The sequence below is a fragment of the Durio zibethinus genome, chromosome 7 (genome assembly GCF_047325235.1).
Source record: "Durio zibethinus cultivar Kanyao isolate XHJ-2024 chromosome 7, ASM4732523v1, whole genome shotgun sequence".
In the NCBI taxonomy this organism is placed as follows: Eukaryota; Viridiplantae; Streptophyta; class Magnoliopsida; order Malvales; family Malvaceae; genus Durio; species Durio zibethinus.
This window is the reverse complement of record NC_143168.1, coordinates 16,851,059-16,912,006: the sequence shown is the minus strand read 5'-3', so window position 1 is coordinate 16,912,006 and position 60,948 is coordinate 16,851,059. Positions and strand designations below refer to the sequence as shown.

At 30.4% G+C, this 60,948-nt stretch overlaps 4 protein-coding genes across 14 annotated transcripts in view; 2 read left to right on the top strand and 2 right to left on the bottom strand.

Annotated features, from left to right (window-relative positions):
• Positions 1–15,887: 15,887 nt before the first annotated feature.
• LOC149518032 (uncharacterized) lies at positions 15,888–23,268 on the top strand. The gene is made up of 14 exons (XM_089763662.1): positions 15,888–16,019; positions 16,727–16,849; positions 17,230–17,289; positions 17,405–17,500; positions 18,332–18,412; positions 18,500–18,618; positions 18,712–18,813; positions 19,457–19,573; positions 19,740–19,808; positions 20,067–20,133; positions 20,534–20,587; positions 20,662–20,784; positions 22,205–22,243; positions 22,716–23,268. Exons 1-14 carry the CDS (start codon positions 15,996–15,998, stop codon positions 22,809–22,811), a joined length of 1,170 nt encoding a protein of 389 aa, XP_089619788.1. The 5' UTR covers positions 15,888–15,995; the 3' UTR covers positions 22,812–23,268.
• Positions 23,269–23,423: 155 nt separating this feature from the next.
• LOC149518031 (proteasome subunit beta type-1-like) lies at positions 23,424–26,699 on the top strand. 8 transcript variants are annotated; one of them, XR_016343517.1, is made up of 4 exons: positions 23,424–24,074; positions 24,857–24,938; positions 25,519–25,706; positions 26,488–26,699. XR_016343517.1 is itself a non-coding variant. In XM_089763664.1 (4 exons), exons 1-3 carry the CDS (start codon positions 23,920–23,922, stop codon positions 25,672–25,674), a joined length of 348 nt encoding a protein of 115 aa, XP_089619790.1. In that variant the 5' UTR covers positions 23,424–23,919; the 3' UTR covers positions 25,675–25,706; positions 26,488–26,699. The 8 variants fall into 8 exon arrangements, 3 of the variants coding, with proteins under 3 accessions (XP_089619790.1, XP_089619791.1, XP_089619789.1); XM_089763664.1 differs by having other exon boundaries at positions 25,564–25,706; XR_016343518.1 differs by having other exon boundaries at positions 23,929–24,070; positions 25,564–25,706.
• A 4,896-nt stretch (positions 26,700–31,595) lies between these two features.
• LOC149518030 (uncharacterized) lies at positions 31,596–32,373 on the bottom strand. The gene is made up of 2 exons (XM_089763661.1): positions 32,138–32,373; positions 31,596–32,029 (listed from the first exon to the last, which is right to left on the bottom strand). The coding sequence occupies exons 1-2, from the start codon at positions 32,228–32,230 to the stop codon at positions 31,781–31,783; spliced, it is 342 nt and encodes a 113-aa protein (XP_089619787.1). The 5' UTR covers positions 32,231–32,373; the 3' UTR covers positions 31,596–31,780.
• Positions 32,374–54,196: 21,823 nt separating this feature from the next.
• Positions 54,197–60,948, bottom strand: part of LOC111276851 (zinc finger CCCH domain-containing protein ZFN-like) — a 15,176-nt gene continuing 8,424 nt past the window's right edge. For 3 of the 4 annotated variants that reach the window (XM_022862758.2, XM_089763659.1, XM_089763658.1), the window contains 3 exons: positions 59,588–59,878; positions 57,884–58,213; positions 54,197–54,763 (listed from right to left, as the gene is read on the bottom strand). In XM_022862758.2, the coding sequence (XP_022718493.2) occupies positions 54,734–54,763; positions 57,884–58,213; positions 59,588–59,878 (651 nt within the window). In that variant the 3' untranslated portion in view covers positions 54,197–54,733. Of the gene's footprint in view, positions 54,764–56,056; positions 56,304–57,883; positions 58,214–59,587; positions 59,879–60,948 lie in introns of those variants that run through there. The other variant, XM_089763660.1, reaches the window with a different exon arrangement.

Below are 60,948 nucleotides of genomic sequence, written 5' to 3'. Positions count from 1 at the left end.
TTAAAATTGACAACATCATAAAGCATGATTTAAGCATTTTAGTTACTATGTATAGATGATATAATGTGACAAGACGTGATAATAAGATTTCATTTGTTTTATGAAAATTAATTTTCAAAAAATATTTTTTGAAAAATATTATTATTTTTTGGAAAGTAAATATTTTTTTTTTTTGAAAAATTTGTCTATTTTTCAAATAATATCATATAATTGTTAAGTATTGAAAATTATGTATTATTAAAATATATTAAAATTATTAATATTTAAAAATAATTATATTTTAAGAGTAAAATTTCACTTACACTAATATAAGACTTATATTTTTTTAATCTTTGGATCAAAATTAAATTTATAACACTTATACTTAATCATTTTCATTTGGGTCAAAAAATGTATAACCCTTACACTAATATAAGTGGATCTTTTCTCATATTTTAATAATAATATTTAATATTAAAATATATTAATATTAAACACTTAAAACAAAACTATTTATTATTATTTATATTAATATTTAAAAATTTTAAAATATTATTGTAGACACCCAATTGGGTCCGGGCCCAGATCAATTGGGCCTGACCCAAATGGGTAAGGCCCATTTCAATCCTGTATATTTTTTTTTCTTCTTTTGTATTTTATGTATTCTATTATTATTATTATTATTATTATGTATATCTTTATTTATTTATTTATTTTTATTCAGATTAGATTTATATGTATTTTATTTATACAGTTATATATTATTATTATTATTTTTTTGTGTAATATATTTTTGGGTTTATCTTATTTTATTTGTTATTATTTTTTTTTAATCATCTGTTAATTCTATCTTCTTTTTCCCGAATTATCTGATATTATTTTTAATTTTTAATTTTTGATTTTTTTTTCTAATTATCTAGTTTTTTTTTATTTTGATTTTGGAGGGCTGAGATTGAAGGCTGAAGAATCCCATTGGAAGTGGGAATTCAATCAGAAGAGTCCAGTGGGATTCAAAGATTGAATTCCCGTCCAAGGAGAAATTGGGATTGATCAGAAACTCCTGATCAATCCCTATATAAAGCACCTCCTGGAACAGTTCAGAAACAGAGAAAACAGTAAGCAAAGCTACTGATTTAAGAGAAAAGGAGGTGTATAGGAAGCTAGGAAAAGTTTAGGAGTGTTCTGGGAGTAAGAAAAAATTTTTAGAAATTTTTGGCGAAAATTTTTTCTGGAAATTTCTGGGAAATTTCCAGATTCCGGCGAAAATTCCGGCCAACATTGAAGTTTTCGGCGACCTGCCCAGTTTCCGGCGAAGAATCCCAGAAACCGGCGACTTTCCGGCCAACTTCCGGTGAAATTTCCAGATTCCGGCGAAAATTTCCAGAATCCGGCACCGGTGTTCTTCGGTTTCTAGAGAGAAGGGAAAGAAAAAGGAAGAAGAGAGAGAGAGGGGGAGGAGCGTTCTGCCGAAAAACGGAGGAAGGTGCCTTTTATACCCTCCCAAAACGACGTCGTTTTGGCCTTAAGTAACCCAGAGGATCCGCGCGTTTTGCCGCAACCCGACCCGACCCGGGCGTCGACCCGCTTTTCTGACCCGCGCGTGCCAGCCCCCTCCGAGTCGAGCCGAGCCGAGCCAAGCCGCCAAGCCGCTCCCCCCGAGCCGTTTTCCTGCCTTGAGCCGAGCCGAGCCGCGATCCGAGCCGCTCCAGGTTTTTTTTTTTTTTTTAATTTATTTCTTTGTTTATTTTATTTTTTATTTATTAGATTAGGTTTATGTAATATTCTTTTTATTTATTTTTATTTATTTTTTATTATTTTATTTTCTTTAAATAAAAATAAAAAATTTCCAAAAAATATTTTTGGGGAAAAGTTGAAAGTATCAATTTTCCTCAGAAATAAATTTTCAAAAAAAGGGTTTTTGAGGAAAAGTTGAAAGTATCAATTTTTCTTGAAAATCGAAATTTCCAAAAAATATTTTTAGGGAAAAGTTGAAAGTATCAATTTTCCCTACAAAAAAAAATCATTCTTTCCTTCCTTTCTATCTTAATTTTGATTTTGTTTTTTTCTTTAAATAATCCGACGACGGAGCCTTTGTAAGTGAAACAGTAGTTTTCTTGCATACTCCTGAGGTGAGGGAATTTTCTCAATTTTCTGCTAAAAGTATTAGAGTCAATTGAGAATAATTTCCAATAACTAATTACTTGGTAAAATTTTAAAGCTTTTGGATAACACAAATTTAAGCTGGTACCATCTTTTGATGGGCGTTGTGAGGGTGCTATAACCTTCCTCACACGTAACCGAACTCCCGAACCCTGTTCTGGTTAGTAGATCTGAACCTATTCTTTTAGGGACCCTTAAACTTAGGTGTTCCCTGAAAGGACAGATTCCTATAGGTTGCCAATCGCACCTAGATAAAAAAGATTGGTGGCGACTCCCTAAAAGTCAATGTCTAGCGATAGATCCCCGGATCTAGACGTTACGACAACTATTACTAATTTACTATCCTTAAAATATTATTTCTATTAATATAATAATATTAAAATATTAAAAATATTTATACTCTTAAAATAGTTACTTCTTATGTTGAAAGTATTTATTATTAAATCATAATAAAAATATTATATATTTATATTTATTATTAAAATAATAATATAAATGCATTTTTCAATAAAATATAAAAATAATATATTTTAAATTAAAAATGTTAAAAAGATTAAAAATATTCATATGATTAAAATAATAATATTATAATAATAATAATAAATATTAATTATTAAAATAATAAAAAATAATATTTATTATTGAAATATTAAAATGTTAATGTAAATACTTAAATTAAAATAACAAAAAACTTTTAATATTTTATTTCTTAATTAAAATTATTTTTATTAATATAAGAACATTTTAAGTTGGATCATAGTAGTATATAATTTTAAAAAATTCATGCTCATTGTTCACTTAAGCATGACTATGTTTACAAATTTGGTTCTATCCATAGATAGTTATTTTTTAAAAATTATCTTTTTTTTAAGGAAAAAACAATTTAAAAAAATAATAGTCTCATTTTGTATTGTTCAGTAAGTTATTTTTATTAATTAATTAATTTTTTATTAAATAAATATAAAAAAAAAAATTTTTTGAAAAAGTCATCTTCTGCAAAGCTAACAAAGCCTAATTTTTTATTTATCTTATGTTGTTGTGGGAAAATATGGAATTGGTGTGATATTTACTTCTACACTGAGATTTCCTTTTACAACTCTCTCTATTTACTGACTTGATTATCATAGAAATGACCTCCTTCACTATCTTTTGTCTTGTAACTATTTTCATGTCCCACGACTGATACGGGAACAAGTTTCATAACTTGGTTCTTGATGCTTGAAATGGAGAAAAATTCGATGAAAAATACAAGAAAGATCAAACAAGAAAAAAAAAAAAAAACAAATTACAAAACAAACTTTAAAAATAAAAGACGGTGACAAAAAAATTGTAATTTAATGGTAAAATATTGAAATTTTAATTTGTTCAATTTTTAATAATTTTAAATATTTAAAAAAATTATTTGGGACAAATAATTAATTATAAGTGAAATTGTGTCATTTAAAATTTTGACCATTAACTTTTATCATCATCTTTCTAAGATTATAAAATAACTTGTGTTTGATGAATTTTAATTTATTTTAATTAAATAAAATATTTTTTAAAATTGAAATTGGATCGGTGGGTTTTAAGTTATTTCACCCCCAGCAACTATACCTGGATATATATATATATATATATATATTTATATTTATATTTATATATGTTTTATTAGTTATTTAATTTTATATTTATATACATATAGATAAAATTATTATTTAATATTTTAATTTAAAATATTAATTTAATAAAACAACATATTTATATAAATTTATATTAAAAATAATATTTTATGAATATAATAATAAATTAAATCATAAAACTAATTTCAAAATATTGATTGAACACGAATTATATATATATATATATATATCGGATTGAAATTAGATATCAAAAATAAAAATTCGTTCAGACACGACTGCTTATCATCTCTAATCTTCTAACAACTTTCTTTTTCTATCATAATCTCTCATTGCCTTTCCATTAATTTATTGATAACAATCTCCTTTTCACCTTAAAACTCATGTAATTTTCCAACTTCCTAAATTTTAGCATCTTCATCTCTATACATAGAATTAAAAAACTTCTAGCAATTAATTTTGTTTTCAATATAAAAAAGTTTTGATCTTTTTACGCTAGCATTTACTTTCCTTTGATTAAATAATAGTGCAGAACAGTTTTTAAGAAAAGAATTTGCAAATTGTATGCTCTCTCCAATTTCTTTCTTCCATTTCCTTTGCACGTTTTTAGTTTAGCACCGGCAAATTGCCCCAAAATCCAAACCAAACCTCTTAAGTCCATAGAAAACATGCAACAGAGCTTCAACACTTGGATTTGGTTTTCAGTTCCAAACATAACAGGTTTCTTCATTTATAGTCTTTTTCTTCCTTTCTGAAGTTAGAAACGAAAAACCCACTTTGCCCTTTTGATAGTGTCATAACACATGCGTGGGAAAAAATTAATACTTTCATAACGTCTATCCAAAGATGATGGTATCAATTAATTTTATATTATCTTAAAATAATTTTAATTAATTGGTTTTTTATTTTTAATTAAATTTAATTACTTTAAATATTAAAGGTTTTCATAAGATTTTTTTATTATTTTGGTAAAATCTCTAAAAAAATTTCTCTCATCAAAAGTATGCAAAATATCAATTTGTTTTCTTAAAAAAGCTCTGTCATCAAAATTTGTATTTTGTAATTTCATATTTTAGTCAATTTAATCAATTTTTTTTTCATTTTTTTATTACAAATTCATCTAAATTTTTCATCATGCTTGCAGAATTTAGACAAATTATATTTTCTTATAAATTCTTGAGAAAATCACCCGTTCATAATATTTTTTAAAATTTCGTTTTTGATTAATGATCATTCTTTTATTCCTATGATTTATGAAAATTTTATAAAAGCAAAATTTAACGAATTAACATTTATTATTTCTTGTATTTCCCTTATTTGGGAATAAAAATAAATAGTCAGTGTTAGAACTTTTTTTTTCCAAATTTTCCATCATTTTAGTAAAACTCGAATGAATTTTCACACGTATGAACTTTCTATAAAAATCATTGTTTCATGATTTCTTATAATTCCCTTATTAAAGCGATTATCATTACACATAAGTTTAAAGAGTTTTTATCATTGTTCATTAACTTCTTAATTAATAACTTTTAATTTTTTTTTCTTATTCTATGTTACTCATTTGATTTTGTGATATTAAATTTTACTCTTTTTTATTTTTTATGAATTTCCTATTATTTTGGCAAAATTCAAAAGAATCTTATCTAAAAAATTACACGTTCGTAATTTTTTCTAAAATTTTATCATTAGTTGAATTTCACATTTATCCTAACTGAAAAGAGCCGAATTTTCTAATTTTTACTATTTTATTTTATATTGTTTTAAAAATAAATGTTAACTATCGTGAAATTTCCTTCTATATTTGCCATCATTCAGATAAAATTTAGAAAGAATTTTATTATTTAGTTTGAAATTTTTTTCTCTAAATTTACCACCTTTCTAGTAAAATTTAGAAAAAATTTTATTATTTTATTTAAATTTTTTAAAAATTTACCATCATTCTAGTGAAATTTAGAATGATTTATTATTATTATTATTATTATTATTATTATTATTATTATTATTATGTTATTTTTTAGGAATAAATATTAAAGAATGATATTTTTTTAAAATTCTCCATCATTATGATAGGATTTAAAAATTTTGTTTACTAGTTCACAATGGTCGCAATGGTTTAAAAGATTTTTCTTTATTGTTTATATTTATACATTATATATTTTATTTATTTTTATATTATCACCATTTATTTTAAAATTTTATGACAAAATTATATTATAAAACAAAAAACAAAATTAATCTAACACTTTACTTATTTAATAATTCTTTTATCATTTATTTCATTATTACTTATTGATAAATAACCCTCGTTCAAGTAAATTTAAATTTCAAACATGCATATATTAAGTAATGATGAATAATATAACAATATAAACTAAACAAATGAAAAATATTTTTAAAATAAATAAATAATACTAATATGGCCAGTCAAAAGTCAATCAATGGTAAAGAGTGGTTCACAGGCAATTTAAATTGGTTCATTTCAGTTTTTAGTTGTTTAAAATGGTTCATTCTGGTACTTTATGGTTTGAAGCGATTTAACCTGATTTTTTTGTGGTTTTGAACGATTCAATCTAGTTTGTCTAGCATTCAGTAGTTTGTTCACCAATTCAATCAAACAGGTTTTTGGTTTGATGAAAAGGCCAACTGACGGGTCAGGCACCTAAATTTTGGGTCGAATCGGGTTTACACGCAAATCCCTTTTAAGTTTTTTTAATATTATAAAAGATGTTTTTTTACTTAAATTTTCTCTTCCCCTCTCTCTTTCTCTCTCTAAAATCATCCTAATTTGCCAGAAAAACAAAACCCCTAAGCTGATCCAGGGGCCATAGCCTCTATTGTTGCCTTCATCGTCGGGCATTGCTCATTGGAACCAAAAAATTTTAAAAGTTCCATAAATGGCCTTCTCGACCTTTTTGTCATGGTTTTAGCATTGGTTTTGCCCAAAATAACTTCAAATAGCCTAGATTTAAGCCAAAAGATCATGACTAACTTCCTTTCAAAACTCATTTTTTACCGTTCAAAATGTTATCACTTTAAAATATAAATTCTTCCTCTAGACCTGACCATCATTTCCACAAAAAACTAAGCCTCAAAACCACCTAGAACATGTCTAACCTAAAACCCAAAATGAAACTTTTTTTTCTCTTTCCTTTCGTTTTTGTGATTTTAATTTTCTTTATGTTTGTTTGCTATGGTTCCCCTACTAGGGATGTAGCAAGTAGGCTAAGTTTTTATTTTTATTTTTTTTATGTTTTTGATGATGTATTTTTGGGTTGTTGCTTTCTTGACTGTTGGGTGGTGGTAATGGTGATGTTGGCAGATGATTGGGCTAGTGACGATAGTATAAATTTGTAGTGGCTATGAGACTATTCGATGATGAGTGGTACGACTTGTGGTAGTGGCTGATGGTTTTGGTAATAGGTGTTAGAATTTTCATTTTTTAGTTAAGTTTCTCTTATAAAGTTGCCCCCTTATCATTGTTTGTGAAAAGGCTTCATTTTTAAAGCTGATCTAAGATTAAATCTTAGATTTTAAGGAATTCAAATCCCTGATTTTTTTTTGTTGCCAAATTAGTTGGGTAGTTCTAACAGTAACAAACTGTCATAACGACTTTGAAGACCGTTAGATGAAAATTTTAAAAGTTTCAAAAACAGTGAGAATTGCCACCAATTTTTTTTGGCTAAGTGTGATTGACTACAAAAAATTTTATTTTTTAATAAAACCTTAAAACTAATTAAGATTTATCAAAAAGATAATTTTTTGATTTACAAAAAACAAAGTTCAGCTTGGAAGTGTGGTTACGTGTAAGGAAGAATTAGCATCCCTACAATGCTCATAAAAAATAGTACTAATTAATCATGTGTTATCTTTTTGCTTTGATAAAATGGTCTTAATTCTAATATTTAAAATAACTCCCTTAAAAATTTTTATTATTTCTTATAAAAATCTTTTTTAAAACCATTTATTTAGGAATAAGATGAAAATCTTAGATGAAATTTTCTAAATTTTCCAATATTTAGATGAAATTTCAAAAAAAAAAATTTCTTCACTTGGGATTCTCATAATAATCCCTGAAATCTAGCATAATATTTTTCTATAAAAAATAATTATTGAAAAACCTTTCAATATTTAGGTAAAGTCTTAAACATTATTTTAAATTAGGAATATTATTTTTTTCAAAAAAAAAAACTTTCAAAATCATATTTATTGCTTTCATTTTCTTTGATAGGTATAAAATGCAAACGCTATAACATGATGCAAACATAAGTTAACAAACACAAATGACCTATCATACAATTCCTTAGCTTTATCTCCATTTATTTTTCATCATTTATTTAAAAAAAATTTAGTGATAAAAGGAGTTTTATTTATCATTATTTTTTGTGTCAAAAAAATCTCTTTAATTTTCTAATATCTAGGAAGAATTTAAGAAGATTAATCATTTACTTAAGAATTTTTCATAATTAATCTTTTGGTAAAATGGAAATGATATCTCTTAATGAGAATATGATTTGAATTTCTTCCAATATTTAGGTAGGGTCTCCAAAATTATTTTTTTAATATTACTTTTACTTTTTTTTTAGAACTTTTGCAATTTCACATTTATTATAAAATGTCTAAAATGCATATATGATAATATGAACATAAATTAACTGATGCATGAAATTGTGTTTTTTAATGGATTTTATGACAATGGTATTCATTTATTTTTATTTTATTTTGTTTTATTAATTTTTTAACTCTCTAATATCCAGTTTGAATTAAAAAATGATTTTTTTCACTTGAAATTTACAATTTTTTAATTTTTTAAAGATAATATTTCTTTGCAAAAATAATCATTTAAAATACCTCCATTATCTAGGTAAGGATTCCAGCATCATACTTCAACATAGAAAGATCATCTTATTTTTCTCTAATATCTTCTTTTTCTTTTTAAAAAATATTATTATTGTTTGACCACCAAAATTTCAAGAATATATACATAATTTATTCGTTTGCTTATTATTTTATTTTTATACTTTATTTTTTAAAACCATAAAGAATATTAATAAATATTAAAATGATTAAATGCGATTACATGAAAGGAAATAATGATAATAAGTAAGAAAATTAAAAAAAAAAAAAAACTAAAATCCTTCAAATGAAGATGGCCCAAGTATGTTGGGCTTTTGGATCAAAGTTGTCGGGTTGGGTCCTCCAGTAAGGTAGAACAAAAAGTTTACACCGCTTCTTCGATATATGGGTTCAATATCCATACTCCTAATGTCATGATCTTAATCTTCTTTTTACTATCTTATTGTTTACTCCCAATGCAGTAAAGAATATATCAGCATCCATACTTCTACGTATATATATTTCACGTATATGTGAGTTATTCCTGATAACTATAACATTATAACATAGTTAGGAATCAAAAAGTAATTAATTAAATAGATAATACAGTAATTTTTTTTTTTTAAAGAAGGAAACATTATGTAATGATCATTATTTCGTTACAGTAAACATAATAATTGTAATGACAAGAAACCTTATCACTTGTATGGTGGATTCCTTTCCGTCTTCCTTTGAGGATGGCGCAAGAGATAAAATCTTAAAATAATAGCTTTAAAATAATTTAAGTGATCACTTCTTCGTCTTTTAGCTGTTATCTCTACTTAATTTGCCAAAATTCTAACACAAAACAGCAACGAACAAAGAATAAAAAATCATTTCGCCATGTGATGAATGCCTTTAAAAAACTCTTCATCATCAAAAGGTAAAAGATTTTCCTTTAATTTTCTTTTGGCATGTAATTAGGCCCAAGGTTTCGTATAGTGAAAAGTAGTCGGTTTTTGTTTTGGCCACAAGAAATTAATAAATTTCGGTTGAAAAAAGTATAATTGATCATTTTTTTAATAGTTGCACGTTAAGTATTTGAAATTGAATTCATATAAAAAAAATTTTGAAATTTGAATTTTTTTTATGACAAGACCTAAAAAATAGGGTTATGTGGATCGAACCCGAACCATGTACTAACGGAGTACATTCTCAAATTTACGTAAAAAGGTATAAATGATACATTAGTATTCGTAAACTATTCAAGTTCGATTCGAAAAAAATTCGAATTCGATTCGATTATTATCGAGTCGAACTCGAGCTCAAGTAGCTACACTTATCGATCGAATCGAATTTGAGTATTCTTATATTCGACTCGAGTAGCTCGCGGGCCTAATCGAATTTTTATATTTAAGTATATTTTTATTATTTTAATTAATAAACTATTTCGAATTCGAATTCGAGCTCGAGCATAAATAATCGAACTCTTATCAAGTATACGAATTGAGTTTTCTTTACATATTAATCGAGCTTAATCAATCGAGTTCGAGTAGCTCGAATTCGATCACAAATCGAACTCGAACTTGAAAAATAAAATTCGATCGAATTCGAGTCGAATATCGAGCCGCAAGTTGTAAGTCGAGCTCGAGTAGCTCTCGAATTCGATTACGAATCGAACTCGAACTTGAAAAATAAAATTCGATCGAATTCGAGTCGAATATCGAGTCACGAGTTGTAAGTCGAACTCGAGTAGCTCGAATTCAATCACGAATCGAACTCGAACTTGAAAAATAAAATTCGATCGAATTCGAGTCGAATATCGAACCGCGAGTTGTAAGTCGAGCTCGAACTCAAGCTTAAACTTCTCACTGTGTCGACTCGATTACATCCCTACTCACTTTGCCATGCATTGTACCGAGCCTTGGGTGAATTTGAAATTTACATTCACAAGAACAAGGATTTAGAAGAAGATATATAACTAACCTTAACCCAACTAAATCCATTAAAAAAAAAAAACATAAAAGTAAGCCACACCATAAAAAAACATTAATTTGATAATTCCTAACTATGTTATAATATTATAGTTATCGTGAATAACTTACATATACGTGAAATATATATACGTAGAAGTATGGACGCTGATATATTCTTTACTGCATTGGGAGTAAACAATAAGATAGCAAAAAGAAGATTAAGATCATGACATTAGGAGTATGGACATTGAACCCATATATCGAAGAAGCGGTGTAAACTTTTTGTTCTACCTTAGTGGAGGACCCATGGAAAAATATTTGTAAAAAATTTTATTATTAAAAAAAAATTGCATTATGAACCGGTGCAACGCATAAAAATTTACCTAGTAAAAACTATTGTAACCTACTAGATTTGTCTTTAATTTATTTTTATGCCTAGATTTACATTATTTTTTTCCATTTCAAATAATAATTTATGTTATAAGATTATTTAATTGTAATTATAATTTTTTATTTGTACATAGAATTTTATTAAAAATAATAAAAAAAATAATACTTTAACATCGAAAAATATTTTTTGTTGATAGAATATTGAAAATTTAATTTCAATTATTAAAATTTAATTTTGACAGCTTTAAATATTAAAAAAAATGGACTAATTACTAGGTGTCAATGGTGGTGTTGTTTTGTAAAGTACTATGTCTCATCTTTTATTTTTTTTCTTTTAGATAAAAAAGTACAAATGGACCACATTTTTTTTATATAAAAAAAAACCATAACATATGTAGGATAAATAGAAGATATAATTTGCATGAAAAAAAAAAAAGAAGATATAATTTGTTGTGTAAGAAACACAAAAAAAAGAATGTAGTACTGAAACAATTCCAAAAGAAAAAAACAAAAAATAACATCAATCAATTTCGATGAATGCGTAAGCCTGACTGTAAATTAACTCAAGATTGAAGAAAGTTTATAGGCTTTGTTTCATTTTGTAATTTGTTTGCATTATAGTTTAGAATTTTGACCCAGTCCGGTGATTTTCATCTACAGCTAATGCAGCCACTAAAGTTGGTCCCTCTTTTGAAGTTGGAATTTTTGCATTCTTTGGACATAACCAATTTGGTGGTCCTAATCAGAGTTTGGTGTGTGGAAGAATGAGTTAGAATAAGAATAAAAGTCTTCTAGACGCTAAATGTTCTAATCGTGTCTTGACTCGTGAAAATCGTTTTATTAAAAATTTAATTTTTTTTAATATTTATATCGCTATAAAAAGAAGCTTTTGATTCTTGAAAACTAGGGTTTTTTTTTTTTTTTCTTAAATGCTAAAATGCAAAGACAAAATTTGGTACATTTGCATTTTAAAAGGAAAAATAGGGTTTTTTTTTAAAGAATATTTCATGTCTCGTTTCTCCAAAAATTTTGAAAAGTAAAAAAAAAATATTTTGTGTTTGGATTACTTAAAATTTTTAGTTGTTTATTCAATTTTACCAAATATGATTTTTAATGCTTGGTGTTATTAGAAAAACTTCTACTGATCTTATCTTATAGAAAAAGCTTAACAAGAAAAAACAAATTAAACAACATAAAATATCGAGTTCAAGAAAGAAAAAATTTCTAAGACTCAAAGTAGTAAAGAAAGTTTACGTCTTTCTTTATTGTTTTAATTCCAATCTGTTGAAATGATTAGAGAAAATAATATTTTTTATAAATTTATTAGATCTAATATAAATAAATTTATTTAAACAGATCATAGAGAAAATGTACTGAGTAAAGCTCGAAATCCTTTCTTGATAAATAAAAAAGAAAAACTTTTTTTCTTTTATATAATAATTTCTTGAATTTTTAGCTCCTATTATCGAACATAATTTAGGAATTAATAATGTCATAGTAATATCCTGGCACATTGTTATTTATTTTTTTTTTTATACGTTTGGCACATGGTTTTCCTCCTTGTGTTGACTTTAGTATAAAAAAGTAAAATAACTATTATCTTGGTTTTGTGTAATTTTATAAGTATTTTTTAATTGAGATTATCATAGTAAAATAAAATTAAAAATTTATTACTTTATTAATAGATCATATAATTATTGATATTTTATAAGATTTTTTAAAAAGATTTATAAAAGTATGAAAATTTTTTATTTTACTAATTTAATCAGATAATAAAGTGTTAATTATTAATTTTAGTTATTAAAATTTAAATACTTATAACTTTAAAAATAAAAATTTTTATTTTATATTTTAATTAGTTTATCTATAAAAAAAATTGATTAGATATTATAGGGTGAAATTTGAGGTGACAATTTATTGTCCAATTTTAAATCCGCAACAACAATCGTGTCCTACAAACTCAAAAATAAATATTTATTTTAATTTCCATTATTATTTAATTCTACAAATGTTTTCCTTTTGTTGAAAGATTTAATGGCACAAGCATCTTTCCCACTCATTAAATTTGAAATTTTAAAATATCCATAGTTTGATTCCTTTTAGTCGGTGATAGATGCTTTTTTTTTTTAACAATAAAAAAGTTGAATTTATTGAACACTACGAATGCATTCATTGAAAGATTTTTTATTTATAAATATTTATAAAGATTTTTTATTTATAAATTTAATCTAATATATCATTTTTTATTTTTGGAAAAAATTTAACTATTCATATATTTAAATATTGATAATATTATATTGACTAATTAACTTATAATAAAAATTATCATAAATTCATAAGATGAAAATTTTCAATGAAAAAAAAAAACTTTTTAAATATAATAATAAGTTAAAGCTTGCTTTTAAGCCAACTACTTTTCTCCCACACGTTGGTATAATTTAAGTTTTTTATTATTTATTATTAGTTTATTGTTTCTTCGTATTCTTTATCATTCTTAACCAAAAATGTAAAATTTTTTATTCAAGTTTAAATTAGAAATAAAGAATTAAAAAACAAAGGAAAATAAATGAGAAAAAAGGTCCAATTTTTTTTTATATCAACGAAAAATTATGTATCATTTTTTAAAATTTAAAATATCCAAAAAAAATTTCATAAAATTTGAATATTTGATATTTTTAAAGAGTTTTTAAATTTTATTTTGTTGACAAAAATCTCTTTTTAATTAATAAGTAAACGTAAATAAAGTTTCATTAATAAGTAAACGAAAAAAGGAAATGTAAAGAAGTGAAAATAAAATTTGAGAAAAATAAATAAGAATAATAGAATAAATTAAAAGTTTCATTTACTTCTTTATCTTTTTAATTAATAAGTACATTATTCTTCTTTATTCTTCTTCTTTTTTTCAAAATATTTTTGGTCAAGTTTTTTTAACGTACAAAACAAATTCATTGACTAAATGCATATGTTTAATAATTTTTTAAAAAATTCTAAATTATATTATTTTTAATTTAAAATATTAAAAATAAAATAAAAACAAAAAATCCAAAGCAAAAGATAAAAATGCTCTCAAAACCTTTTGATTGAGAGACATTTAAAAAAAAAAAATGCATACCGTCGAGTGTCAAGTAAGGTTGGCATCAGGTCGGATTTAGGGTAGATTTTGTTCGCTCCGAATCCGATTCGACTTTATGTTTTATTAAATTCGAACTCGATCCAACTCGAAATTTATTTTTTATTTTTTCATATTCGAATCTGACTCGACCCCGATATTATGTAAATCGTATCCGATCCGATCCAAAATTAATAAAATATTATTTTTTAAAAAATATAAAATATTATTTTTTAAATATAAATATTTAAAAATATCATTATATAAATATATATATATAAATAAAAAATTAAAAAATAATTTTTTATATAATATCGGATCGAATTTTAGATAAACTCGAACCGACCCAACCTCGAATGTTTCTTAACTTTATCCGATCCGATCGAAAATCTGAATTAAAAAAAAAAAATAATCCAATAAGATCGAGTCAGATCGAAACCCGTCGAAAACGGGTTATATCGCTGTCTCAAGTGTTAAGCCAATAATCCTCTTAAGATTAATTACACATTTAAAATTAAAATTTCAAAATTATTAAATATTATATTTAAAAATAATTATATAAACTATCCGATGGATAATTCCTTAATCTTTAACCTCTCTGGTTTGTTGCTTCCGACAAACGATACGACAGAACCTAGACAAAGATTTTGAAAAAAGCTTTGGATTATTACTGTGTTAAAACTATTTTAAAGACAAAGTTAACAAACAACGTACATAAAACGCTTTCCCACCTCCAACGCTTTCGAAGAAGAAGTTTTTTAGCTTAAGTTTTCAGTTTTTTTTTTAACAAATAATTTAATTTCATCCAAAAAAGAATTCGATATTCATAAATCATAATTCTAATTTTTTTTAACTGATAAAATGATATTTTTAAAAAAAAATCACCTGAATTGAATATTAAATTAAATTATATGTATTACACTTAAATTTTTAAAAGTTACAAATTTAAAAGATTTTGAGTGTGTAATATTTTCTTCATATAAATATATAAAAATTGTGAAATAGGAGTAAATTAAAAATTAAAAGAAATGAAAAATTATCAGAAGTATTCATTTTTATTGTTTAAGAAAATAAATTTATCCTTAATTATCAAAATTTATTTTCAATAAAAGCTTAGTATTTTAGTTTATTTTATTTCATCAATTAATTTTTTAGCCGAGTTTTATTTCTTCAGTTAAAAGTCATTAAAAAGTCTACTCAACTGATTATTTAGGCAAAAATAAGTGAATGACTTAAAAAGAATCAAATTTATATTTCTAACTAAAACCTAAAATTTTAATTTTACTTTTTAAAAAATTATTTAAAAAATGAAAATAAAAATAAAAAAATTAATTAGTTAATATGGTTCGAATTAAAAAAATAATTCCAAAAATAATTTATCAAGGGGCAAAAAAAATAAAACAAAAAAGAAAAGAGAAAAGACTATTTAAAAATAAAAATAAGGGAAAAAGAAAACTTGGATAACGCCAAAACAACTATTTATATCGCTTTCACGCGTGACACTGACAAAAAGTTTAGACCCTTTGTCCATATAATTATCTTTTTTTTTTTTATCGAATTTCTCCAGATAATAAAAAGCAAAACAAAAAAATTAATTAATAATAATGAAATCTAAACAAAATTGTGCGTGTGGGAAACGGAAATAATCCGAGCCAATGCTTTCCACTTCACCGTGTTCTTCGGCTTCCCTGTATTTTATTAATATTATCCTAATATTATTATATATAAATATTATCAAATTAAAAAATAAAAAAAATCCAACAGTTTCTCTTCAGCACCAACTCTTTTACTTTCTCTCTCTCTCCAATCATTATATATATTGGTCTCTGAAACACCTTTTTCATGTTCTGATTTTTTGTTTTCAATAAAACTGGAAAACTCTTTAGTTTCTGAGAAACGACGGCTTATATATTAGCTTAAAGGCAGGGGCAGGAAGTTCTTTCATGGTTCATGGATATGAAGTCAATAGATTGTGTAAGTTCTTTTGTTGTTTTGAATTTTTTTGTTGAGTGATAAAAGTTGAGAGTAACTTTTAATCTGCAATAACTTTTATTTTCTTTTTGTTTCACTTTACTAGAATTTTTAGCTTCTTCTTCTACTTTTTTTTTAAAGGCTCTGTTTTTATTTTTTATTTTTTTATTTTTGTATTTTTACTTTCTGATTTCGGGAGTACAGGTAAAGTATTCAAGTTTCATTTTTTTTTGCTTTAAAAAAAAAAAAACAAAAAAATTGACTTTTGGGTTGATCATGTTTTTAGTGATTGTGGGTAAAAGCTCAAAAACATATTAATTGATGCATTTGTTTGGTGATGTTATGCTATGAAACTTATTAATGAATTTATAAAGAAACCGTAAATGAAGCTTCTTGGGTATTGACTGATGGCTTTAAGTATTTTTCTTTTCTTTCATCAGCAAGTAATGCAACGAAATCGCCATAAAAATCTGTGTAGATATTTATTTTTTGCGAATCACTAATGTTTAATACGCAATTGATAGAGAGATTTGTGCCTCCAATCTGCTTGTTGGCTTATTCCTCTAAGTCTTTGTATAGATATGGATTTGATTCGTTAAATACATAAATATAAAGCTTTTAGTACTATCTGTGAGGATAGGGGATGACTTTGTGGCTTACTTAAATTATTGTGCCTTAATATCCTCATATTGTCTATTTTTCCATGGCAGATACCTCTTGTCACTGAACGAAAAAGTTGGAGCTCGTGTCTTTGTAGCCTCATTCCAGCCACTGCTTTGCTTTGTATAATTTACTTCATAGGGAGTTCATCTGTAGCACCAGAAAATAAAGAGGTATATGTGCCATTTTTTATCCCAAATGATATGACCGTAAATGCACAAATTTGACTTTACATGTGCTCGTCTGTTTGTATGTTTTTCTTCAACTAGCACCCGGTCTAATTGATTAGTATTCCACATTTTAATATGCTATGGATTTCCTTTATTGTTATTTCTTTATTAGTATACAGTTTAAGATACTATCAATTTCTTTTTAACAAGTTCTTTTTTTCTTTTTCTGTGGGTTTAAGTTTGAAAATTCTCAGGTGTTTTGTTTGTTTCCAATTAATTATAGCTAAAATCTTTTATTAGTGTTTCTTTTTGGAAGTTGGTGCCACAAATCAAATAGAAAGCAATATATTGATTGGAGAATAACAGTTGTTCCATTTGTGCAGAAAGCGTTTACATGGGGAGTGGCCAATATTTTGCAAAGCTCAAAAGTTGAAAATTGCAAGGTCTGTTTATGAGTCTTTACAGGTTTTACTTGATTACACACCTTAATTCTGAGAATTTTCTATTCCTGTTGATCAAAATGTTGACACTGGTTCTTATGTTTGTTTATATTTTTAGAACCAATGCAAGCCTCCTGGAAGTGAGCCATTACCTGAAGGTATCATCACAAATACGTCTAACTTGCAAATGCGACCTTTATGGGGCTTCCCAAAGGTAAAGCTTTATGAAATGACTGACAGAAGTTTCAATCAATGATGACTCATCCCTTAATCTTGTAAACTTCTTTCTCACATGAATTTTGAAATTAGAATTTATGGAGCATGCACATTCCAGTAAAGTTTGAAATTACTCTATGGTAAAAATTGCACTTTACCATAAGCCCTTGGCTGAGTAAAGGGCATGCAAGTTTCAAATGAACATACAACTTTGTTCAGTTCTATGGTAAAAACTCTGGATATTCTTGAATTGCAGATAGTTTGCAAGTGGCTGATTTGTTGTCCGGATTTATAGTGGAAAGCATTGAGGATTTTTTTTAAATTTTTATTTTATATATTTTTAATGTTTTTTATTCATTTTTGGGGTTTTGAGTTCTGACAATTGTCTGCTTCTGCAAATAGAATAATGGATAATTCAGTGGAACTTCAAAATACTTTCATGAGTTAGAGTTAGTTTTTAGTCCATCTAAAAACTTAAAGCAATCCAAGAGAAATTAAAGATCAGAAGAATAGAAGCAGTGGTTGCTGTTACAAATGGTTTATACTTTGATAGAATTGTTAAACATATTTAGGTTTGTTATTAAACCATAATGTACCAGAGGAATAAAGAAAAAAAAAAACTTGCTGCAACAGATAGATGTACTGCAGTTGACTAAGGTCAGAAAGGTTTTAGAGTATATCACTTAACATGGTAGAAGAGTTTCTTGTCAAAGTTATCATGCTGCTAATTCCTCTAGAGCAAATTAATTTGGTCGATGTGATACATGGTCATTCCACTATCTAACTTTAATATTGAATTGTGTTCTTGTGATGCATACTGTGTATACAGAAGGACAACACTTCCACTAGCTTATTTGCAGTTGCTGTTGGAATAAAGCAAAAGGATCTTGTACATAAAATGGTCAAAAAGGTAAATGACAATTCCTTTGATCTTTCAATATAATGCTTGCTTGTATTTATTTTTTAATTTGATTGCTCTTTGTTTTCTACTGTACAGTTTCTATCTAGTGGTTTTGTCGTTATGCTTTTCCATTACGATGGTATTGTTGATGAATGGAAGGATTTTGAATGGAGTGATCAAGTCATACATGTTTCTGCACAAAATCAAACTAAATGGTAAGACATCTTAGGCTTCCAATTCCATAACAACTTGTAGTGGAAGTAGCATTATTCTAAATCTCTCCCTGGATTTTGTTTCTTGGTGACTAGGTGGTTTGCAAAACGTTTCTTACACCCTGATATAGTTTCAGAATATAGTTACATTTTCCTCTGGGATGAGGATCTTGGAGTTGAAGATTTCCACCCGAAAAAGTATGTTGAATGCAATTCACTCAGATTAGAACATAAATTCTATGTCAGAAGTTTGTTGTTCATTTCTGTCACTTTGAGAAATGAAATCCCATTATAATTCAAGTAGAAAAATGTTTCTAATAAACCTTTGACACATGATAATTAATGAAAGCTGCAGTATGCATAGCTGCTGAGATTTTGAGACGTGCAAAATTGTAGAAGTTTATGATGCCTTTGTTTAATAATTCCTCTCCTAGCAGTGTACAGTGATAGCCATAGGTTACTCTTAGTTGTACTTCTCTGAAGAATTGAGAATAACTGCAGAGCCTGATAGAGATCATTTAGTTAAGCTAGTAATAATTGACCTGTAGTTGAAATTGCTCGACAGCTTATATTTGGATGTCCAGTCTTTGCCCTTCTAGTTCTAAGATAAATTATAGAGTATCAAAGGATATTTCCAATATGTGTTGACGACGTGTAATATTTACTGCAAAGCTTATGAAATTGTTTGTTTCCTATGTCTGCTAAATTTTGCTACTATGTTTATCAAAAAGAACTGAAAAAGCATTTTGGCTATTAAATAACTGCTTATATAATTTCTACTGATTATCTATATTATAGATACTCAAATTTGAAAATTTACAACCCAATTCGAAAATGTCAGATATGTGTCAATTGTTGAGCGTGAAGGGCTTGAGATATCCCAGCCTGCGCTTGATCCTGCTAAATCAGAGGTACACCATCAAATTACTGCACGTGGAAGGAAATCAATAGTGCACAGGTTCTTGTAGTCATTTATTTCTTGATATCTCTGCTGAAAGCTACTTCTGTTATCCCTTGCATATTCTGAATTCACTGCTTTGGCCAAACCATGCATAAATTTTTTAAATATGCAGTCTAAAATTAGTTGCTTACTTCGCATCATTTTCAATGTTTTGTATTTGCAGGAGAACTTTTAAACGTGGTGCTAATGGAACAGGATGTGATCGCCATAGTAAAGCACCTCCATGCACAGGGTAAAATTTTATGCTAGTGAAATTACTAATTATTTTTCTTTGGTTCTTAAAATTACATATTCTTCATATAAATAATATAGTTTGGAAATTTGTTTTCAGTTCAATTGTTGTGAAGTGGTATCTTTTCTATTGATACTCCCAAAAGAATTTATGCTTACATCAGCTGTTATTGTGCTACTGGATGAAATTAATTAGTTTGAAAACTTTTATCAAATGTTGGTTTTGCTTAACAAATCTAAGAAGAAGAGAATGTTACAGATGGATAGAAATGATGGCCCCTGTTTTCTCGAGAGCTGCCTGGCGTTGTGTATGGTACATGATTCAGGTTTGCCTTTCAGACTGCAGTATTTTTACTTCCTTACTCTAGCCTCTTTTTTGGGTGTGGCAGGGAGGTCAATTGCTATATATCTTTTATCTTACTGTTTTAATGCAAAACACTAGATGGTACATCTATAATATGGAGCTAAATTGACTTAAACATGATTCTTAGATTAATTTAGTGATTGATGAGAAGGAGCTAGCCAGGATTTTTCTTGGTGGGGTAATAACTTCGTGTATGTGACATTTTCTTATTTGGGACTGCATCTTTATAGTCATTGCTTTTGTTCTGCATACTGATGAATATCCCTCAATCCCTCAAACTTAAACATCTGTTTCTTTTTTTTTTTTTTTTTTTCACATTTTGGTCAGCTATTTACCTTCCCCGTTTTTATTTTGATTTCCAGAATGACTTGATCCATGCGTGGGGCCTAGATATGCAACTTGGTTATTGTGCACAGGCAAGCTACTTTAAGCGGGTTTCACTCTTATTTGTTTAGCTGTAAAGAATGTTGCCTAACCTGTCTTTTATTAGGGTGATCGAACCAAATATATTGGTGTTGTGGATGCTGAGTACATAGTCCACTACAATCGTCCTACGCTGGGGAGCACAGCTGAAAAAAATCACTCCACTGTTGAAGGTGGACGTATAAACAAGGTTAGAAATTTGACAGCTATATTACCAAGATATTAATGTGCATTATTTTCTGTTTTTATGCAATATCACCATTGCATAATGGTGCTCAGCAATTTAGAGGCTACTCCATCTTTGGTTCATGTTCATGCTAGTGCTTAAATGCTATTGTTGTGTAGATTATTTTGTAGTTTTATAGTTGCATCTTAAAACCAAGGCTGATTAATGTTTAGTTTGGCATCGTGGTTGCTTTGCGAAACAGTGGTTTGGAAAACAATGGTAAAAATGCTACTTTTTTCTGTTACACATTTGTTTGGGCAGGAAATTTTTAATATCCATCTGGCATTTTGTTTGTGGAGTAGACCATAATGTTTTTGTAACACAACCACAATAGCATACCTAGCCTAGAAATATCGCAAAGACATTGGCAGGCTTTAATACTTAGAGATATGGTTTAGTTAAATAGTTGTGGAACATAAATTAGAATCCTCCTAGTGGTTTGAATAATGGCCTTCCTGAGCTTTTCTAAAATCTACATGTTTGGACATTTTAAGCTTAATTTTTTTTTTCCGTCAAAGAATAAAATATGAATTAAAATATGAATGTCTTACCAAGTACATGAAAAACTCGAGCTCCATACTTTTAAACCACTGCTCCCTCTACCGCTCTTTGCTATTACTGGTGATTTAGGCCTTAAAACTACTAGTGTTAATATGTGAAATGAACAAACATAATGTGGAAAACATATTTGTTAAGGACATATGAACAATCTCTGTTGAAAGGGTAGCCAAATGGTGATCATTTTGTTGGTTGAACCCTGTTATGAATGTAGGCTATGGATATGTGTCTAATTTGCCCAATAAACTTTCCTTGGTTTTCCTTGTATATTGGACATTGTAGCACCCATGTATATTTTCAGGTGCCTGATATGTGTATTATATGGGTACTTAAATTTGTAAAATATTGTTTGACCCAAAAAATTGTAAATTATTGCTATGATGTGTAAGAATACAGATGACTTTAACCTCAACACAAGTAGCAGTGGATTATAGACAGTTATCATTAATTTTGAGAATGTCTTAAATCTCTACATGAGTTGCTTGCTTTAGTCACAACTAATTCAAACCCCTGAAAAACCAATTATCATCATAGTGCAGATTTGCTCCTTAATATACGTAATTTTTATTTAAGACCGGAGGATTTTTTTCTTACTACATTCTAGTGCCTCAGGATCAATATAAGAAACCTAACCGCTGAATTTTCTTTTAGTTACAATGTGAGTTAATTATAACTGCTGGTTAGCTTGCACTGATATAAGTGGCCATCCTTAAATTGTGAAAATGAAGATTATATTAAATGTATGGTCATTGGTATTCTTTTCCGAGCCTATATGGAACTTGGATATTTTATCTTCGCTAACTATTCGTCTGTTTCTTTATTGCAGAAATCTTCTCATTCACATTGGAAAGATCCTAGAGTTGAAGTAAGTATCTGGGTACATTGCTTTGTGTTGTCCAACTTCCTTCGCTAGTGAACTATGCATTCTTCTGATCTTTATCTATGTTTTTGGGCCTCATCCATAATTGGTTTTTAATCTGGTTGCTGGTCACTTAAAAATTATTATATTCATCATCCTATTCTAAATTGAGAACCATCTAGAATTTAAAAGCCACAATTTTCTACACACATTGTTTTAGGAGCCCCTGTGCAAAAGTCATATGCATGATATTTTGAGGTACTTCCTTGGTTGGAGTTTCAGTCAAAGGAAAACTTATTTAACCCACTGTGCATCATTTGTAGTAAAATGTAAGTTGAAATATTTCTGTTTTACAAGTTGCGACAAAACTTGAACACAGTAACATATTTTTTTTGTTAGGCATTGAGTCCTTTAGCAGTCATCCAAATGTCTGAAAACACTAAGTTTTCTCACTGGAGTATGAATTTGATCTGTATAGGTAAGGAGGCAGTCCTATATCGAGTTGGATATTTTCAAAAGACGATGGGAAAAAGCTGTCAAGAACGATAAGTGCTGGATCGATCCATATCAATAGCAAATAAACAAGAGTACATGCTTCTTATTCATTGTTTCGCAAAAGACGTGTAAAATATATACACCAATGTGCATTATATAGATGTAACCGAACAGAAGGAAGAGACTCAGCAGGTATTATGATGGCTTCTCTGGCCATGAGAGCCTGCTTGCAGAAACCCTTTTCCAACAAAATTGCGTAATCATCATATGGTTGCCAAGTTCAATGCCTGCTTCAGGTCATTTGTGTATAATTCGTACAGCCCTAAAGGTCTGGAATAAAATCATTCAATTTTTGTCGCAATAAAGAAAATATAAGGTGTTATAGGAAGTGGTAGGGAATTGTCAACTTTGTTCTTGTTCTTGTTAAGCAGCAATGCATGTGTGAGTGTCAAGAGCTGCTTTTTAGTTACATTTTTTTCATCTAATTTCACTTTTTGGTTATTTGAATGTCAGATTTTTATTTAGGTTTTTGGAAGTATCTTTTATGTTTTAATTAATAATATATTTAAAATAAAATGACATCAAAGTTAAAAAAAAGTTTGACCAATAAAAATCAAATTAAAAAGAGAGTAAATTTTTTAAAAAAATTAAAAATTTTTATTTATATTAATATTAAAATGTTTGATTAAAGTGGTGTCACCAATTAAAAACAAATGCCATATAAGTTGATAAATTATTAAAATCCAAAATTAAAAACTAAAACAAATTGTTTTACACTCATTTAAAAAAAATACTTATCCATTAAAATAATTTTTTTTATTAAAAAAATATAATTTTAATTTTTAACTATAATTTTTTCCACTCACATAGTGGGTGTGTTAAAATTAATTTAAATAAAATGCCACAAGTATTATATTTGAAGTGTCATTACAGTTTAGTTATTTGCTCATTTTCATTTTTTATTAGTACTATTTTACATTTATATTATTTATTTTTATTTTATATGAATTGTTAATTAATAAAAACAATGAGCTTGGATTGGATGACGTGTGGAGCCAAGATGGATGGGCCTGTAACCAGACCCAAGAGTGAAGACAACATCAATGTAAAGAGAACCAAAACACAACAGAATTCGACATTGAGTCGGTCAGTCTTGGCTCTCTCTGCTTTTCATTGCCACCATAAGCATGACAAAGCAGCAAGCGAGCTGGTCGCCTTACGACATCAACGGAGGAACATGCGTTGCTATTGCCGGAATCGATCACTGTGTTGTCGCTGCCGATACCCGAATGTCTTCCGGTTATAACATTCTCACTCTTCATTACTCCAAAATCTCCCGTATGTAATATTACTCTCTCCATTTTTCTTTTCTTTTTGTCATGTCTTCATTTCTTTGAATTAAGCTTCCTTTTACTGATTTCGGGCAGTTTTTTGTTTCCCTTTACTTCTATTTTATGCTGAATGCTGATTTCAGCATGCACTTTGTTCTTTTAAAAAATGGTATTAGTTTTTAATTCTTCAGAAATATGGGTTTCTTTTGTATCCAAAGAGCTTTTCGGATTTTGCTTCAGAAGCAAAAAAAAAAAAAAGTAGGAAAAGAAACGATCAAACAGTGCTTTAGTTATGGAAAAAATTTGATCAAAGTGTAAAAATGAAGACCCATTTCTCTAAAATTTGTTAAAACATTGGAAAAAAATCATTAGTAGTTTTATTTTGGAAGAGAAAGAATATATCTTTGGGAATGTAGAGCATGCTGTCGCATGCAAAGCTTTAAAAGGTCCTGAATTGTATATTTAGCCAAAGTAGGATTCCTCATATCCCCAAGTTAGTGAACATGCTGTTTCATTGAAGAATTTCATGAGAAACTATCACCATATTTTTTGTTTTGCTCCACATTTCACTTGTAGAAGCAACCCACAATATACTTGTTTCAAACACGGATAATTAACAGGCATAGGAATAGCATTGTTTTTGGGGTGATGTCATGCCTTTGCCAAATAAATAGAAGCAGGAAATAGGAAGTAACAGAATAGTGAGCCTCTAAAGCTTGACTTGAATTGTTTCTCAAGATTACTCTTCCTTTTATTTCGTGGCTTTATATTGGTAATATCTTTAACCTTGTAGAGCGGACAAATGCATTATGGCAACTTCTGGGTTTCAAGCTGATGTGAAGGCCTTAAAGAAGCAATTAGCTACAAGGCACTTGGTGAGTTTTCAAAGACATGGATGTTGTGAGATTGATTCTAATGTGGCTGATGGGCTTTATTTTAATTATCGGGTTTGGAAAACTATATAAAAACTTCAAAAGCCAAAGACAGTTAATTGTAGCTTAGCACCACAAAAATACAATGATGGTTAAAAAATAAGGAGTGCTTGAATTTTGTTATGGAGAGCCACTTCAAACGTAAAGCCTCTAATCCCTTTCTTTGAAAAGGAAAATAGATGATTTGTGTTGCATCAAACGTATTGTTATGTAAGATGTTCTGTTTAAGGTGAATATCAAAGCACAAGGTTGGTTTTCACTGAATGATCATTATTTTGTTTCAGTTCCCATCTTAGAAACATCTATTGTAGCTGACATCATGTTACTTTCTTATGGTGCTTTGCAAAACAGATTTATCAGCACCAGCACAATAAGCAAATGGGCTGCCCTGCAATGGCTCATTTGCTTTCCAACACCCTTTACTACAAGCGTTTCTTTCCTTATTATTCCTTTAATGTTTTAGGGGGGTCTTGATAGCGAAGCTATTCTATTTTGAGCTCTCATTACTAGTTTGAGGTTTCAGGTTTTGTGTTATATATTATATAATATTCTGCATCCAAACCATTAGGCAAGGGCCGCGTGTTCACATATGATGCTGTTGGTTCCTTTGGGAGGGTCGGATATGGCACCCTGGGTACTGGTTCTACACTTATCATGCCTTTTCTGGATAACCAACTGAAGTCTCCCAGCCCTCTTTTGTTTCCTTCCCAGGTGTGCTGTTAAAATTTTATTATCTTGTAACATATATGCTTCAGAGTACTCTACTCTTTACATTTCTGCTTGACAACCCATTTCCTGTCCATGATGCTGTAACTCCATTTTGGAATCTGAAGCAGTTGATTTAGTCAAAACTGATTTTGTATCAGCAACTGAGAGGGATATATACACTGAAAGTTTTTTTTTTTTCTTGTCCACTACCCCCATAGATTTTGGTGAACTTAGAAAACCTATTTAAGTGTATTGGAAACCAAGTATTAATGAATTCCATTTCTCCATTATAGAATTCTCTCTTGGTATCCAATGCTGCTTTTAATTGATTCAACCTTTTTAGTTGATTTCTAATGAAGTTACTACATGATCTCCCTTGTCCACGAGTTTCTGAATTCCAGGAATCTATAACCTTCAGAAGTAGCCTCCATTTACAACGTTCCTTTGTCTAGCACTTTAGCTCAGTAGCTTGTTCAAGTCTTACCAATAGTTTTTTATTTTAATGTAGATGCTATCATGTGTAATACTTCGAACCATGGTTCATCAGATCCTCTCCATTACTTAAAAAAATAGAAGTATTTGTTTAAACTATTTTTACCTTTTTAATTAATTTTATTTATTTTCATATTTAATTTCAAGTCATTAAATATCAACCATTGATATAGGTGAAACCGTGAAAGTGTATTATTTACCTTCGATAAAGTAGTCAAAACTTCCACCAGATTTGCATCTTACAAATTCTGTTCATATGTGACTGGTTCTACATGTGATGTATGTTTAACAGGGAGACAAGCTTGAAATTGTCATCCTTAACGCTGATGGTATTCGTCGTGAAGACATGGATCTTAGGATAGATTGATGGCTATGGCGAACCATGTAAACTTAATCTGGTGGACTGCGGAAATGTATCCTTGTGGTTTTACTTCTCAATGATTCAAGTGTGAATTGCATGCGTGTATTTCCTTTACTATGAATATATATTTTTTTATTATTCAGTTAATTTCTTGTATTTAGACTAGACAATAGTTTTAACAATGAAATCAACTTCATCTGAAGTAGATGTAATACTGAGTTGAATCGAATTGATATGTTATCATGCTCGGGTCGATCAACTCAAAAAATTGAGTATAAAGCTCGACTCAATCTTTATTATTTCTGTTGAAATTTTTCTCATAATTTAATTGAACCACTCAAACTTGGCTCAAGAAACTTGATTAGGTTCAATAAAATTATAAATATTAATATTAAATATTATATTTTCATCATTTATATATATTAAATATATTAAAAAATAAAAATTTAATTAAGCTCACAAATTTTTTGAATTCGATATTAAAACAATGAATTAGTTGAGCTTAGATTTTTTTCAAATTGAGCTTGAATAATATTTTAACTTGTTAAGATCCTTAATCTTAAACCTGGGTAACTTAATTTGGTTACCTCTTGAAATGAAGCCTATATTGGGGTAAGCCAAAACAAATGCTAACATTTTCAGTTATTCGTGTCAAAAGTGAGATCGGAGTAGTATTTTTCTACTTTCTATAGACATGTAAAATGAGAGTTCTCGAATCTTATCATTTTATATTTTATTTTTTTATCCCATGAAAGGAAAAATTGCAAAAGCCATTAGGAGTTCCAGAAACCCAAATTAGGAAGATCCAACTTGGACAGAAAATCCAGGAATTCATCCTTATCTGTTTGAAATAAGAGGAAAGGCCTTTCCTTTGATTGGATGACCATTGGTTTGTTGATGCAACTTGAATAATTATGAGATTAATTGATAATCTACTAACTTTAGTTGAATTAGAAATCCGATTCTATAAAGTAATATAAAATAACTTATTCTTTTGTTCCTAGTCTCTTTTAGGTGTGGTCCCCTAAGTCATCAAGTACATGATTTTATAGGTTGTTCTAGCAGTTGCTCTGTAGACTAATAGACTACATAAATTAGGAACAAGATCAAATTACATGTTTATTATCCAATTTTTTACATTGTTTTTTTAATTTTGATGATCCAATTATAAGAAATTACGATAATTTAAGTTTATTATCATGATTATTTATTTTGATCAATCAATTATAAAAAATTACGATTTGATCACCAAACAACATTCCATATTATATTGCAATCTCTAATTGCAACAACCATGTCAATACCTGGTCTTATCTAATTTGGCTTGTGTAACAAAGAAATTGACAGCACGTTTTTATTAAAAGGATTTTACTAATGAATATTTTTAAAAATAATTTCTAAAATTATCATATTAAAAAAAAAAGATATTTGCTATAAATAATAACCTTAAAACTGATATAGCAAAACCCTATATTCAAAATTCATTTGATTTGATACCATTGAGAGGAGATTAGGGCAGAGGGAAAGTTCACTTGAGGAAAAAGTTAAAAGTGCAAAGCAAAAGTGAGAGTCAAGAAACCACAATTGCTTAATCAAAAGATGGATTTAAGCACAATAATCATTCAATTAAGTACATTTTGTAGATTCCCATCTTTTGATTTTGTTTAAATCCCTAAAAATACAAGAAAATTGATTTTTTTTCCCAAAAATGAGCTAAAACAATTGAGTTTATACAACTATTGGTAGATTAAATTCTTCTATGATCTACTATTTTGTAAATACTATTATTAAATTGAAAGGAAGAATAATGATTTAGCTAAAATAAAAATAATTATTTTTTTATTTGCCATTTTTTGTGAACTTATAAAGGAAAAAATGATATAACTTTTAAGAGTTTTGAATTATTCAATAATATTGAAGAATTCACCGTTAACATTGAGTGGTCAAGAAGAATTTATATCAATAGTTTAAGATTTAAAAAAATATTTTGGATTAAAATTAGAATTAACTTTAGATAATTAAGTTTTGTGATATCAATTTAATTTGGATCAAATTGATTTTTACGTGTCACGATCTTAGATATAGTCATTTTTTTCATATTCTAATATGCATATCAAATTAGAATTGATTGCTAAAACTTGAATAATTTATTTAAAATATTTTAAGTTTGATTTTAGTTATCAATAAATTTTTTTAATGAACGATTTGTAAATTCTTGTTAATGAGTTATCTTGATTTTTAGATATGATGGCGTTTCCTCATCTAAACTTTACAACTAAAAAAATAGTAAAATTTGAATTTGAGATCATGCTTGTATAGGAATATTTTGAGCTCAAATTTCCTTCAAGCTTGGCTAAGATTGCTTCTACCTACTAAGCTTTATTTTATTTTTAACAAGCTGCAATAATTGAGATTGAGTTCAAAGTGAATTGACAGATTAATTAGGTAATATGATTCATGACACGCCTTTTATCATGTTAAATATGAAAAGCAAGTCAAATCAAAATCAAAATCAAAGTGAAAGGCAGAGGGGGACCAAATTGCTGTTGCACCATAGGTTATTAGGTCCATGCCAAACTAGTTAGAAAAAAACAAAGGGAGCCAAAAGTGATTTCCGGAATTAGATTGAAAAAGGGGTAGCACTGGTAACCATTTAGTACAGAAGCGGATTTATACGCTGAAGCAGGATGTTCATTAGCACTTTTAAAAAATTGTAAAATTAAAAAATTTAAAGAAAATCTTTTGGACTCTTTCACAATATTTTTCTGAACACCTCTCCGATGGCAAAATTAATAATTTTTTTTTTTTTTCATAAAAGGGCGAATGCTTTCTTTAATGTGTCATTCAAACTTTGCCTAATTTATGTTCCACAGCGAAGCATCTGCCTATGGATATATTAAAAAAACCCAGAATCTCAATTTCGACACTTCAGCCATACTTTTAACTTTATGTTAATTTTTCATAGCATGATTAACCATTTTGTCCGAACCTTTTCTGTTCAAAAAAATAATCAAAGAGTGAGAGTCTTTTCGATGTTCAGTTTTGCAGCTACATTTCTTGAATCATATTATGGTGGATTCCATATAAGTTACATCTGATCAGTAATCACATTTGACTTAAATGAATACAGCCTGAATCAAAAACTTTCATATGAAAAAAATCATTTTTCCAGGATAAGAAGAAAAAAATTTTTGAATAGAAAAGCAAAGCTATGACTTGCAAATATGTTGTTTAAAAGAAGTTTTTTATAAGGACATGCTAAAGTTGCCAACCCATTTGATTGTTACATGTTGTTTAAGGAGCACATGGATTGTTGCATATTGCCATCATACTAAGATCAATGAGATTCCCAAATCACTCTTCTCAAGACAACAAATACAAATGTGGCTCTAAACACCGCTCCCATGTCTAAATCCTCATCCCTCAACCAAAGTTCCTTTCTTTTTTGCTTTCTATTTAAAAAGACATACTCAAAAGAGAAAAAAAAAATATTTCTAATGGGCATTTCATGCTTTCTAAGAGAAAAGGAAAAAAAAATATTCATTATAATCTATGACAACAACACATAAAATGCAGAGAAACACATTAATAGCTGTAGAAATATTAACACCACCACCTTACAACTGTAGCAAAGTAGTAGCTAGGGCTTAATTGCCTCTATCCCAACCTCCACCCACCCTAATGTTTCTGCTGGCTACACCTGCATGCATTAATATCACACCACATCTCTCTTATCCACCAAAGTTGTAATACCCCTATCACATAATCTGCTACGATAAATATATGTAGGGACTAAACTTATAGTGTTTTTTGTTAGATAAATTTGTAAAATTTTTAGATAAAAATAAATAATAATTATAAATTAAGTGCAGATATCTACAAAAGTCACCAACATTTAAATCTCTGCTATTTAGGCACTTCTAATATAAAAACCTCATCTTTTTAAGTTAACTAATATCTCATAACCTTCTCTCTCCCTCCCTCCCTCCCCAGATGCCCCCACTATTCAAAGAATTGGGCCACACATATCAAAGCATGACCTGCCGGAAATTGGCAAGACATTATAGGCCAACCCAGATTTTCTTTTCCCTGGCACCACTGGAAAAAAGACGGCATACCACAACCACATAGCTAAGTGTTAAGGTCATATTTGGTGTATAAGATTATAGATAAAATAATATGATAATAATCTTATATTATATTAGGTTTCTATCTAAACAAAAGGATAAGATTATAAAAATGATTAATCAACCTCTTAGTATAGGATGTTTAAATTCTCTCAAAGTGAAAAAAATTATTTTTAATCCATGAGATTAAATTTACATGTTCTATCATACCCTTAAAAATTACATTAACAATTTTTATTATATAAGCTTTGAGGAAGGATAATTTCAACTAATAAATAAATTATCCTATCTTAATCCTTGCACACATCAAACATAAGATAAAATAATATTATTTAATCTAATCTTATTCAAAAAATGTGGTGGGCACAACAAACCAAACTACAAAGTTCTAGCAATTCACTTTCCCTCGAGCATCATCAGCTAGATTATTTATTTATTTATTGACCTACTCTGACTTAAGACCGTGCAAGATCAAGTGAGAAGCATAATTGAAGCAGCAGAAACAATAGCACAATTAAAAAAACAGGATTTAGATATACAAACACTGTCCAAAATCACATGGATATTAAAATAAAATAAGTCTCTTACATTGTTCCAAGTTGCATTCTGCATTACACCCACTAATACATTAAGCATATGAATAAAAAAGTAAACAAAACAATAGTAAAATAACAGACGTCTTAAATCTTTGTCATGAGTAATAATTCCACCCTACTGAGCACTAACATTAATTTATATCTTAAAGAAAAGAAAAATAACCTTATTATGAGACCCCATAGATTCATAAACAAGGGCAATGTTTCCTTAATCATCCATATCTTGTGCTCTAATGCTTAGCATATCTCTTTCCAGGCAATGCTACTTGATAAAACAAAAATTATAGACAAATCCCACTGGAGATAGCCAAAAAACTGACCTGGAAATAGCAACCTCCCTATAAAATTTATAAAAATTTATAGACAAACAAATGAAGAAAACAGATATTCTCTTCCTCCCCTTTCACACTCCAAACAGAATCAAGAGGTTTCTTTATTCCTCCTAAGTCCTAAATTAAAACAAACCGAAATTATGAAATATAGATAAAATAAGACTTTAAACTAGAGATGGCATCCAAAGCAATTACAGGTCTTGGGAGTGAAAGAACAGAAACCAAAAGGTCTGTTTGGGATGTTGCAATTGATTGCATAGCAACAAGGAGATGGCAAGCAAACACCTTTAGCTCCACCACAGCATGTACAAACAGCACATATCTGGAAACTCCCTAACTTTCTTCTGCTTTCATTAAACATCATCATCTTCACCCTCTTTTCCTCCACCAATGGAACCATTTCTGAAGACCCATTTACCTTCAAATCAAGAAACCAATTTTAAATCCATAAAAATGCAGAAAAGTTCAAATTTTTGACATGAAAAGCGAAGTGATCTAAGCATTCAAAGCAAGGTTTTTGACTTACTCGGGTTATGCTTGTAGCTTCATTGTAATTGAAGACATTAGCTGAAAAGAACAGAAACAGGAGAAAAAGATTGACCCCAGAAGCAGATTTCATGTTTGTTGAAGTGGGTTTTTCTTTTTCTGATTTGCTGAACGGCTAGTAAAAGAAAAGAAAAAAAAAGGGGGGGTGGGGGAATGTAATGTAAAAGAATGTGAAATGGGTATTGATTGAATCCTTTTCTTTGTTTATGGTTGGTTTTGTAAAGGAGTAGTAGGAATGTTTGGTTGAAGTTTGCTTGGTGTAAATCATAAATGAAAAAAGAATTGTCCTTTTGAAGAACTTTTCTTCTTGGTGGTGCTAAAATTTGACTGCATCTTAAATGGGATTTAGCTGGAGTAGTAGAAACAAAACAAAAGGGCAAGAAACTTTTTTTTTTTCTTTTGGGGTGTGGAATTTTTAAGAGAGAGAGAAAAAGAGAAAAGTTTGGGTTTGGGTTTTATTTTGGCACTGTGGGAAGTGTGAGTCAGTACCAAGGGGGAAGATGCCCCTTAGCCTCAGCCTCTCTCATATCAAGATGCAATTACATAATTTACATTACACAATTAGTGTACAATGAAAACGGCACACCGTTTGGAGGTCTCTTGAATCGATGCCACGTGGAAAATTAAATTTTTTTGATGAGGATACGATCGATGTGTTTTTCTTGCAAAACCAATAGGGCTGTCTGAACTTTGTTACAGACAATGATGAGCTGTCAAAAACCGAAAAGCAGGCGACTAGAGATTGTTTCATTCGCAAATTTTTAAATTTTGGGGGAAAAAGTAATTTTAAAAGAATATAAATTATTTAATAAATTTTTTTATTATATTATTTTTTATGATATATAAATAATACGTTAATTATCTTTGTATATAGAAAATACGTTAATCTTTTAAAATAAATTTTATATATAATAATAAAAAAAATGTATTTTAGATTTATATAATAATATTAAATAAAAATATTTTAACATTTTATTTTAATTTTATTACGAGAAGCAACAAATGTTTTTTTAACCTTATAATCATAGTTTTTGATAAAAATTTATAATTTCGAAATTAAAATTCAATAATTACTATTTTTTACCTTAAAAACGTAAGTTTTTTAAAATTTTATAATTTCAAAAATATAATTTAAACATTCATTATAATTTTTATCTTAAAAAAATAATTTTTTTTTTTTAACATTCACCGTGTTTTTATCTTTAATATGAGATCTTTGATAAAATCTTAGAATTTTAAAAATATAATTATAGCATCAATATCCACTATATTTTTTATATTAAAAATGTAATTTTTTTTAACATATACTCATTTTGTTATCTTAAAAGGCAGTCTTTATTAAATTCTTAAATTTTCAAAAATATGATATTAACATCCATTACTTTTTTAATCTTAAAAATATGATTTTTTGTTAAAATTTTGAATTTTTAAAAATATAATTTTAATATCCATTACATTTTTACCTACAAATTGATATTTTTACCGAAATTTCATAATTTTGAAAATATAATTTCAATGTCTACTATATTTTTATCTTAATAACACAATTCTTGTTAAAATTTCATAATTATGAAAATATAATTTCAACATTTATTGTGTTTTTTATCTTAAAAATGTGATTTTTGTTAAAAATTAAAAATTTTCAAAATAAAATTTTAACATCTACTACGTTTTTAGTTTAAAAATGTGATTTTTGTTAAAATTTTAAAAGATAATTTTAAAAATTATTTTATTTTTTATCTTAAAAATATAGCACTTGTTGAAATTATAAATAACAAAATCTTTTTTTTTTTTGTAATTTTAAGAGATTAAAGAAGATAATATAATATAAAAATACAATTAAATGAAAATAAATAAAATAAGATTTTTACTTTTCCTCTATCATCTAATAAAGCCTTAAGAAAAAGAAAGTTTTTTTTATTTTTTATTTTTCCCTTTTTTAATGTTGTTAAAAATCTTAAAAAACCTCAAAAATTATATTTTATGAACCGAACTTGACGCGTCTCTTGCCAAGGAAAAAGTATTCCATAATACCTTCCCTATCATCATAGTCATAAATACAACAAATTATGTCACTAACAAAATCAACAAAGTTATTAATAATTTAACCTTATTTTATATCAATATTGTAGACACCCAATTTGATCCAGATCCAGATCAATTGGGCTTGACCCAAATAGATAAGCCCAATTTGGTTCTTATTTGGGATTATTTTTATTTTATTTTATTTTTTTTTGTATTTTTTGTATTTTATTTATTTATTATTACTATGTATTACTATCTTTATTTATTTATTTATTATTAATATTTATATGTATTTTATTTATATGGTTATATATTTATTATTATATTATAATTTATGTATTATTTTTTTTCTCTTGTAATATTTTTTTCAGATTTTTAATTATCTGTTAATAATTTTTTTTTCTTTTTTCGTTTATCTAATTTTTCGTTTATCTGATTATTATTATTTTTTTCTGGGGCTGTGATTGAAAGCTGAAGAATCCTGCTGAGAATGAGGATTCAATCAGAAGAGTTCAGATTGGATTCAAAGATTGAATCTCCGTCCAAAGAGGAATTGGGATTGATCAGAAACTCCTGATCAATCCTTATAAAAGGGATCTTCTGAAACAGAAGCAATACACAGAAAAAATAGTGAGCAAAGCTACTGATTTGAGAGATAGAAGAGTATAGGAGGCTAAAAAGTGTTCTGGAGTTAGTAGGAATTTTTTTTGAAGAGTTTTGGTAATTTTTTTTTCTGGGAATTTCTCGAAAATTCCAGATTCCGGTGAATTTTCCGACGAAAGTTGAATTTTTCGGCAAAAATTTTGGCCAACTTTGAAGTTTTCGGCGAGCTGCCCAGTTTTCGACAACTTTTCCCAAAAACCGACCAACTTCCGGCCAACCTCCGACGAACTTTCGATGAAAAAACCCAGATTCCGACTATAAATCCCAGAATCCGGTGAATCTTCAACCGGAGTTCTTCAACCTTTTAGAGAGAAGGGAGAGAAAATGAAAGGAAGAGAGAGAGAGCGGGGAGAAGGTTTCTACCGAAAAGCAAAGGGAATTGCCTTTTATACCCTCCCAAAACGACATCGTTTTTGCCTTAAGTAACCTAGAGAATCCGCGTGTTTTACCGAGATCCGACCCGACCCGAACGTCGACCCGCTTCCTGACCCGCTCGTGTCTGCCCCTCTCCGAGCCGAGCCAAGCCCTCTCCGAGCCGCTTCAGGTTTTTTTTTTTTTGAATTTATTTATTTGTTTATTTGTTTATTTCATTTATTTTTTTTTATTAGATTAAGTTTATTTAATATTCTTCTTATCTTTATTTTTTTTATTTTTTATTTATGTTCACTTTTATTTTGTTTTATTATTCTATTTTCTTTAAATAAAAATTAAAAAAAATATTTTTGGGGAAAAGTTGAAAGTATCAATTTTCTTTGAAAATCAAAGTTTCCAAAAAAAATATTTTTGAGAAAAAGTTGAAAGTATCAATTTTTCTTAAAAATAAATTTTCAAAAAAGGTTTTTTTTGGGAAAAAAATTAAAAGTATCAATTTTTCTTATACAAAAACGATTGTTCTTTCCTTCCTTTTTATTTTTATTTTTATTTTGATTTTTCTTTAAATAATCCGACGACGGAGCCTCTGCAAGTGAAATAGTAGTTTTTCTTGCATACTCTTGAGGTGAGGAAATTTTCTCAATTTTTTGCTAAAAGTATTAGAGTCAATTGAGAATAATTTTCAAAATTAATTACTTGGTAAAATTTTAAAACTATTTGGATAACACAAATTTAAGCTGGTACCATCTTTTGATGGGCGTTGTGAGGGTGCTATAACCTTTCTCACACGTAACCGAAATTCCGAACCCTGTTCTGGTTAGCAGACCTGAACCTATTCTTTTAGGGACCCTTAAACTTAAGTGTTCCCTGAGAGGACAGATTTCTTAGGTGGCCAATCGCACCTAGATAAAAAAGATTGGTGGCGACTCCCTAAAAGTCAATGTCTAGCGATAGATTCCTGGATCTAGACGTTATGACAGCTTGGCGACTCCGTTGGGGACTTTGAGAGTCAGGCCAGCAAATAATTTGTGTTATCCAAAAGCCTAATAAAATTGAACCCTTTTGTATATATGTATTATTATTCATTCATGTTTATTTACTTTATTAATTATGTCATTCATGTGCATGTGCATAACATGAGCTCTATACCTGAGCTCCGTCCCTCTAGGAAGGAGTAGAGTACCTATTACTTTCGTGAGGTCTAATGCCTCCGCAGTGGCTAGCGAAATACTCCCATTCAAATTGAACCTTTTTCGCTTGTAGCCTGTAATGGGTGAGGATTAGGGTGCCTTACTAGTCTGTGATGGACAAAGATGTAAGGAGCAATTTGAGGACCTTTAGACTTTGACCTTAAAAACCACATATAATGAACTTTAAGAGTACCTAACCTATAGATAGAGCCATCACTCTTCCTTTTTAGAATTGACCAAAAGCATAAGATTCATCCCTTTTACTTTGTGTGATGTTTAAATTTACTTAGTTATTTATTCTTTTTTTGGGTATACTAACCTTTTTTATTTCTTTTGCATTGGTTCATACGCATATCATAAAGTTGCATAAATAACATTTGCTTGAAAAATGGTCTTCAACAAATTTTTTCATGGACGCCAATGAACGTTTAGTTTGTTCTTCATCAGTATTAGCACCCTGTGGGACATCCAATGAAGTAAGGGCCCAGTCAGAAAAAAACTTAATTGAAGATGGGAGATTGCTTGCCAGTTGGGTATAATTCTACTCTATCTCAAGAAACATCTATCCTCTTCAAACAAAATAATTTAGAGGATTTGGTTGATATCTGAAAGAAGATGAGTCCGTCAAGACAAGAGCAGTTTTGCCAGAAACATGGGCATATAGCACACCTTCTAGCAATGGCTGTTGATGATCAGCTAATCAGAGTTGCAACATAATTCTGGGATCCTGCATACAAGTATTTCATTTTTAATGAAGTTGATATGACTCCACCATCGAAGAATATTCGATCTTGGTAGGTTTACATCTCAAGACTCCTGACAAGATATATGTCAAAAAACATAGTCAGGATTTTATAAAAGTCTAGCTCAACTCATGGGGATAGACAAAGAAGTTGTGGATTCTCATACAAAGAAGAAACAGGAACAGGTTTGCCTACCTTGAAAGTTCTTTCATGAGTTTCTGATGCAACATGCCAATAAAGAATGGGGGTTAGACATATTTGCCTTGGCTATATATGGACTGGTAATCTTTCCAAAAGTTTTGAGACATATTGAGATAGCGGTGGTTGATTTCTTCGAAAATGTGATCAATGGCTGTAATCCTTCAACGGTGATATTAGCAGAGACTATCAGATCTTTGAGTTATTATCGTCGGAATGAGGGCGCTTCATAAGATGCATACAGTTATTGTACTTATGGATGAAAAGTCATTTTGAACAAGAAAATGGCACTTTCTCGAAGCTTTACATCCGTAATCGTTTTCCAATCAAGGAATTCTGCGAAAGTGGGTGGTCAAAGCGTAAGTCTAAACAAGAATGGATAACTTTCTTACAAAAATTAGAAAGTGCCAGGGTGAGATGGTTGGCCCCATGGATGAATCGTGAGCCTATGTTATACCAATGTGGGGATAGTACAGTGGTTTCGCTTCTGGGTTTATGGGGAGTGACGAATTATGCACCACTCTTAGTGAGAAGGCAATTGGGTGGAGAACAGTTCATTCCTATGACTTATGGGCTTCATCAGTTAGATTTCTTTTATAGTGAGCCTAAAGCATTTCAGAGGATGAATGAGATGATCAAAGCATGGAAAAATCCCCAAAGAGTGAGTCCTGGACCATTCACTGAAAAAGTCACCCAGGTTACTTGGTTTGGAGAACAAAGAGAAGACAAGAAATGATATTCACTTATGAAATCTCTCAACCACCAATAGAAGAAAAACTTGAAGAGACACCATCAGAGTTAGAGCTGGCAACAAAAGAATTTGAGTTTGAAAAGATTTTAAGAAGAAAAAGCCCAGTGGAAAGGTAGAGCCGAAAGTTATGAAGTTAAGGTTCACAAGATTGCTAGAGAACGTGATACAGCTACTAAAGATCTAGCAAAGTTACACCAGGAGCATAAGAGGCTATGTGTGAGAGAAAGAGCCAAAGAGATAACCATTGTCGAGCTTACTAAGGAAAATACAAGACTGAAGCAAGAGTATGCCGAATTGGAAGAAGAAAGTACCGAAGCACAGGCAGAAATTAACATGCTAAATAGTTATTTGAGCACTCTAAGTCAAAGGTTGGATGAACAAGGAGACCACATCACTGCATTGGTTAGAGAACATAGAGAATTATCATACCAAGTTTGGTGTGGTAAAAGGGAGAACTTAAGAAGGCATAAATACATTGAGCACTTAACAACCCAAATCCATAAAGGGGTATGTAAGGCAAGAGAGATGGTGAAAGAGGCAGAAGCATTAAGACAAGTGGTGACCCCAGTAGGAGAACATGGACAGCGTCTCTTGAACTTCATAGAAGAAGCCAAGGCCTAGTATGAACAGATCAAACAATTTTATGGCTATAATTCTAGGATGATAAACTCAATGTAGATCAAAGTTTTTTGGAATAAATAAAATTTTTTAGTTGAATACCGTTTTGAGGCAAATGTTCTTTGCATACGTGCATTTTTCATTCATTGCATTCTTATTCATTACACTTAACAAAGCAACCATGTAATGATCATGTAAATTTACTAATTCTGAGATATGATACTCAAGGTCCCAGGATAGCTCCATCTAGTGAAAATTCTGCCCATCGATACAACACAAGATCCAGAGTAAGACAAATAGAGGAGAAAAATTTCCATAGATTTGAAAAGATAGAAAAAACACAAGAGAAGATTGAAAGTGAGCTAAGCAAGATTTTGGAGGCTCTTAATAATATGAATAAAGGAAAAAGAGTTGTAGAAAATACAAGTCAACAAGTTCCCCCATTACAGGAAATGGCTGACCCTTTGTACCCTCCAAGTTTTGGTCCACCTCAAGCCCAGTCTGTTCAAAAGGTCCTGCCACAACACTTTGCATATCCAACATATCCTGAAATGCCATCAACTTTCAACCTAGGGCAGTATAATAGCTATATAAATTCTATCTTCACTGAAAAGGTAACAGAACCAATTGCTGATCTAGAAGATTTAAAAGAGAAAGAGAAGGAAAAGATGAGAGTGAAAGTTCAAGAAAGTTCCAAGATTAGCATGCTAGAGCAAAGGCTAAGGGCTGTGGAAGGATTTAGCTTTTATGGGTCAGTTGATGCTGCTGGGCTCTGCCTAGTTCCTGATGTGGTTATTCCCCATAAATTTAAAGTACCAAAATTTAAAAAATATGATGGTACAAAGTGTCTCAAAACCCACATCACCATGTATTACAGAAAGATGGTAGCTCATGCACATGATGAAAAACTCTTGATGCATGTTTTCCAAGACAGTCTTACTAACTCTGCGACCAGATGGTATGTTCAGCTGGACAGGACTCGCATTCGCTCTTGGAGCGATATGGCACATGACTTTATCAACCAATATCGACATATCATCGATTTGGCCCTTGATCGTTTGTCTTTGCAAAATCTGGAGAAAAAGGCAAACGAGTCTTTTAAAGAGTATGCCCAAAGGTGGAGGGATGTTGCTTCTCAAGTACAATTTCCTCTGACAGAGAAAGAAATTACAGTGCTATTTGTTAGCACTTTAAAATCTCCCTATTATGAAAAGATGATAGGAAATGCAACAAAAAATTTTACTGATATGGTAATCTCGGGGGAAATCATTGAGAGTGCTATTAAAAATGGCAAGCTAGAAGAAAATGAAGCATCTAGCAAAAGAGTTCCGAAGAAAAAAGAAACTGAAGCTCAGGCGGTGAGTTTTGATAGACAGTAACTTAGAGGTTATTCACCCTACCCCCCACCAGAATATCTGCCATATCACCATGCTGTAAATAATACTTCCTTTCACCCATACCAACTATTTACATAACCACCATACCCCCAAACATATCAAACCCCTCATAGATCCCAAAATACCATGTACAGTCCTAACATTCAACCTATCCCAAGAGCCCAAATCGCCCAACTAACCCCATTGGTGGCTCGCGGGAGCAACGAACCACTTGTGAGAAACCCGTTTTTGACCCAATTCTAATGACTTATACGAAATTATATAAAGAGCTCTACAACAGTTATTTGATTGCTCCAAGTAAATTGGAACCCCTCAAGCCACCTTACTCTAAGTGGTATGATCTCACTGCCCACTGTGATTACCATTATGGCATTGCTGATCACTCCACCAAAAATTACACTACCCTGAAATACAAAGTGCAACGGTTGATCAAGGATGGGATGATTTACTTTGATACTGGAAGGATGACTGTGTCGAATATTAGTGACAATCCTTTGTCGAATCATAATGTGAATGCTATAGGTGAAGAACAGGAACGCCATGTGAAGGAAAAAATGGTAGATATTAAGACATCTCTCAGCCAACTGTTCGATGTTTTACAGAGAGTAGACATGATACAACTAGTAAATCCACACAGCTATCATGGAGCATATATAGCTGGTACTAGTTGTAAGTATCATAATGGGGTAATAGGCCATTCCATTGAAACCTGTGAGCAGTTTCACCAAAAGGTGCAAAAACTCTTGGATTCACATTAGATGGAGGTCTATGAAGAAAAAGAAGACTTGAAGAATGTTGAGGTGCACATGACTGATAGGCCTGAAAAGCTGTTTCTAAAATCGATGACAATTCAGTGAGAATAAACCAAAGTCAGTCATAGACAAGCTCTTCCCCAGGCCGATAACTTTTAAAGTCCCGACTTATTTTCCATACAAAGATGATAAAGTTATACCCTGGAGATATGGCTGTGACATTATAGTTCAGGGGCATAAAGAAGAGGCCTCCAAAGTCGATGCTTCCAATATAACTAGTGTAGGAGGCATTACTCGAAGTGGGAGATGTTACACTTCAAAAATGCTAGAAAAGACTAGAAGGGAGAAAGCTAAAAAAAAAGAAAGACGAAACAATCCTGAGACAGAACCTGTAGAAGATCAACCGAAGCCAGTATCAGAAAGAGATGTTTGTGAATTCTTGAAGCTGGTAAAACATAATGAGTATTCTGTTATGGAACAGTTGAATAAAATGCCAGCTCGAATCTCATTATTATCACCATTGTTGAACTCAGAGCCACACCGAAATGCCCTACTGAAAGTGTTGAATCAGGCATACATGGCACATAATGTATCTGTTGAATATGTGAACCACCTGGCTGGAAATTTAGTCATGCCAAATCACATTTCATTCAGCGATGATGAGATTCCTTTGGAGGGAAAAAGAAATACCAAGGCTCTACATATCACAGTCAAGTGTAAGAGCCATATTATAGCCAAGGTCCTTATCGATAATGGCTCTGCTATCAACATCATGCCTATGTCAACTTTGGCAAGACTACCCATTGATTATTCTCATATGAGGGATAGTCAGATGATTGTGAGAGCCTTTGATGGGACCAGAAAAGAAGTCTTGGGGGATATTGAAATGCCTTTACAAATTGGGCCATGCACCTTCAATATAAAATTTCAAGTGATGGATATCTCTCTCCATCCTATAGTTGACTGTTAAGAAGACCATGGATTCCCATGGCAGGAGCTGTGCCTTTCACTTTGTACCAGAAGATTAAGTTCAATGTAGAAGGTCAATTGATAGTGGTAGTTGGGGAGGAAGACATGCTAGTGACCCAACCATTGAACACTCCATATGTAGAGGCTGTCGAAAAAGCATTGGAATGCTCCTATCGATCTTTTGAATTAGTCAATTCTGTAGGTGAAAGATTTTAAAATCAACCTTTTTCAAAAATAATGGTGAGCCGAGTCATCAACAAGGGCTGGTATCTAGGACTTGGGCTAGGTAAAAACTTGTAGAAAATTAAAGAACCTCCAACAATAATAGACAATAGCGGCAGGGTGAGCCTAGGCTATGAGATGGTAGAGTGAAAAGTCAAAAGAAGGTCATCAAGAAAGACAGTAAGACTGATGTTTATCCCATATTTATATGAAACCTCCAGACCTGAAGGATTCATGTACCCAGATGTAAGAAAAAGTGTGAAAGACGATTTTGCCCAGTTAGCCATTAATGCTGTTGAAGATGAAATGAAGCTTAATCAAAAGGAGTGGGTTCGCCTTTGTCCATCAGATTATGAGCTGAACAATTGGAGTGCCATCGAAATGCCTTTGACTTTTGATTTGGATACAATGTAATTGTAACATCTCAATAGCTTTTGCCTAAGGCTATGGGGTGATCTTTTTTGTTTGAGCCATTCATCATTTATTATTTTTAATAAAAAAATGTGTATTTTCACCCATTTCTTCTTATGTCTTCATTATTTCCATCTTTCCAAACACATCTTGCCAACACATTCCATTTCATTCAATTTTAGGTCTTTAAATGAACATGAAGATAATCATGATAACAATCAAGAGGTTAGCTTTGAGAATTCAATTAACACTGATGAACTTGATAATGAAGAGAATTTTGAAAAATATGTTATGTCTCCGGACCTAATGAGGATGATTGAACAAGAAAATAAACCAATTGAGCCTCATCAAGAGGTAATAGACTTAGTGAATCTGGGAGATAAAAAAAATAAGAAAGAAGTCAGAATGGGTACTTAACTTTCATCTGAAGATAGGCAACGATTGGTAGAACTACTTCTAGAATTTATAGATATATTTGCTTGGTCTTACCAGGATATGCTAAGGTTGAGCACAGAGATAGTGGAGCACAGATTGCCTCTAAAGCCAGAATGTAAGCCAGTTCAGCAGAAACTGAGACGGATGAAGCCCGAAATGCTATTAAAGATTAAAGAGGAGGTGAAGAAACAATTTGATGCAGGTTTTCTACAAGTGGCTAAGTATCCAGAATGGGTAGCCAATATAGTCTCAGTTCCTAAGAAAGATGAAAAAATATGAATGTGTGTAGACTATCGAGACTTGAATAAGGTTAGCCCAAAGGATAACTTTTTTTTGCCTCATATTGACACACTGGTAGATAACACAGCTAAGCATTCGATTTTCTCTTTTATGGATGATTTCTCGGGGTATAATCAGATAAAAATGGCTGTAGATGATATGAAAAAGACTATTTTTGTGATCATGTGGGGAACCTTCTGCTTTAAAGTCATGCCTTTTGGGTTAAAGAATGCTGGGACAACATATCAAAGGGCCATGGTAATACTCTTCCATGATGTGATGCACAAAAAGATCGAGGTGTATGTAGATGATATGATTGCAAAGTCTTGTGAGGATGAAGATCATGTCACTAGCCTCAGAAAGTTATTTGAGAGGTTGAGAAAATTTTAGCTCAAATTAAACCCAGTCAAGTGCACCTTTGGGGTAAAGTCAGAAAAGTTGTTAGGTTTTGTGATCAGTGAAAGAGAAATTGAAGATGATCCCGATAAGATACGGGCCATCCAGAATTTGTCATCTCCTAGCACACCAAAAGAAGTTCGAAGTTTTCTGGGGAGATTAAACTACATCTCTCGGCTCATCTCTCAGTTTACTTACAAATGTGATCCCATCTTTAAGCTTCTCCGTAAAGATAATCCTGAAAAATGAAATAAAGAATGTCAAGAGGCGTTTGATAAAATTAAGCAATATTTATCGAATCCTCCAGTATTGGTGCTACCTATTTCAGGGAAACCTTTAATCTTATACTTAACCGTATGTGAAAATTCAATGAGATGTGTGCTGGGGCAGTAAGATGAGGCAACCGAAAGGAAATAGCTATTTACTATCTGAGTAAAAAGTTCATTGAATATGAATCCAAGTATTCTTCACTGGAAAAAATATGTTGTGCATTAGCGTGGACTGCCAAAAGACTCAGACAGTATATGCTTTATCACACTGTGTGGCTCATAACGAAACTGGATCCCATTAAGTATATCTTCGAGAAGCCTTCTTTGTCTGGAAGGATCGCTAGATGGCAAGTAATGCTTTTGGAATACGATATTATATACGTGAGCCAACAAGTAATAAAAGGTGGCGCTATAACAGAATTTCTTGCAGATCGTGCTACTGAAGAATATGAGCCGATGAAGCTAAAATTCCCTGACGAAGACTTAATGATTATTTCTCAATCGGAGAAAGGGGAGCATGTAGGAAAATGTTGGAGAATGTACTTTGATGGAGCTGCTAATGCCTTGGGGCATGAAATTGGGGTAATTCTGATTTCTTCGAAAGAACAATACTATCTTGTAACAGTGAGGTTAAATTTCAATTGCATAAATAACATCATTGAATATGAGGTATGTGTCATGAGCTTACAAGCTGCTATAAATAGAAGAGTGAAAGTACTGAAAGTATTCAGAGACTCAGCTCTAGTCATATATCAATTGAAAGGAGAATGGGAGACGAGAGATTCAAAACTCGTTCCATATCATAAATATATTCTAGAGCTGATGAAACAATTTGAAGATGTCCAGTTTGATCACTTACCTCGGGAAAAAAATTTGATTGCTGATGCATTGGCTACTCTGGCTGCAATGATTCGAATTGGTGATAATATCGACATTCAGCCCATCAAGTTAGATGTTAAAGATAAACCAGCTTATTGTTCTAATGTAGTGGGAGAAAAAGATGGAAAACCCTGATATTATGATATCTTACAATATGTCAAGGATCAGCAGTATCTAGTTCAAGCAACAAAAAATGATAAAAGGATCATCCGAAGATTGGCTATGAGCTTCTTCTTGGATGGGGATGTCCTGTACAAAAAAAGCAATGATCAAGTATTATTGAGGTGCGTAAATGAGACTGAAGTGAAAAAAAATCATTAAAGAGGTGCATGATGAAATATGTGGGGCGCATACTAATAGACATATGATGGCAAGGCAGATCATAAGAGCGAGATATTACTGGTTGACGATGGAAAATGATTGTATTGATTATACTCGAAAATATCATAAATGCTATATATATGATGATAAGATTCATGCTTCGCCGTCTGTTTTACATGTTATGGCACCACTATGCCCATTTTCAATGTGAGGCATGGATGTCATTGGTCCAATCACCCCAAAGGCTTCTAACAGGCACAAATTCATTTTTGTGATGACAGATTACTTCACAAAATGGGTAGAGGCAGCATCATATGCAAATGTGACACGTTCCGTGGTTTGTAAGTTCATAAAAAAAAAGATCATCTGTAAATATAGACTTCAGGAGAGAATTATTTCAGACAATGCCAAGAATCTAAATAGTAAGATGATGCAAGATATATGTGCTCAATACAAGATCAAGCATCATAACTCGGCACCATACCGTTCGAAAATGAATGGGGCAGTTGAGGCAGCCAATAAGAACATAAAGAGAATTTTGGAGAAGATGATCGAGACTTACAAAGATTGACATGAGAAGTTACCATTTGCATTGCATGCATATCGAACGTCAGTTCGCACCTCTACTAGGGCAACCCCATTTTTTTTGGTTTATAAGATGAAAGTTGTACTACCAGTGAAAGTAGAGATCCCTTCTTTGAGAGTCGTAAAAGAAGTAGAGTTAAAAGAAGCTGAATGGATTCGAGAATGTTATGAGTAGTTAAATTTCATAGAAGAAAAGAGATTGACTGCATTGTGCCATGGTCAGCTATATCAAAGAAGAATGATGAGAGCTCATAATAAGAAAATTTGACCTCGTTACTTTCAAGAAGAAGAGTTGGTTTTGAAAAAAATTCTTCCAATCTAGCACGATAGTAGAGGAAAATGAACTCCGAATTGGAAAGGACCGTATGTGGTGAGACGAGTCTTTTCGGGTAGAGCGCTAATACTGACTGAGATGGATGGAAATGATTTCCCCCATCCTATAAATTCTGATGCTGTAAAAAAATACTATGCTTGAAAAAAATAAAAAAATAATAAAAATAATAAAAATGAAAAATAAAAAAATGAAAAAATGAAAAATGAAAAAATGAAAAAATGAAAAAATGAAAAATGAAAAAAGAAAAAGTGAATGAAAAAGGAGGACTCAAGGCAAAAACCCTAAAAGGACGGTTTGAGTCATAGGGGGTTTGTCTAAGTTGAAAACCTGAAAAGGCGACTTAGATAAAGAGAATACAGCATCGAATTTAAAAGTCCGCTGATATGGAGGCTAGCAAATTCGGAAGAGTTCCAAGTTGTTAAATACATCAGAGGGTTGTGCTTCCAGAAAAAACTTTGAGATGTGTTATCATGATTATCTGATTGTTTATTTTGGGCTTTGTCCTCATACCTATCCTTGTAATTCTCTCTTGGCCAAAGCTTGCCAACATTTTACTAATAAAAAAACATTTTATTTCATTCTTTGTGCCTTTTTCTGATGACTGTTTCCCAACCATTCATATTCCTTTCTTCTTAGTACCCCACCATGGAAGAAATGTGCAAATGCATTCTTACTTTTTGAGTTTGAAATAATGGTTGATGAATGAATAACAACATAAAAAGATTTTTACATTACATTGAATAAATCAAGAGTGATAAAGGTAAAATCGAGATGTTCAGTTCCTGATTAGGACATCGAATCTGGGAAGAGATTTTTTATTACAGAAAGAAGGTGAGTGAAAGAGACAATTAAGAGCTACACTGGTTCGATCTTAGAAGAGCAGTGTAATTAGATCTCTGAAGAATCAAAAGGCTTGATGCTCAAGAAAAGCTTGAGAAACTTGAGTACCATACATTGAACAGGAATTAATTGGTCAACATTTGCATAGCATGCATTGAAATTCATATGCATTTGCATAGCATACACTACTTTCAAGAAAGTATAGTGTACAAATTCAAGAAGCAGGGGTGTTCCAACATCCCACATGGAGAAGACAGATATGAAGATATTTTGCAAAATTGAAAAAGAAAAAGCCTGTCAGGTAAGTTCCTAATCCTTGAAATAAGATGTCTTTTGGTATCAGGATTGATTTATAAGACCTTTGGGCATAATCTCCTGAAATTCCTTCAAACACAATTTTTAACTCCTTTGGATATGATTGTCATGGAGCAATTTACTTTTTTCAAAAGTCGTGGTGCCTCTGTTTAGAGGAGCAATTTACTTTTTCAAAAGTCGTGATGCCTCTATTTAGAGGAGCAATTTACTTTCCAAAGTCGTGGTGCCTCTGTTTAGAGGAGCAATTTGATACTAATAGTATGCCATTTTTTTATTTTTTATTTTTTATTTTTTAATATATTTAATAAATAAATTTTTTATAATTTTTTAAAGACTTCATTGATGTCAATAATATGTGCGTTTGCCACATGCTAAGTTAGTTGATTTCTTTTTTTTTTTTTTGCTTTTCATTTTTCTTTTTACTTTTTTAAAAATTATTTCTTATTTTAAAAAATATATTTAAAATTTTCTTTAATATGGGGCCAATTGATATGGTTATTTAAAATCTATATTTTTCCCCATTTTTTCTTTTTCTAATTTGATGGTTTTTTTTTAAAAAAAAATATTATCAAATGTGTTGATATCACACTCAAATTTGATTTTTTTCAATCTTCTTTTAATTATATCGATTTTACAACAAAATGAATCAATTAATAGGATAATAAAATAATCAATATCGATAGATTTCTATTTGTCTCGATTCGATACAGACATTTTGTGAAAAAATCAATATCAAATCAATTCAAGGTAATAGGCTAATTTAAATATCCACATGTTACTCTCATTTTTTTTTTTTTTGGGTAAGTTTTGTAATTTTTTATTTTTTTTTTTAAAATAAGTATATTTTTCAACAATAAAACCAATAAATATGAATGGCAAAACAAAAAAATTTTAACCTACAACAATGCGTGAGTACTCACCTAGTTGTAATTCAAAATGACAAATTGAGTTCATCTCATGAGTTATGATGAAAGATGATACAAAACAATGGTAATAAAAGATAAAGCTAGGATTAGTTGTGGTGTGGATTCTTAAAAGAGATAGATTTGGTCTAAAAAAAAAAAAAAAGCTAGCATTGATACTTGGATTTGAGATTCAAATCCTCAAATTTTATGAGATGGCAAGGATGATACCAAAATCATTACCTAAAGGCCAAAGACTTAGGTAAAGCTATTAATTAAATGATATTTTTAAAAGTTACAAAAGAAATAATATAATTTTCATATAAATTTATATTTGATATACTATAATTGTAAATGTATAAATATTATACACGGATAATAAATTATATAATGATATTTTATAAAAGATTAATTTTAAATTTTTAAAATCTAAAAAAAACAATTAATCTTAAAATATATTTAAAATTAGTTTTTTTGAGATATCGATTCACTGACATTGTGAAACATCTATACATTAATGTACATCAAATATAAATCATTTTGGTTTGGTATATCACAAAAAGTTATAAATAATTTTTATTACATTAAAACATGTAGTATATGGAAAAAAATATAATTGTTACATTAACAAATAAAATATCATTTGAAAATTTTACTAATTCTAATGTTTAATAATTTGTTTAAATTAAAAATTAAAAAAAATTGGAGTAACAAATTAAATTTAAAATAAAATATAGAACTATGATATAACAAGTGCTAGTATTTCAAATAATTCAAATTATTTAAAAAAGTACTCATAAAGCTACACTAAGTAATTCATTTATACATCAAAGAATAAAAACTATAAACTTATTTTGAACTTAGAGGGTAAGAGTTACCTCTCATTTTCTAACTAAAATCATATGCACCAAAAGAAAAAGAAAAATATAAAATTATGGATCAAAATAAGAAATGATCATACTTTGTTTTAACGACATTTAATGATGTATTGATAGAATTTTTAATTTTTAATTTCAATAATTAGTATTCAAATTTTGGTATTTTCACGTGCCAATAAAATCATACTTTGTTTTTCAAGAAAATTTTTTCCTCTACCATATTTCTAGTCATGCATAATAGTATTAGTTTTAGGCAAGAAAATAAAAAAGTTTTTAAGAAAAGAAGAAATTTTTGTTTTCCATTGTGGTCCCTTCAAACCGTTTTCAATTGTTTGGTGTAGTCGTGTAGACTTCCCAATTGTTTTCAGAAAGTGAATTGGTGAAGCAACCAACACTAAAATCATTTTTAATTATTATTAGGGTTAGAAAATCAATTGAAACAATCAAGAGGATAGGCATCAAAAGAAATTTCATTAAAGTTTTAAGACTTAAGAGCAATGAGAACAGGGTTCTTGGAGCATTATAAATTTAATTGTTTATGGAAGAAAATTAGTACACATCAAGTAGTTTAATTAGTATTAATTTGAAAAATATTTAGTCTCTGTTTCATAAATAAAGTCTTAATTTGACTTTTAAGGGTCATTTTTTAATTTTAACTTCATTTTATTTTAAATATATTGCTAATTAAAATATGAAAAAAAAAATTCTAAAACCTTTGAATGAGGAAGTTTTCAGATATAATTTTGTAAAAAATTAATTTAATAAAATATTTAAATATCAATGATCGAAGTTAATAAAATTTGATGGCAAAAAAGTCAAACCAAATATAATTTATGAGACGAAAAAATTATTATTAAAACCATATTTTTTATTATTTTACTTGACTATATCTTTAGCTTTTTGCTGTTCTTGTTCTTTTATAATTTAGAGAGAGAGAACTAAAACAAGAAAGAAAATGGGCCAAAAAGCGACAGATAAAATTAAAACCGAGAGAAAGAAAGATAACAAGTGAACTAACCTGCTTGGGTTGGGCCCAATTATTTGCTACTAAATCATTCTATCTAATTAAGTTCGACATGTTTTTTCTACCAGTCCGCATCTAAATACAATTGCAAGTTCATTCCTTAACCCAACTTTTTCTGCGGGCTTGGTCAGAGCATTTCACTCTGAGATCCCCACGACGTCCAAATTTGGCAATAACATCTATTCAAATGGCATTTCCAGCCTTGGATTAGATTGAAAAAAATGCAGGGTGACGCAAAATATTTTGAATTTTGGAATGACTTTCAGTGTTGAAATGAGTTCAAGGTTTTGAGGATTTAACTTGTTTCAAAGTTTAGATAATTTAAGGGTTTGGGTTGGATTTGGAGCTTGAGTCAGATTAAGAGTTAGAGGTTAGTTTTAAGGTTTGGTTTAGGATTTTGCTTGAGTTAAGTTTTAGGTTTTTCGACTAGGGTTAAAGTTTTGATGAGGTTGAGAGTTTAAGGTAAGTCTAAGGTTTCGATTAGGATTAAGGGGTTGACTTTGGGTTTTAAGGTTTGACATTAGGGTTTAAGATTTAATTTTGAGTTCAAAGTTAGACTTTAGTTTTAGAGTTAAGTTTTGAGGTTTAAGGTTAAATTTTGGCTTAGTATTTGATTTTGGGATTTAGGGATTTGAATTGAGGTTTAGTTTTAAGGTTGGATTCGACCTAGGTTTAAAATTTGGGTTAAGATAAGATTTTAGAATTTGGATTAGAATTAGATTTTAGAGTTTGGATTAGAGTTAGGACTAAGGTGAGATTTTAGGGTTAGAATTAAGGTGAGGTTTTAGGGTTAGGATTAGACTTTGGTTTTAGGGTTGGATGAGAAAAATGAGGTTTTATGATTCCTTAAACCTTTTAAAAAATTTTCATCACCTAGGCGAATTTTTGAAATAAGCTAAGAGATCGTGATCTCATTTTCTCCTTAAAAGGCTTTATTTTTATGATTTTTTTAAGAAACATTTCAAAGTGCAAATGAATATAACAAGTAACATACATACTGGTGAAGTGCAAATGATGATGAACATATCATAAATGTGCAAGAAAAATATTAAACATGAATGAACAAACGTTGGATGAGAAACAAATCAAACTAAAATAATTAGATAAAATGTAAATGACAATACAATGGAAGTAATTTATATAAACAACTTAAATAAATCATGATATATAAGAGCAAGGAAAGTAAAATGTATGAGAATTGAAAAAAAAAAAAAAAGAAATAAAAGACATGGGATTTGAAGTACTTAAAATTAAAATAGCACAATATAAAAAATAAAATAAAATAAAAACAACTCCAAGATTTAAGTATTCAAGAGCCAACAAAAGTGATTTTTCAACCCAAAGTTCCATCCGACTATCCTCATCTCACAACCCAACATTAAAACACAATTTACTAGTTTGAAGATCAAAGTAAATTTAAATAAAATCAAGGCAAAAATGGTGAAAAACGAAGTATGCCAGTACCGGAAACAATTTTGGGTCCTTGCTTATTCAACCTCTAAACACAATTATAATAGTTTAGGATTAAATGGGTGGAGTGTTACTACTTTCCTTCAACCACCTCATGAAATTTCGGCCATTCTCATAAGGAGGCCATTTTTATCAGTAAAACAGCATGTGAAAAGTTTTTGAAGGTCTTAAATTTTCCCCAAAATGGGGTTGAGATCATGGACCTTGGAAAACATCCAAAACCCCTCATTTCTCACTTTTGTTGGAAGAAAACCTTCAATTTTGGAATAAAAGCTCTTTCTTTTTGGCAAGAATAGAGAAAAACAGAAGGTTTTGCCATCTTAGTAAAAAGCTCCATGCATAGGAACCATGAATACATCAAACGAAGAAGAGAACCAAGCCAAGAAAAAAAAATGCTAACTTTTCTTAAGCTTTATACCTTTCCCCTTTCTTATATTTTACTTTTTTTTTTCTTTTTTGGTATGTGCTACCATCCACTTACTTCAGCCAATACTCTTCCTCGTTTCAGCTCTCAACCCCACCATTGAAAGGCCCCCCACGTCTCATGGCAGCCCTTGGATTAAAGGAAAATTAAGGGAGAATAATTACTCGTCATTTTCTTAGTAATCTTGGCGACCAAATTTAAAAAGACGGTCCATAAGATAAGTGCCCTTCCTAACGGTACGGTCTCATTGTTTACAGCATAGTCTCTCGGCTGCATGTGACAGTCCCCTTATGGAATGTGAAATGATGGTTTTACCCTTGTTGGTGTTTTAAGTATTTTTTATAATTTTTTTAAAATCTTATGATCCAATATTGATTTTCAAGATTTTATTGTATCAAAATTCATAAAATAATATTTAATTATGATTTAAAATTTTTCGTGAAAAATCAACCCAAAAAAGACTAAATTATAAAAAATACCCTTCAATGACATTTTGATAATTTTATTCCTTTTGAGGTGCAATCAAAATTTTTAATAAATTAAAATTTATAAAATAATATTTAAACTTGATTTAGAGTTTTTCACAAGAATTCGACCCAAAAAAGATTAACTTACGAAAATATCTCTAAAAAACATTTTGATAATTTCACCTTTTTTAGGTACAATTAGGATTTGAATGTATCGAAATTCATAAAATAATATTTAAACATGATTTAAAATTTTTCACGAAAAACTGCCCTTAAGAGGGTCAAACTATGAAAATGTTTCTAAATAGTATTTTGATAATTTCATATTTTTTAAGGTCCAAAAATTTTTTTAAGAGTTCAAATTATAATTTTATTACTAATGAGCCTCAATAGTTCTAGTCAATCACAAATTTCAAAGATCGACTTGAATTTGACCAAGTTTGATCAAATTGATTTCTAAGTTGATTTTTGCTATTTTCTTTACATTATCCTAAAAACCAACTTATCTAACAAATCCTGGAATATTTGTGAAAGTTGAAAAACATAGGCAACAGCCGAGTCCTAGTTTTCAGGGCTCTATGATTGATAAGATTGTATCTGGACAAAATTAAGCGTCTATAACTAATAACTTACATCATTGGATAATAGAAAAGAAAATAATATATATAAGCATCTAAAACATTCAATATCCTTTAATATCTCTGTTTGTAAGTACAAACTAAAATATCAAAGTTGCGATGAAACACAAAACAAGCAACAACAACCTAAAAACATTGATAAACTTAATTCGACATCATGTTGATTAACAGAAAATGCAAGAAAATGCAAGGTCCCAAACCTAGAGTTCTTTCTTTATCCAATTCGCTCACCCCGCCCCCCATTCTTTTCCCCACTTTTTCTCCGTATGCAATAAGCAATGCCAAAGTTCAGAGTAAAGCAACCAAACTTTCCAGAGAGAACCAGCAGACATTATTATACTGAATCAGTCATGAATGCCAAGAGGCATAGGAATAAGGAATCATGAGGACACATCTAAAGTTGGCATTAAGCAAAACTGACAGGCCAAAAGAAGGTAAAACCTTCTTACATCTTAAACCAGGAAAATTTCCAATAATTCCATATCTTATTTCTCATTCAATAAAAAAAAAAAAAGAACAGAAACACAACTTTGCATGATGGGAATTGTTGTACCTGATACGATTTTGCAAGGACATTTAATAGAAATCTGGAATCTTATTGAGTAAAATTCTGAAGATCCCTGTCATTTTCAAAAACCTTCTGCAAGGACAAAAGTGTGATGCTTGGTAAAGATAAACTAACCCCATAAAACATGAGATTCTGTTGGAGTAACTTACAAGTTTATCTTCAATGAATAATTTATCATGACGTAAGATCTCCAGGAGCTTTGAAGAGTTCAAAGAATTCATCTAACAAGAAAATAGAAGAGTACTGTTCCACTTCTTTTTGCAGGAGAATTGAATGTGTACTCCTTTATACTTCTGGTTGACAATTTCTCTCACATATGGCTAAGAAGAAAAAACTATCAATGCAAGAAACAAATTTGAGAATCACCCAAAAGATTGATCAATATTAGGGAATATAGTAATTATTACCTGAAGAAACAACGCTGATGTTAGGAAATGTCTGCAGCTGTGAGGACCAAGAAGAAAATGGAGAACAGGATGAAGAAGTAAGATATGAATGGTGAAGCTATGTTGTATGAAAAAAGCAGGGTGGCAGAAAATTACTCAGCCAGTATTTGAAAGCCTGGGCCTAGACTGGAAATCTTAAACAGAGCAGCTAGATGAAGATTCACCAGAAAACTAGGTAGAGGCTTAAAAAATGCAAAAAAAAAAAAGAAAAAAAGAAAGCCTCCTACAGCATACTGTGAACGAAATATAACACAAAAATCAGAAAGAAAAAAGAGCTTTGGTGATGAACTGTTCACATTGGGTTTTACCAAATGTGACATCATTTTCAGATTAATACAATGCAGGAATATGAAATTCAGAAGATGCAACTATCGACTGAATTGCATATTTTAAAAGAAGAGTGAATTGCATATTTTAAAAGAACAGAATCAACTTAACATGAACTCTGTACATCTCCAGCAATGGGAAATGAATTTACAGATTACTCTTCCTCATCCACCAAAAGATTGTCAAATGTAATCTGCCCATATCTTATTCAAGTATTTATCCCTCTGTATCAATATTATCATCACTGGAAGACAACTGCCTATTCTCTGACAGTGAAACTCGCCTGGGCTTTGTAGAGCCTGCTTCAACAAGCCCCTCTGATGACAGGTTTAACCCAGCAGTTCCTGAAGAAGACCCCAAGAAATGGCGAACAGGGGCAGCAGATGGAGATGATGCGGAGTAATTATACGTGAAAATTCCCATGGGATGGTTAAACTTGCAACTTGGACCAAACTTGCAAATTCCATATCAAGAATAGAAAATGCATAGAGGTTCGCCCTGTTAAAATGCAAAAGTAGCAATATCAATAATGTAAGAACAAAAAAAAATCAAGGAACAAAAGAATAAAACTAGCAACATCATAAGAGTAAGTCTGCACATAGTAGGGAAATTATCATTGTACATAAACCACATGCATCATAAAATCAATGGCAAGATTGCAAGGAAGACAAAATGACAAGAAAAAAAGCCAACCTCGAACCAGAAAGAATATGTGAGATGGATAATGGACAAGCAAAACATTCTAAGCATAGTAACTAAAAATGATAATAAGAAAGTCAATATAGTAACATTCTAGAAGTGAAGATATAATCTGAACAACATGAAAGCTTCAAAAATGAGTGCCCAAAATAAGGCTCTATACCATGGCAAATCAAGGTACAGTAATTAAGAATGAAATGAGGCAGTTAACTTGAATGATAACCTTGTAACCTATGTTACATGGACTCAGATATTGGAATCTGGCATGGATATGCATCCAAGGGTCTAACTTTCCTTCCATCCAACATTTCGGACTAGTGAAGGAGGCTAAGAAGAGTCGGAAAATTGGATATGGATATGTTTTGCAATAATATTATAAAAAATATTATACAAAAACTGAAACTCCAAAATTGATATGCAAATTCCAATTTAAGAAAACTAGATTTTGTTTTCATCACTTTATCTTGTTGAGGGATGGACCTTGACTCATTTAAATGATGAACTCTAATTTCCAACAAAATCAAAGAAATTGTTAATGTATGCCCTATGACCAAACGGATAGGATGTGGGATGCATGTCATAAAAAGTTTAGAAAAATAGATCTGTAATATTTATTTTATAAAAAGTAGCAACATATATATATGTATATGTACATGTACATGTAAACATACATGTACATATATATTTGAGTAGTTTAATCTATACTATTCTAATATTCTAATTGTGTTTTTCTTTTTTAATAGAAACCTAAAGCTGATTAAAAGGATTATTAAAAAAAAGCTAATTAAAAGGGGACACAAAAGCCAACTATGTGCACTTATGACTTATCTAGAATCTTCTTCTTGTCATTTCAATCTTCCTTCTCATTTCTTTTTCTGATCAAAGTGCACCAAGGTTTTATCAAAATCAAGAACAATCCCTTTTTTGTCTGAAACCAGTGGAGGAATGCAAAAAGCAGGTGCAGTGTCAGACAAGAATTAGGAGTACGATGAAGCTGGTTTCAAATCCTTTTAGTCCTTATTTTTTCCTTTTTTTCTTCTTGTTTTGATCATCTCTCGCTATCTTCCCAGGCCATAATGCTTCCTCTTATACCTCATTTTTTTGGTCAATTTGAGGATTTTGTCCATTTGGAGCTAACATGACCCAGCAATAACTCATTGTTGTCTCTGCTGTTCACCTTCTTCATTTGGTGTTTGATTTACCTCACTTTCTTCATTCCAAGTCTGAATAACCAGTGCCATATCAGATACATATTCTGCAACCAAATCATGTTGTGTCGACAAGGGTATCGTGCCCAAAAATGCCGAGTCCATGTAACAAAGCTTTTAACTCAACTGATCTATCCATCAGAAAGAGATACACGAATATTTTAACATAAAAAAAATCTCAGCATTAATATTGATTGATGCAATTAGAATTGAAGTTATACTAATCATACTATCTGATCAGAACTAAAGAACAAGATGAGCAAAACTGAATGCAATCATAGTCAATGAAGTTAAATTCTTCAAAGAAGGTCATAAATTCATTATTCATAGCAATTTTCATAGGGATACTGACACTATTCTAAAACCCCAATGGACATCCAAAGATCTAGGGTAAAACAAAATGAAGTTCATATACAAGCTTTAAGAGGATCCCGTGGTAAAACTTACAGTTTATCTTTTCTTTTTGATACAAAGTTTACAGTCGTTAGTTGAAGGATTAAACTTACAGTTTGTGCAAAGAGGAAATTTAACTATATTGGTTCCATAATTCTATCAACAGAAATAACTTTGTTCTCAATCATCTATTATGTCAACTTGAAGCTAACAGCAATATTCTTGACATGATTACCACAAATTTGTGGACTACTTTTTACCCTGGAGAGGGCTAAAAGTAGGATCTGTTGAAAAATCTTGGAGGAATTTTCACAAGGTTGAAGTTAATGCAGGATGAAGGAGGGATAGTAGGAGAGAGAGAGAGAGAGAAAGTTGAAGAAAGGGAAACTAGACAGAGAGCGAATTCTAATCTCTAACATTAAAGCATTCAAAACTTGCCACTAATTAGCACAGTGAAACACACACACACACATAACTAACCCTAATCTGAATTTAGAAGTACCAAAATAAAAACTTATATCAAAATAGAAATAACATAATTTCTTCCTCCAATGCTTTGTCCTCCATTGACTCATTACTGCATCATAAAAATTTGATTCAAAAAAGCTCAACAGGGCAAGATTTTATTTTATTTTTCGTATTTTACATGAACCAAGATGGATTCCTCATGGTGCTGGTCATAACTCTCTGCAGAACTAGAACGATTCGCTGCTCCTCTAAACCATAAAATCCTCTTCAACCACCCTAGTCATACTAGATTTTATGGCACAAGCACCTCCCATCTTCAATGTGGCCAATACACACTATTAGTACAGTAACAGCAGAAAATTGCAGCAACCTAATTCTTGATTATATTACTTTTCACAACCAAAACTCAAGCACTGCCTAATAGCCTTAGACCTTTTGATCCACAAACATAACCCATAAAATCCTTATTTGCTAAACCCAAACAAACACGCAGGGAGATCATCCTTTCTCCTTTGTCAATATGCAACACTTTATTTTTTATGTTAATTCCTTCTAATCTAATTTAAATTATTTATGGAAACCACATAATGACCAATTGCCCAGCAAGGGTATCAAGGCAAATATCCCATTTTTTTTAACATAAAAAGTTATTAGCTTGGGCTGCAATTAAAACCCAACAATTAGGAAACCAAAATTTTTAAAAGAAAGGTAAAGTATGGTAATAAGTAGGGAAGGACATATTTTTAAGTGGCATGAAGACTAGGCTTTTCATAAACAGCCGTAATAATTTGAACATACCAACTTCAGAAATAAACTGAAAGACAGAAGTACCACTGAATAAATAACTCACTGGACGTAAAGGAAGGCCTATAGGACTTAGCAAGCAATCAGGGGCAGGAAGAACTCTCTCTCTTGGATGATGAAACCTACAAACCGCACCAAATTTACAATCTCCAGTCTTCATGTAAAACTGGCACTCTGGTTGGTCAGGTCTCTCCGGAAATACATTCTCCCTCTGCAATGCATAAAAACCTACAGGGACAGAGCCAGAACGTAATTGAGAAAAGGATGCTTGAGATCCTGCAGTTGCTGATTCATTGTGGCGTGATGTTCCATAGATTTGATTATTTCCATTTGTCTGCTGCACGTTCTCTGAAGAAGAGACTGATGCCAGTTGACCCTGGAGAAATGATAAGTATCAGAATGGTAACACTTCTCTCTCTCTCTCTCTCTCTCTCTCTCACTTTTGGGTAATTAATGTTAGCACTTCTCAAAGTGAAAACCAACTTACAGAATCAAATTCAGTATAAATAAAAAACAGAGAGTAGATATATGCTCTCAGGCATTTTGATACAGTTACAAAGTTAGAGATGCCGTCAAGACATTTGGATCAAACCGCTAGAAAAAACTCAGCTCTAAAGATAGTCACAACTGTAATTGTTATCATAAAACATTTGTTCTTCAATGAAAATACATTCATGGACAGATCTGGTTTATATCACACAGTTGATAATGTATTCACAAGGAGATAGAATAGTGGGTTTTGTAGAAACAAGCAGCTAATCAAATAGGTTAAAATTAAGCTACAATATTTCTGATTCAATTCACTCTCATTTCTAAATTGTAAAGTAATTCAACAATCACAGATATAGTTTTAAAAGAAACTTCTGCACTTCATAATATTTACTTCTACCAAGACCAAACTGGTGCAACCATCATAAATTATTCTGATTAAGAATTAAATTCCAATCCAACTCACCTGCTGATAGGAGTTGACCGAGAGTCTGAAATGCTTATTCGATTCTAAACCATAAAACCTATTAATAAGCATGACAAGAAATAGATGGGCCATGTTTAACTTTTAGTCCTGAATGGATTCCTTCAGAATATCAACCAACTCAGCGGCAAATCATAATTGTTCGACCACATCACCAACCAGCCACAAGTGTCTCCAACAACAAAAAGCAGTACAACTCCACTACCACTGGTAACAGCACCAATACTGTCTACTTTTGATCTCCAAGGCTTTATCCAAACTCCATCAGACTTAATCCTAGGCTCCCTTATTGCTACCAAAGTACCACTAATTTCATGTTAATGACAAGCATCACAAACTACCCTTTCTGTGGCTTCTGGACACTAGCTCCATCAAATAAAGCTCATCCAATATTAGTATGATGCAACCGTAACCAAGCAAAGAACAAGATTCTTCTTTAGAGGGAAACAAAAAAAAAAAATGTCATTGGTTGAAATTGCACCATTATAGCGTGCTCCAAACGCATTTTATTCAGGCCCAGCAAAAGATAAAAGGTGATCAACTATAAAACAAACCTTTAGAGAAGAAGGTTGATAATGCTTCTTTTAAAATATTAGAGAACCTCTCAACTTGAGGCAAATATTATTATTTTCCAAGAACAAAGTATTACCATATCGACAACTATAATTCTCACAAGTTGCCTCATTTGTCACCTTTAATGTTGTCCAAACACATGTAAACACTAAACGGGCATGGTTAGCAAACACAGCATTAGTAATAAGCTAAGGAAAAGCTTACGCTGTAAGCATTCCAGCCTGGAACTGATACCATCCCTTGGGGTAAAATCAAGGATGCATAGCTTGAAGGACCTTGCCAACGGGGGCTGGGAATGAAAGATGCTCTGGACCAATTTGTAATGCCTCCTGGATATGACTGTTGACCAGGAGTGGTTGGAGAAGGGACAGTCGGATAAATAGGAGAGCCACGCAATGAAACCATCATATTAGTTGGTTGAGGATGGTGGAATTTACAAGTGCTCCCGAACTTGCATTGTCCAGTTCTTAGATAATAAGCACACTCAGTCTCATCCTGCAAAAAGAAAAGTAAAAGGAAAACAAGTTACATTAAGCCAACAAACACAGATAACCATATAAAAAACACATATTAGAAACCAATCATTGAAGAAATACAGCCTGCCTCCATGAGGTCCAAACTTATGCAACAATTCAACCTCAATCTTGAGGCCAACAATGGTCGAAAATTCAGCAGTGTTTTCGTTAATGAATTCATATTTAAAGTTACACAAATTCATAACTAAAAACTGAAAAGAGAAAAGGTTCTGTTTGAGTCATAGCAAGTGATGAACATTTTACTTTATGAATTATGACCCTTGTCTATGTATGTCTATTATTCATGTCGGATCTAAATGATAAACCAATTAACATTCAGTCAATATAACTATGTAATGGGACAAGCTTAACTGGATGGTATCTGTGAAAATCTAATCTTCATTATTACTTGATTGATTGACTTTATCTATTTTAGTTAAGTCTCTTATTTTTAGAATAAGGAGTGATTTGGGTAATTACACCAAATCCATTAGATATTTTCCTATTATGTGTAGAGAGTAAATTACTCATTTGATTAGCTGTTTTAATGCGTGAAAATCTTGGGTTTTAAGGTTGAGAATATTGAGTCTTTAGCCTATATATTTTCATGTAATTCTAATATTGCAACAAGAAAAATATAGAAAAATAAAATAGTTTTATTTTAGAGATTTTTTCATGGTATCATAGCACGATTTGAACTTTTGAAAATTTTCACTCAAAGTCCAACATGGCCAGTGAAAAGGAGAGCCCCATGTCGGAGGTTATCTCTAACCCCAGAGCTAGCGTTATTGGAACAGGTTCTTTAGCACAAAAAGGTAATTTTCTAAGTGTCTTGAGTGTTAAACCAAAAAAATCAAATTCATGGATTGTGGATTCAAGAGCTTCAGACCATATGATTGGGCATGCATCTGTATTCAGTAAATACAATTCATGTCATGAAAACTTCATAGTTAGAATTGCTCGTGGGTTACTTTCAAAAGTGGCCGGTATAGGTTCTGTTATTATTTCCAAAGAGATAACACTTGATTCTGTTATGTTTGTCCCAAATCT

What these genes read in the sequence shown, in the direction of transcription:
- LOC149518032 (XM_089763662.1), top strand. Translation starts at nt 15,996, where the DNA reads ATGGATATGAAGTCAATAGATTGT. An exon ending in TACATAAAATGGTCAAAAAG is followed by an intron (nt 18,413 to 18,499) that starts GTAAATGACAAT and finishes TCTACTGTACAG; the next exon opens with TTTCTATCTAGTGGTTTTGT. An exon ending in AAGGTGGACGTATAAACAAG is followed by an intron (nt 20,785 to 22,204) that starts GTTAGAAATTTG and finishes TCTTTATTGCAG; the next exon opens with AAATCTTCTCATTCACATTG.
- LOC149518031 (XM_089763663.1), top strand. Translation starts at nt 23,920, where the DNA reads ATGACAAAGCAGCAAGCGAGCTGGTCGCCTTACGACATCAACGGAGGA. An exon ending in TACTCCAAAATCTCCCGTAT is followed by an intron (nt 24,075 to 24,856) that starts GTAATATTACTC and finishes TTAACCTTGTAG; the next exon opens with AGCGGACAAATGCATTATGG. An exon ending in AATTAGCTACAAGGCACTTG is followed by an intron (nt 24,939 to 25,346) that starts GTGAGTTTTCAA and finishes TTTGCAAAACAG; the next exon opens with ATTTATCAGCACCAGCACAA.
- LOC149518030 (XM_089763661.1), bottom strand. Translation starts at nt 32,230, where the DNA reads ATGAAATCTGCTTCTGGGGTCAATCTTTTTCTCCTGTTTCTGTTCTTT. An exon ending in AAGCTACAAGCATAACCCGA is followed by an intron (nt 32,030 to 32,137) that starts GTAAGTCAAAAA and finishes CTTGATTTGAAG; the next exon opens with GTAAATGGGTCTTCAGAAAT.